Below are 72,089 nucleotides of genomic sequence, written 5' to 3' on the forward strand. Positions count from 1 at the left end.
TTCACTAAGTTCAGTTTATATGTCTTCATGTTTCATGTTTCATGTTTCATGTTTCATGTTCTTTATTTACCTCATTTCTTATGGTATGGTAATAATTCCATAGATTCATTTAGGAAGGAAACAAGCCATTAATGAGTTATTAAGTACCTATAAATGTGCCAAGCACTAAGTTAATCACTTTACAAACATCTCATTTAATCTTCATAACAATACTGAAAGGCGCTATTTTTTTTTTTTTTTTTAGAATTTTGCAAGGCAAATGGAGTTAAGTGGTTCGCCCAAGGCCACACAGCCAGGTAATTATTAAGTGTCTGAGGTCGGATCTGAACTCAGGTACTCCTGACTTAGGGGCTGGTTCTCTATCTACTGTGCCACCTAGCCACCCCTGAAAGGTGCTATTATTATCCTCATTTTATAGTTGGTAACCAGAAGTTAAGCGACTTGTGCAGGATCGTGTATCTATTAAGTGTCTAAGGCTGCATTTGAATTGGGTGTTCCTGACTCCAGACCTAGTATGTTCCATTTCCTGAACACCTAACTGACTCAGTTTAACACATTTTTTTAGCCAGTCTCTAATTGAAGGGATCTACTTTATTTCCAGTTCTCTACTACTGCAAAACATCCAACTGCAATTTTTTCTACTATTAGAAAAGAACGGGTGAAAGAATAGGGACATTTCGGTTATTTTCTTAGTATTTTAGTAAGTTGCTATCCAGAATTCTTGGTGATTCTTTGTTATATACTTTGTTCTATTTTTTTTAGCTTGATTCTGCAGAAGATTCTGCATCATAAAGTAAATAGAACCTAGGATAATCATTCTCAATTAAATTCTTATTAAGTACCTTCTACATTCAGTACTCTTCAAAATAAGCTATTGGAGTATGTACACAAAGGTGTGCAGAGCTGAACCTCACCTGTACATCCCTGGATATAAGGTAAAAGTGAAAGGGCAAAAGCAGAAGTCCAAACAAAGTACTTGAAAGTGAATTGGGTGGAGCCAAGATGGTGGTGTGAGGGCAGGATTTCCCAGAAGTTCTCTTTCAAAATATTCCAAAAACCTTAAAATTATGACTAATGACATTTAGAGAGACAGAACTCACAGAAAGACCCAGTGAAACAATTCTACAGCCCAAGTTACCTTGAAGATCCATGGGAAGGCTCTGTTTCATTGGGGTCAGAAGGCGAGGCAGCGTAACCAGGGTTGCACCTGCCAGAATGAAGGAGCTCCAGCCTTCTAAGAATAGCCCATCAGGTGCCTGGGTCTCTGGGGGTGCCAGCTTGGGTCATTAGAAGTAGTATCCAGACTTTCCAACCCAGGGATCACCCACAATTTGGAAGAACAGAGGAGAAACATCTCCCAAAGTGGGTGTGGAGCCCTGGTCAGTGCAGCCCTCAGTGCAGCCACAGTCCTTGGTGGAGCCACCTAGCAGGGAGCTGCCAGGTAGCTGCTTCCAGAGTGCTCAGACCATGGACAGTAGGGGATGGGGGAGAAGATTGTCTTCTCTGTCCCTGGGGCAGGACTCTGGTGCTTTGTCCATATTCAGACCCTGGTCAAGGTCTGCCCCCCCCCCATTGCCATAGAGCAGGGACCCTCTTCCCAGCTCCAGGGCAGAGGGGAGTGTTTGTGGTCATCCACAGATCAGAGCACAAGTCAGGAGAACAATCAGAGTCTCTCATAAGACACTGGAGGAACTGATGTCCTTAGGGGAGTGTCCCAATAACACTCAAAAGCTTGGGAAATATACTCATAGGGGGAAATGAGTAAACAAAAAAAACAATAAGAACCTGACCATAGATAATTACTCTGGTCCCACTGAGGATCAAAACACATACTCAGAAGATGATAAAGTCTAAGATTCAGTATCCAAAGCCTCCAAGAAAAATAGGAATTGGTTTCAGGCTATGGAAGAGTTCAAAAAAGACTGTGAAAATCAAGTAAGGGAGGTAGAGGAAAATTGGGAAGAGAAATAAGAGCAATGTGGGAAAAACATGAAAACCAAGTCATCAATTTGGTGGAGATACTAAAAAATGCCAAAGAAAACATGGTAAAAACCAGTTAAGGTCAAATGGAAAAAACAGTTCAAAAAGTTAGTGAGGAGAATACCTTAAAAAGAAGAATTGACCAGATGGAAGAGGAGATTAAAAAAAGCTCTCTAAAGAAAATAACTCCTTCAAACATAGAATGGAACTAAGGGAAGCTGAGATTTTGTGAGGAATCAAGAAACAATAAAACAAAAGCCCAAAGAATGAAAAACTAGAAGAAAATGTGAAATATCTCATTGGGAAAAACAACTGATCTAGAAAACAGATTCAGGAAAGACATGACCAGGAAAAGAGCCTTAACTTCATTTTTTAAAATTTATTTTTTTTAAGATATTATTTGAATTTTACAATTTTCCCCCCAATCTTACTTCCCTACCCCCACCCCACCACGGAAAGCAATCTATCAGTCTTTACTTTGTTTCCATGTTGTACCTTGATCCAAATTGAGTATGATGAGAGAGAAATCATATCCTTAGAGAAGAGACAAGAATTCTAAGAGGTAGCAAGATCAGACAATAAGATAGCTGTTTTTTTATAAATTAAAGGGAATAGTCCTTGAACTTTGTTCAAACTCCACATCTCCTTATCTGGATACAGATGGTATTCTCCTTTGCAGACAGCCCAAAATTGCTCCCGATTGTTGCACTGATAGAATGAGCGAGTCCTTCAAGGTTGATCATCACTCCCATGTTGCTGTTAGGGTGTACAGTGTTTTTCTGGTTCTGCTCATCTCACTCAGCATCAGTTCATGCAAATCCCTCCAGGCTTCCCTGAAATCCTGTCCCTCCTAGTTTCTAATAGAACAATAGTGTTCCATGACATACATATACCACAGTTTGCTAAGCCATTCCCCAATTGAAGGACATTTACTTGATTTCCAATCCTTTGCCACAAATATTTGTGTACAAGTAATGTTTTTACCCTTTTTCATCATCTCTTCAGGATATAGACCCAGTAATGGTATTGCTGGGCCAAAGGTATGCACATTTTTGTTGCCCTTTGGGCGTAGTTCCAAATAGCTCTCCAGAAGGGTTGGATGAGTTCACAGCTCCACCAACAATATAATAGTGTCCCAGATTTCCCACAACCCCTCCAACAATGATCACTATCCTTTCTGGTCATATTGGCCAATCTGAGAGGTGTGAGGTGGTGCTTCAGAGAAGCTTTAATTTGCATTTCTCTAATAATTAATGATTTAGAGCATTTTTTTCATATGACTATGGATTGCTTTGATCTCCTCATCTGTAAATTACCTTTGCATATCCTTTGACCATTTGTCAATTGGGGAATGGCTTTTTCTTTTAAAAATTTGACTCAGTTCTCTGTATATTTTAGAAATGAGTCCTTTGTCAGAATCATTAGTTGTAAAGATTGTTTCCCAATTTACTACATTTCTTTTGATCTTGGTTACAGTGGTTTTATCTGTGCAAAAGCTTTTTAATTTAATGTAATTGAAATAATCTAATTGATTTTTGGTGATGTTCTCCAACTCTTTCTTAGTCATAAACTGCTCCCCTTTCCATAGATCTGACAGGTAAACTAGTCCTTGATCTTCTAATTTGCTTATAGTATTGTTTTTTTATGTCTAAGTCCTGTAACCATTTGGATCTTATCTTGGTAAAGGGTGTTAGGTGTTGGTCTAATCTAAGTTTCTTACAAACTAACTTCCAATTATCCCAGAAGTTTTTATCAAAGAGGGAGTTTTTATCCCAATAGCTGGACTCTTTGGGTTTATCAAACAGCAGCTTACTATAATCATCTCCTGCTTTTACACCCAGTCTATTCCACTGGTATACCACTCTATTTGTTAGTCAATACCAAACAGTTTTGATGACTGATGCTTTATAATATAATTTTAGATCGGGTAGGGCTAAGCCCCCTTCTTTTGCACTTTTTTTTTCATTAAGCTCCTGGCAATTCTTGACTTTTTATTTCTCCATATGAATTTACTTACAATTTTTTCTAACTCATTAAAGTAATTTTTTGGAATTTTGATTGGTAGGGCACTAAACAGATAGTTTAGTTTTGGTAGAATTGTCATTTTTATTATATTAGCTCTCCCTATCCATGAGCTGTTGATATTTGCCCAGTCATTTAAATCTGATTTAATTTGTGTGAGAAGTGTTTTATAATTGTTTTCGAAAAGATTCTGAGTCTGTCTTGGCAAATAGACTCCCAAATATTTTATATTGTCTGAGGTTAGTTTGAATGGGATTTCTCTTTCTAGCTCTTCCTGCTATATCTTGCTAGACATATATAGAAAACTTGAGGATTTATGAGGATTTATTTTATAACCTGCAACTTTGCTAAAATTGCTAATTGTTTCCAGTAGTTTTTTGGATGATTTCTTGGGATTCTCTAGGTAGACCATCATGTCATCTGCAAAGAGTGAGAGTTTTGTCTCTTTCTTCCCAATTCTAATTCCTTCAATTTCTTTTTCTTCTCTAATTGCTGACACTAACATTTCTAATACAATATCGAATAGTAGTGGTGATAATGGGCACCCTTGTTTCATCCCTGATCTTATTGGGAATGCCTCTAGCCTCTCCCCATTGAATATAATGCTTGTTGGTGGTTTCAGATAGATACTGCCAATTATTTTAAGGAACAGTCCATTTATTCCTACACTCTCTAGTGTTTTTTAATAGGAATGGATGCTGTATTTTGTCAAAAGCTTTTTCAGCATCTATTGATATGATCATATGATTTCTGATAGGTTTGTTGTTGATATAATTGAGTATACTAACAGTTTTCCTAATATTGAACCAACCCTGCATTCCTGGAATAAATCCTACTTGATCATAATGTATTATCCTGGTGATAACTTGTTGTAATTGTTTTGCTAAGATTTTATTTAAGATTTTTGCATCTATATTCATCAGGGAAATAGGTCTATAATTTTCTTTCTCTATTTTAACTGTTCTTGGTTTAGGTAACAGCACCATATTGGTTTCATAGAAAGAGTTAGGCAGAGTTCCATCTTTCCCTATTTTTTCAAAGAGTATATAGAATTGGAACCAATTGTTCCTTAAATGTTTGGTAGAGTTCACTTGTGAATCAATCAAGCCCTGGGGATTTTTTTTTAAGGGAGTTCAGTGATGGCTTGTTGAATTTCTTTTTCTGAGATAGGGTTGTTTAGGTATTTAATCTCTTCTTCATTTAACCTGGGCAATTTATATTTTTGTAAATATTCATCCATTTGACTTAGATTATCAAATTTATTGGCATAGAGTTGGGCAAAATAATTTCAAATTACTACTTTAATTTCCTCCTCATTGGTGGTGAGTTCACCTTTTTCATTTATGATACTAGCAATTTGGCTTTCTTCTTTTTTTAATCAAATTGACCAGAGGTTTATCAATTTTATTGATTTTTTCATAATACCAACTTTTGGTTTTATTAATTCAATAGTTTTTTTGCTTTCGATTTTATTTCTCCTTTAATTTTTAGAATTTCTAATTTGGTATTTAATTGGGGATTTTTGATTTGTTCTTTCCCTAATTTTTTTAGTTGCATATTTAGTTCATTGATTTCCTCTTTCTCCAATTTATTCATGTAAGCATTTAGAGCTATAATATATCCCCTGAGAGTTGCTTTGAATTAACCCCATAGGTTTCGGTATGTTGTTTCATTATTATCATTATCTAGGAAAAAATGGTTAATTCTTTCTATAATTTGTTTTTTGGTCCACTCATTTTTTAAAATGAGGTTATTCAGTTTCCAATTTGTTCTGGGTCTGTATCTCCTTGACCCAGTATTGCATATGACTTTTATTGTGATCTGATAAAGATGTAGTCACTATTTCTGCCTTTCTGCAGTTGATCATTAGGTTTTTATGTCCTAGTACATGGTCAATTTTTGTATAAGTTCCATGTACTGCAGAGAAAAAGGTATATTCCTTTCTATCCCCGTTCAGTTTCCTCCATAAGTCTACATATCTAATTTTTCTAACAATCTATTTACCTCCTTAACTTCTTTCTTGTTTAATTTATGATTTGATTTATCTAGATCTGAGAGCAGGAGGTTGAGGTCTGCCACTAGTAGAGTTTTGCACTCTATGTCTTCCTGTAGTTCTTTCAGCTTCTCCTCTAAGGATTTGGGTGCTGTCCCACTGGGTGCATATATATTCAGTATTGAATTGACTATTGTCTATGGTACCTTTTAGGAGGATAAAGTTTCCTTCCTTATATCTTTAATGATATCTATTTTTGCTGCTGCTTTGTCTGAGATAAGGATTGCTACCCCTGCTTTTCTTACTTCAGCTGAAGCAAAATATATTTTGCTCTACCCTTTTACCTTTACTCTATATGTATCTCTCTGCTTGAAATGAGTTTCTTGTAAGTAGCATATTGTAGGATTCTGGTTTTTAATCCACTCTGCTATCTGCTTACATTTTAAGGGAGAGTTCATCCCATTCACATTCAAGGTTATTATTACTAATTCTTTATTGCCCTCTGTGCTATCTTCCCTCTGTTTGTATTTTTCCCCCTTCCCCCCCTTATCCATATTCTCCAGTATTTTGTTTCTGAATACCACCCCTTTCAGTGTGTTTGCCCTCCTATATCACCCTCTCCCCTTTCTTTTTTTCCCCTTTCTTTTTCCCTTTTTCCTTCCCTTCCTTTTGTTATTCCCCTTTCCCCCCCTCTCCCCTTCCCTTTCTCCATTCCCCCTCCCCTTTTCCCCTTTTAATACTTGAAAGGTTAGATGTTTTATAAGTGAACTGAGTATGTGTAGGTTGACTTTAAGCCAAGTCTGATGAGAAGAAGATTCAGGTGTTTCTCATCTGCTCCCTTCTTCCCCTCTATTACCATAGGTTTTTTGTACCTCTTAGTGTAATGAGATTTACCCTATTAAATACCCTCCCTCCTCCTGTCTCTTTCCTGTCCCCTTTTTTAAGGAGGTAGTGTTTTTTGGATCATTCTAAGTCATAGAAAATTCTGAGTGCCTGTCCCTTCTAGTTCAGTATATTCTATTGAATAGAGTCAAAATTCCCGAGAGTTATTAGAGTCTTTCTCCCAAGTGGGGTTAAAGCCAGTTACATCCCATTAGATAGCAGTCTCATGGATAGGTCATGAATGTCCATCATTTCTGGCTAGGTATATTATCTCTGTTAGAGTTACAATTCTCAAGATTTATGAGAATCTTTTTTCCCCCATGCTGGGATATAGCCAGTTTCAACTTACTGGATAGCATTTTTTCCCCTTTTACCGCCCCCCCCCCTTTTTTTCCTTTTCATGTATCTCTTAAACTTCCTGTTTTATGTCCAAATTTTCTGTTTAGCTCTGGTCTTTTCATCAGAAATTTTTGGAATTCTTCCATTTTATTAAATGTCCATCTTTTTCCCTGGAAGAGAAGGCTCAGCTTTGCAGGATGGTGGATTATTGGCTGCATTCCAAGCTCCCTTGCTCTTCGAAATATCTCATTCCAGGCCCTTCAATCCCTTAATGTTGATGCAGCCAGTTCCTGCATGATCCTTACTGTGACCCCTTGATATTTAAATTGTTTCTTTCTGTCTGCTTGCAGGATTTTCTCTTTTATCTGATAGTTCTGGAGTTTGGCCACAAAATTCCTTGGTGTTTTCATTTTAGAATTTTTTTCTGGTGGGGATTGATGTACTTTTTCAATAACTACTTTGCCCTCCAATTCCATGATATCAGGGCAGTTTTCCATCACTGTAGATCCTGTAATATTAAGTCCAGGCTTTTTTTCTCTTCAGTGTTCTCAGGAAGTTCTATAATTTTCAGGTTGCCCCTCCTCAATCTATTCTCGAGGTCAGTGGTTTTGTTGATGAAGTATTTTACATTTTCTTCTCTTCTATTTTTTCTGTTTTTTGATTTTGTTTAACTGGCTCTTGTTGTCTCATGGACTCATTAGTTTCTGTAGACTCCATTCTTTTTTGGGAGGAGGAGTTTTCTTCATTAACCTTTTGCAACTCATTTTCCAATTCGTCAATTCTACTTTTGAAAGAGCTTTCCATTTGACCAACTGAGGCTTTGAGAGAATTATTTTCTTTTTGCATTTGCCCAATTGAGGATCTGAGAGATTTATCCTCATTTTGTATTTGTCCAATTGATCATCTGAGAGATTTATTCTCCTTTTGTATTTGTCCAATTGTACTTTCTAAGGTTTTGTTTTCTTGTTGCAAGGCATTAATTGTCTCTCCCAAATTTTTAAGCTCCTTCCTTATTTCTTCAGGGAATTCTTTCTGTGCTGAAGACCAGATCGTATTCTCCTCAGAAGTTCTAGGTCTCTCTGAGTTAGGGTCTTTCCCTTCCAAGAATTTTTCTATGGATCTACCTTTCCACTGACCCTTCTTCATTTTGCTAAGACCTTGAGTTGGGGAGGGGCTGGTTCACAAGGGCTTGGGATCACTAAACGCTTTACCCACTGAGTGCAATTTCTCTGGCTGGCCAGTGGGAGGTGTTGGTTGCTTTCTCTAGAGTGTCTGTGACCTTGGTTGAGGCCTTCTCCCTTTGCTTAAAGGGAGGAGTTGGAGCTATTGAATTCTTTTGCCTTCAATCAATGGTGCTCTTTACCCTGGCCTGAGGTCATTCCTCAGCTAGGTTGGTTCTTCTGCTCACACACCTGGGCCTGAGGCAGAAGTAGTTTGCATTTGTTTGTTCTGGAAGAGGGAGACCTGAGTTGTAATGGAGACTTGGACTCTGAGTTCCACATACCCGAGGAGCCCAGGGATGGTGTCCACAGCTCTCCTGCACCAGAACTCTTCCCCCAAGTCCTGTCCACAAGCTCCCTAGGGACAACACCAACACCAGTGCCTCTACTCCCTAGCTGACTCAAGCCCCTGCTGTGTAGCCCCACTGCTGATCCAGCAGGTCCGGCTCTCGGGCCCTCAGTCTCCCAGCTCCAATTCAGCTGTTAATCTGGTTGATCTGGGGCTGATCCTCCCTCTGAGCCTAGACTCACCTGCCCAAATTCAGCCAATGCTGCTGCAGGAGACAAATCCTGAGGTAGATGTTTTTTCTTCTGGCTTTTCTTTCTGGGTTTTGTGGGTCGGATTTCTTTTAAGAGGTTTGTTTCATTTGATAGATGGGGAAAGATCAGGAGACTTTAGAACTGTGCCTGTCTTCTCTCCACCATCTTGGCCAGAAGTCTCCTTAACTTCATTTTTAAAGAATTTCTATAGGAAAATTTCCCTGATATCTAGAAGCAGAGGGTAACGCGGAAATTGAGAAAATCCATTGATCTCCTGAAAAGAGATACCCCCCAAAATAGCCCCCAGGAATATTATAGCCAAATTCCAAAACTCCCAAGTCACAGAGAAAATATTACAAACAACCAGAAAGAAACAATTTAATTACCATGGTTCTACAGTCAGGATTAGATAGGATTTAGCAACATTCACATTAAGGACTCATAGGGCTTAGAATATGATATTCTGGGGGCGGCTAGGTGGCGTAGTGGATAAAGCACTGGCCTTGGAGTCAGGAGTACCTGGGTTCAAATCTGGTCTCAGACACTTAATATTTACCTAGCTGTGTGGCCTGGGGCAAGCCACTTAACCCCATTTGCCTTGCAAAAAAAAAAAACAACCTAAAAAAAAGAATATGATATTCTGGAAGGCAAAAGAACATATATAGTTCCTATTCAAAAGAGCTGAGAATCAGCCACCCAGCACAACTAAACATTCTCTTCCAGGGGAAAAGATGGACATTCAGTGAAATAGGGGGATTTCAAACATTCCTGTTGAAATGACCAGAACTGAACTCAAAGTTTGATCTCCAAGTACAGGACTCAGGAGAAGCATAAAGAGGGTGGACGGCAATTACTAATTATGAGGAATTTAATAATGTCGAACTGTTTATATTCCTATGTGGGAAGATGAAACTAATAACTCAAATGAACTTTCTTAGTTAATAGAGCAGTTAGAAGGAGCATATTTAGATAAGGCACAGGAGGGAGCTGAATATGAAGGTATAAATATGGAGTCAATGGGTGAAAAGGGAATGTACTGGGAGAAAGGGAAAGGCGAGGCAGAATGGGCTAAGATGTTTCAAATAAAAGTCAAGTTTGCAATGAAGTGGAAGGGGGGAAAGATGAAGGGGAATGAGTGAGCCTTCATTCTCATCAAATGTGTCTCAGAGAGGAAATAACATACTCATTCAATAGGGTTTAGAAATCTATCTTTCCCAACAGGAAAAAAGGAGAGGAAAGGGATGGGAGAAAGAGTATGTAGGGGAAGAGGGGTATAGGTGATAGACAAAAGGGTAGATCATGGGAGAGAACAGTCAGATACAGCACACTTTTTGGGTTTTTTTTTGCAGGGTGGTGGGATTGGGTGGCCTGTCTGGGACCACAAGGCTTGGTGGTTGTTGGGTGTCTGGGGTAGGATTTGGGGTACCCGTGGCTGCAGGGCTGGTGCTTTGTCCACTGCACCACTTGGCTGCCCCATAGTACACTTTTGAGGATGGACAAAATGAAAGGAGAGAGAAAATAGAATAAATGGAAGTAGGGAGGAAAGGACAGAGGGAAATACAATTAGTAACAGCAACTGTGGGAAAAAATATGGAAGCAACTTCTCTGATGGATTTATGATGAAGATGCACCCCAGAGACAGAGCTGATGGTATCTGAACTGAAGTACATTTTTTCTCTTTCTTTCACTTTGTTTTTTCTTGATGTTTTTCTATTTGTTTTGTGGGGGGAGGGGGGATTATGCTCACTCTTATAACAAGACTATTTTAATAATGTGTAAATAAATTTTAAAAATGTAAAATAAAAAATAAAATGTCAGGAAATTAAAAAAAAGAAAATAAATTAGAAAAGATAGCAAGATCATAGATTTGGAGTTAGAAGCAGTTTCTCTACAGACTAGGTACAAACAGATGCTCCACATATTTGTATATTTTGAATGGTTCATCTTCAGAGTGGCATATTGGAAAGATAACTGGATTTGGTATCGGGGACATCAGTTAGAATCCTGTCTCTGTCATAGGCTAATTGTGAAGCCTCAAATCATCCCCATACCCTCTCAACTTTAATGCTGACCATCTCTAGTGCTCTTCTCATCAAGTACTTGCTAGGGAAAGGATGTACCAGGGCAGGAGGAATGGTGTAGGAGGGCCTCCCTCTGAGTAAACAACTATAAGACTTCTCTGTGCTTTAGTGTTCATTAATAGCCTTTATTTGGGGCCTTGGAGACCTGCTATCTGTTGGAGTCAATCAATATTTTATGCCTTTCACAGACTGAGAGTTCTACCTGTTCAACAAATTGATATTCCCCGGGGAAGTATCCCATTTCAAAGTCCATGCTACAAGTGTGATGATTTCATGAATGTTTTATATAATAACAACCATCATATCATTTCTATTAATAATAAATCATTTCATCACATCTTCAGAGACAAACTCCAGAATGTGTAGGTTGCACATTATACCTCTCTGAGACTGACTGACTACTAGGTTCTCTAGCAATGCTGGCTTCTGACTATCGGCCCAGATTTCCTTCCAGTTCCAACTGCTGCCTTCCAAGATTTTTTACCCTTTTTAAGTAGGTCTGCCAAATGTCTGATTCTTGATCTGGCCCAAACTGCCATTCAAGGAATCCCAACACATACTGACTCAAAATTGCTTTTGACAAGACATTCTTAAACTTTTCTGCAACCCCCCCCCACTTTGCTTATGCCCCCTTCTCATTTTTGAATGCAAAAGAGAAAATACATGGTATTACAAAGTGAGTCAATTATATTGAAATAGTTACTCAAATAGTTTTAAAAAGCAAGCTCCTGGACCCTCAGAATGCCTGCTTTAAGTCTTAACTAGGGCACCTATAGTTCTATTTATATTTATTAGGAATTGATGAGAACTGGAATGGGTTGACCCAGATAGCCATCTTGTAAAGGAAGACCATAATCTGCATGAGGAAGAAAGTGATGAAGGTAAGGATGCTCATTAAATACCTATTGTGTGCTGGTCCCTGTATTAAGCACTTTGCAAATATTACCTCATTCGATCCTCACATCCTTGTGACATGGTTGCTCTTAGAATTTCAATTTTATAGTCGAGGAAACTAAGGACTTTGCCCCCCAGCTGTCTCCATAAAGACAAGTCTTTCTTTATGTCTCACTCCCTGACTGTGACCAGAATCTTATTCTGATGACTCTGGTTATAATTACAGAGTACAACATCACTTGAAAGAGAGAGAACTAGGAAAGAACTGGCTTCAAAATTGACCTCTGTCAAATTCTATCACCATGGGCAAGTGATTTCTATTTTCTGTACCATCAACTGTAAAATGAAGTTAAAACTATCTGTGGTATTCCTATGTCAGAGACTTGTTAAGACAGTTAAGAATGTAAGTGTTTTGTAAAATATAAAGTACTATATAGATACCAGTTATTATTATTATTATTATTATTATTATTAATTATTATAGCTAACATTTATCTAACACCTACTATGAGCCAGGGACTGTGATAAGTATTTTATAAATCTCATTTTCATTTTATCCCCACCAGAACCCTAGAAGGTGTCATTATATTTCCATTTTATAGATGAGGAAACTGAAGCAATTAGAGGACAAGTGACTTGCCCAGTTAATATGTTTCTGAGGTTGGATTTGAACTCAGGTCTAGGGGCCCATTACCATTCTTATTATGGTTACATCTCTTATCCCTTATAGCTTCACTCCAAAACAGGCAAGAATATCCAAGAGTCGGGCAGGCATTCCCTACTCCAAGTTCACAGGGGTATGGCCTCTCTTAATCTACCACAAAGGTGTAAAACACAGCAGGCAATACTTCCAAGGGCTGCCCAAAAACAGATGAAAATATTTAATATTTTAATTTATCATTTAACAAAACAGATAAGATTTAATAGAACACAGGTAATGTTTATATGTGGTTTTTCTAAGTCAATTTATATCCACAAGGATTCAAATGGACAGTTTAATGCCCACACCTACATAGTTTTACCAGCCCCACCTATCCTCTATGAAAACAAAATACAAAGCATAGCATCTCTCAAGGTTTTCAGTGGCATCATTATAAATAGCAGTAGGTGAATATTCTGGTCTTTTGGGATATAGCCCCCTATGTCTCCAAGTATAACTCCTACTGTTTCACCTGTGGTTGTTGACCACCATCTAGGAAAGGGGGCTGGTCCTAGTTGGATCCCTGGAAGAATTCCAGGGGAATTTCTCTCTCCAATTCATGCTAATAGTTGACTGAGTCCTAGAGGCTCCTGTTGCTACCATGATCAGGGAGGTGGAACAATTGATCCATAGGGTGGTAAGGAAACCTCTGTTCCCAGTATCCCTGGTGAGAGTTCCATTCTGACAGCGTCTACAATCAATCCATCTAAAAAAGGAAGAATAAAAAACTTTGTAGGTGATTGGTGTTGGACTCCTAACTTGTTACACAAGAGTGGATGAAAGGAGATATCACTAAAAGAGACTTCTCTATAAGAAAACAGTTCAGCTCTTATTACTCCAGTGACTTTCCCTTTGCATTGGTTTTTTTTTTTTTTGTTCCCCTTTTATTTGCCTATTAGAAAAAAATCTTGAATATTGATTGGGTTTTAAGCTACATGAAATTTTAAGCAAAGGTTGTACCAAAGAGTTTGGAAGGGAGTGATGATTTTGAGTCACAATACCAATAATGGCTGTGACCTCTGGAACCCTTCTCTATTTCCATAGGTGTGTTTAGATCAGAAGGCAGAAGGCCTCTTCAGGTAGTGGTCATGTTACCATTAGAGGGTCTAAGGAACAGTATCCTTGATATTCAGACTACTGAAAAGGCATGCTAACCAGTGGGTCACATACTGCTTGACCAGAGCTCCCTGTTAGTTCATAGAATGAGAGTAAGAATGTCTAGGTTCCACCTGAGCAGGAATCTCCTCAACGTTGTTGTCATTCAGTTTTTTCAGGGATGTTTGACTCTTTATGGTTTTCTTTTTTAAAATTTATTTTTAGGCAATGGGAGTAAGTGACTTGCCCAAGGTCACACAGCTAGGCAATTATTAAGTGTCTGAGGTTAAATTTGAACTCAGGTCCTCCTGACTCCAGGATCAGTGCTCTGTCCATGGCACTAGGGGATAAGAACACCTGGTTGTTCCACTCTATGATTTTCTTGTCAAAGATTCTGGAATGGTGTGCCTTCTTCTCCAGCACATTTTACAGATGAGGAAACTGAGACAAATAGGATGAAGTGACTGACCCAAGGTCACACAGTCTCTATCTGAGGCTAGATTTTAACTCAGGCCAGCCTGAGTTCACTGTCACCTCACTACCTCTAAAACCCTGTATTGTATCTTTGATTAAAGGTTGCACCATCTTTTGATCACTTCCAGTATTAGAAAATCTATTTCTTTCTCTGCTGAGTCTTTGAGTGGGTCTCAAGAGAGGCCACAGAAGATGGAGACAAGAAGGGATCGAGTCTTAGGAGCTCTGATAAAATTCATCAGCTAAGGACTCTAACTAAACTTTTGAGAAACAGAACCCACAAAGGGACCTAGTGAGGCAGTTCTCCTACTCAAGATAACCTGGAAAAGAGCAGAAAGGCTCTGCTCCTTGGGATCGGAGAGGCAGCCTGCCAGAGGGGTGGCCCACCAGAGCCAAAGAACTTCAGCCTCCCGGAGGCAGCCCCAGGGCACTGGGAGTCTCAGCTCACAGCAGCAGGGGAGTCTTCTGAGCTGCACCCCGGGGAGCACCGGGCACAAAGTGGGGGAACAGTGGGGGACCTCTGCCAGAGCGAGCACGAGGAGCCTAGCCCCAGGGCACACAGGGAGCAGCTTGGTCTTTCCACAGCCCAGAGCTGGAAACAGAAGCAGGTGGAGCCCCCCAGGGCATGAGCCCATTGAGCTGAGGGAGGGGAGTGAAGAGAGACTGTGAGCTCAGTCCTCTGCCCCTGGAACAGGACTCTGGGGCTCTGACCACATTCAGATCCTGATCGCAGTCTAGGCCCCCCCATAGAACAGCAGCCCCCCCCCCCACCTCAGCCCCATGGCAGAGGTGGGTGCTTATGGTCATTCACAGACCAGGAGGGAGGACAGAGCCTCACACACTGAGACCCTTGTGGGAGTGTCCCAAAAGCTCAGGAAGCACCCCCAAAAAACAGGCTTAGGCTGGGAAAATGAACAAAGAAACAAGAGGAAGACCATTGAGAAATATTTTGCAAATGAGCCCAAGAAGGATCAAAATACTCAGTCTGAAGATGAGGAAGCACAAGCTCCTGCATCTAAAGACTCCAAGAAAAACAGAAATTGGGCTCAGGCTATGACAGAGCTCAAAAAAGACTTTGAAAATCAAATGAGGGAGTTGGAAGAAAAACTGGGGAAAGAAAGGAGAGAGATGCAGGAAAAACCTGAAAATGAAGTCAGCAGCTTAGTCAAGGAAATCCAAAAAAATGCTGAAGAAAATAGCATGCTAAAAACCAGCTTAGGTCAAATGGATAAAACACTTCACAAAGTTATTGAGGAGAAGAATGCTTTAAAAAGCAAAATTTGTCAGATGGAAAAAGAGATAAGCAAACTATCTGAGGAGAACAAATCCTTCAGACAAAGAATAGAATTCAGGGAGATTGATGAATTTACCAGAAATCAGGAATCAATACTTCAAAACCAAAAAAATGAAAAATTAGAAGAAAATGGGAAATATCTCATTGAAAAAACAACTGATATGGAAAACAGACTTAGGAAAGATAATTTAAAAATTATTGGAATACCTGAAAGTCATGATCAGGAAAAAGAGCCTTGACATCATTTTCAAAGAATTACTACAGAAAAATTGCCCTGATATTCTAGAAGCAGAGGGCAAAATAGAAATGGAGAGAATCCACCGATCCCCCAGAGAAAGAGATCCCAAAAAACCAACCCCCAGGAATATTATAGCCAAGTTCCAGAACTCCCAAGTCAAAGAGAAACTATTACAAGAAGCCAGAAGAACACAGTTCAAATATCATGGAGCTGCAGTCAGGATCACACAGGACTTAGCAGCAACTACATTGGAAGCTCGTAGGGCTTGGAATACAATATACTGGAAGGCAAAAGAGCTTAGAATGCAGCCAAGAATGAACTACCCAGCAAGGCTGAATGTCCTCTTCCAGGGAAAAAGATGGACTTTCAATGAACCAAAGGAATTTCAAATGTTCCTTTTGGAATGGCCAGAGCTGAACAGAAGGTTTGATCTTCAGATACAGGACTCAGGTGAAGCATGGAGATTGGAGGAGATGGGGGAAATATGAGGGACTTAATGAGGATGAACTGCATGTATTCCTGCATAGAAAAATGACACTGATAATACTCATATGAACCTTCTCAGTTAATAGAGCAGGTAGAGAGATTTTATAGTTGAAGCACAGGAGAAAGCTGAATTCGAAGATAAAATATGGTGTAAAAATGGAGCCAATAGAAAAAAAGGGAAATGGAATGGGAGAAAGAAAAAGGAGAGGAGGAATAGTCCAAGATATTTCACATAAGATGTTTTTTATTACAATGAGCTATTGCAATGATATGGAAGTGGGGAGGCAAGGGGGAATGAGGGAACCTTTGCTCTCATCAGAGATGGCTAGGAGAGGAAACAGCACATATACTCAATGGGGTATAGACAACTGGCATAAGGAGAGGGGGGGACAGGGGGAAGGGGGTGGATGTGAGTGATGGAGGAGAGGATGGACCATGGGGGGAGAGTGGTCAGATATAACACATTTTCTTTCTTACTTCTTGCAAGGGGATGGGATTGGAAGGCCTGCCCGGGACCACAGGGCCAGGTGGATTCTGGGCCTAAGGGGTGTTATGGGGGCTCAGGGCTTCTTGGCCCCAGGACCAGGGATCTGTCTGCTGTGCCACTCAGCTACCCTACAGCAGAGTCAGAGTGAGAGGAGAGACAGAATAGAGTACATGGTAGTGGAGAAATAAGAAAGGAGGGAGTTGCGATCAGCAATGGCAATAGTGGAAAAATATGGAAGTAACTTTTGTGATGGACTTATCATAAAGAATGAGATCCACCTATGAGAGAGTTGTTGGTGTTGGAACAAAGACACGCACATTTTTTGTTATTATTATTTGGGGGACGGTACAGGGCAAGTGGGGCTGGATGGCCTGCCTGGGGCCACATGGCGGGGTGATCTTTGGGTGTCTGGGGCTGGATTTGGATCCAGGTGCTCCTGGCTCAAGGGCCAATGCTCTGTCTGCCACCCAGCCACCCCTACTATTATTACTATTTTATTTTATTTTGGGTCTTTTTTTTCTTTCTTTTTTTTTGGTTTTTGCAGGGCAGTGGGGATCGGGTGGCTTGCATGTCACATGGCTGGGTGATTGCTGGGTTTATGAGGCTGGATATGGACTCGGGTGCTTGTGGCTCCAGGGCTGGTGCTTCATCCATTGTGCCACCTGGCCATACCTACAATTATTACTATTATTTTTTTTATTTTAATTTTTTTCTCTCCCCTTTACTTTTTTCGCCCAAGCAAGTCTATCTATATTCATGGGGGAGGCGGGGTATTTTGTTTACTTGTAAACAAGAATATTTTATTAATGTAAAAAAACATTTGTACAAAATGAGAATAAAAAATAAATTTAAAAAAATAAGGTTATATTAAGGGAAGGATTAAGCAGACAAACTGTAAATTACAAAGTACAAAAATATTTATAGCTCTTTTTGCAGTGGAAAAGAATTGGAAACTGAGTGGTGCCCATCAATTGGGAACTGATTGAACAAGTTATGGCATAAATGTGCTATAAGGAAATCTGGGAAGACATATGAACTAATGCAGAATTAAGTGGTAACGAAAGAACAAGCTTATATAAAGATAACATCACATAACCTTAATGGACTTGCTCATTCCATCAGTACAACAATCAGGCACAATTTTGGGATTTCTGCGATGGAGAATACCATCTGTATCAGTGAAAGAATTGTGGAGTTTGAACAAAGACCAAAGACTATTACCATTAATTAAAAAAAAACCAACTTTTATCTTATTTAATTTTGCTATCTCTTATACTTTATTTTTCTTCCTTAAGGATATAATTTCTCTCTCATCACATTCAATTTAGATCAATGTATACCATGGAAACAATGTAAAGCCTAACAGACTGTCTTCTGAGAGGGGTGGGCAAGATTAGGGGAAAAATTGTAAAATTCAAAATACATAAAATTTTTCTAAAAAAAGAGGCCACATCAAGCAAAAATTCATATATTTCCTCTTTTACCTTAACCTGCTTCTGAATCTTTTGAGTCTTAGAAGCCTGCACTTAGCTCCTTTGAATAATAGAAATAGAGCCTAACGTTGTACCCAGAAATATTAAAGTTAACTTTTGTCCTTCCTGAGACCTTAAAAATTTCCAATAGTTCTTAATCCCAGAGAACTTCTTTTTCTTTCTGCTGTAGGAACAAACCCCAGTAAACCCAAACTCTAGAACCATTTCACTGGGCCAACCTTTCTATCAAGGTTTAGGTTCAGTTTTATTTAACACATTTTATTTTAACTGATATCTTTTGTTTTTACAATGCCTTTTTTTCTAAATCCTTCTAAATTCTAAATCCTTTCCCCCTTCTGCTACTCAGAGAGCTAACCCATATAACAAAGAATTAAAAAGAAAGATGAAAAAACAGCTGGATTCATTAAAACTGTCCTATCAGAGCTGACAATCATATGCAATGTTTAATGAGCATAGTTCCTCATCTCTGAAAAGAAGAAAGTAAGACACATTTTCTCATCTCTTCTTCAGGGTTAGGGTTGGTTGCACAGTTTTTTGGTTGATGTTCTTTCCATTGACATTGTTGTATACATGGTTTTCAAGTCTTTCTATTCATCACTTCTTTTAGTGCATTTTGGCATCACAATTTGTTTAGCCATTCACAAAGCTAGAGTTGTCTACTTTGTTTCCAGTTATTTTCTACTGCAAACTCATTTATAGGTAACCTCAGGCTCACAGCCCCTTAAAATGGACTTCTCCTTATTGTGGAGATCAATGCCCCATGCCTATATGAACAGATATCTCTAGGTCAAATCTTCAAGTGTGACAAGTCCCTCTAAGTTCTCTTCAAGCTTTCAATTCCTTTGGGCCTTGCAGTCACTTTGGGGATTTCTGATTGTTTTGAGAGGGAAGATGCTTCAAGTTGCTTATGGAAAGAAGTCAACATGAGAGGAGTAGACCGTCTCCTTCATGTCCCTGTCTCCAGCTTGCTATACCAGACTTTGGGGAACTTCCTCTTGGTGAAATCTAGGACTGGCAGTTGAACTGAATTATCTCACTCCCTATTAGAGAGCTCCTTCACTCTGAAATTGTCTACTATATATATTCTCCTGTGTTTACTTTCTTTGGTTTGTTTTGTTTTCTATTTGGATAAATGAATTTTCTGCATGAAAACAGTGTTTTTGGGAAAGGAGTAAAATCCTAGATATAAAGCTTAGGGTTTTGTTCCCTTCTAACAATGAAAAATGATCAGAAGTTAGATTGAACCTGATCATATTTGCTAGACTAATGATATTTAATGGAGCAGGCCTGATATTCCCTCTATGTATAAAGAGAACAGAATGGTCAACCTTCTGGCCCTAACCTCCTGCTTCCCTTCTTGGCAGGAATTAAAGTCTCCCATGGAAAAGTGTATGGAAAGGAGAAGAGGCAAGAGATGTTTATTCTGCTTCTCTTTGGGAGACATGGTGACATTCTACAGGTAGGGGGACATCCCTTGCCACAAGTGGAATCTTCTTACATATAAAAAATAAGTTAGAATGAGGCTTCAGAGTAAAAAAGATTTGGGTTCACACTTCTAACATTTATTGCCTCTGTGACTCTAGGCAAGGACCCTTTTTTTTTTTAAGACTGAGTTTCCCTATTTCCTAGGCTAGATGTTTAGAGGCTACTCATAGCCCCATCCCACTGATGATCTGCATAAAAACATTAATAAAATAGTCCCTGCCCTCAAGAAGAGGTTAATGAATTTCTTAAAATAAGAACCCATAGTAAAACTGGGTTTTGAGGATAGGTCTTCTGATTCCATAGCCACTGTTCTTTCCCCCCTGCACCAAGAGACAATTCCAAAAGTGCATTATGGATATATACAAAAATAACTTGAGACTCTGTCCTTGTCACATAAAATGAAGATTAAAGTAGGAAGCAGTTTGATCCAAAAGAAAAAAAAAAACATTGGTCCCAAGACTTGGGTTCTTATTCTGTTGTCATTACTTATTATCTGTTAGACCTTGGACAATTCAGTTAATGTCCCTATGTCTCAGCTTTTCCATCTATGAAGTGAAGAGGAGGAGGAGGGGAAAAGGCCTCTGAAAGACCTTCCAGCTCTAGAAATCTGATGCTATAACTAGATGACTTGTAAATTCTTTTCTAGCTCCAAACCTTGATCCTATGATATGATATGATCCAAGAATTATTATTTTAAAACAATCCTTTAAGCTAGGGTGATTGAATTTGTTTGACTTTGATTCACAGTTCCTATATAGATTAAATGTCATTCATTCTTGGTCTCAATTTTTGGGGCAGGACTAGTAAAAACTGGTAGCAAAATCAGTTTAGTTTTTAATTAAATCTTAGTTGACATAAAAAGAGAGGTGCTTTTGATCCCGATCCTCACCATCAAAAAATAAAATAAAAGCATGGTCTTTTCTCTATTGGTAGAGTGAGACAAAAGTCAAGGTAAGGTTTTTCCCAGTTTCTATTAATCTTATTAGACTTTTCCTTGTTAATTTTTTAATGCATCAATCAATTAAACAAGGTAGCATATTACTTGATTATTTCACACTACCACCTCTTTCCAAGGAGCCTCTAGGTCCCTTGTATGTTTAGGTAGATTGTTGTGACTTTGTGGAGTATGTTTTTGAGATTCTGATGGATGTGCCATTTTAATGTTTCTCATAATGTTGACTGACAGCTGATCAAAGATATAAATCTCTTCAAATTCAAAAAAAATTTGGTAAGTACCTAATAAGTACAAAGTCTTTGATAAAGCCCTTTCTCATTTTAGTAACATCTTTTACCAAAGTAACTTTTTTTCCTAGACTTTTCCCTGATTTGAAAGGAAATTATTCAAACAGCTTTTAAACAATTCATCCTTCAGAGGGTTTAATTGGAGAATCTAAACCTGTAGAGAATCTAACTGAACTAAGGATCTCAAGCATCCAAGATTATCTATGTGTCACCCCATGACCCATTTCCTTCACACCACCTTTTAATTTTTGTTGCAATTATGGTGTATATGGATAATACCTATTAGCATATTTATGGTCATTGCTTCATATTTATTGTCTGCACAACTCATTAATCTTCATCTAGTGTGTGTGGCTGACAGCTCAATCTATTTTGCAATCTCTGGGTAGCAGCCACATCCCAAAAAGCCTTTGTTTTCCTGTAAATAAACTGTGTTTAGGACCAGAGGACAATGGTGCATCATACTGTGATTGACACAAGCCATGGCTACTAATCAAAAGTGGATTTTATTACCAGCTGAGTCAAGTGCATTATGGGGCCATTGTTCTAATGCTATCAGGGCAAGAGCATACATAGGCAGTCACCTTCTCAAGATGGGTTGATTGTTCTCCAAGATTAGACAGAGTTGCCTTATTATCCAACCCAGACAACAAGGCATCTCACCCAAACAGACGCTTTTGCAGGAGCTGCCTGTACATTGACTCTATTTGAATTGCTAATTTATAATCTGTCCGGCACAGATGTGCAATGAATATTTGGATGTTGTTTTGCATGTCAGTGGAAGAGGCTGAATGATGAGGTGATGATTATTCAGTGATGGCTATTGGACAATCGCCAGTGATTGAGCTTGAGCATTTTCCCTGACAGTAATCAGATCAGCTCCCAAGGCTGATTTTCTTTAATTCTGCGACAGTTTATGTTAAAAGATAATACATTCCCCTCCCTAGTTAACTGAACTGGCAGAAAGTTGCCTTCCATTTTATTGCAATTAAAAAAAAACTTTCTCAGAGTTTAGACAGGAAGAAAAATTCCAAGCAATTGAGATGACCTGGCTGCCTGTACCATTTAGGATAATGAAAAAAAAATTATCAGAGATAAAAAGCATCTTATTTTCATCCTCTTCCCAGGGAAGTTAGAAGGTAAAAGTTTATGGATGGGGTGTCTGATACATGATACTGGAAGATAATGGGTATCAAAATTCCAGAAGTGTCTTCCTTTAGGTGAGCCTCTTTAATCTTCCCTCCTTCCTCTCTCCCTTCTTTTTTCCTTCCTTCCTTCTTTTCATTTTGTGGTTATGATATGACACTTGGCTAAAAATGAAACAGCAATCCACTCTTAGAGGCAGAGCCAGTTATTTTACAAGAGTGTGAACTCGAATTTGTACATTACAAAACCTCCCATTTTGCTCTTGAGGGGGCAATGTAGTATAGAGATAAGGACACAGGACTGGGAGACAAAAGACCTAGTTTCAAGTCCTGTCTTTGTCACTCTTTACTAATGTGGTTTCAAGCAAATCACTTCAACTCTCTTGGCCTCAAAGGACCAATCTATGATCCTTTGGACCTCGGGATCAACTAGGACAACTCCCCCTTCCCCATACTATTTTACAGGTGAAAAACTAGTAACCCAATAGGCTCTGGGATTTACCCACTATCATACAAGTTGTAATCAACATAATAGGATTTGGAATTCAGGTCTTTTGACTCTAAAATCCATATTCTTTCCACAGTACCTTGCTACCTTATAAAAATGGTGATACTTTTGTTACCTCACAGGAGAAAGTAATTTTTCTTTTCTGAGTCTCAGTTTTTGTTGATTAGTATTGATGGGATTTCATCAATACTAAGAACTTCCAGTTCAGAAACTCCCTCTATCAATGCAGATCAGTTTTATTATTTGTAAAGTGTGAATAGAAGTGTAAGGGGAGGTAGTTGGGAAATTGTTCCCCCAGTTCCCTGCTCAGTTTATGTCATCACGGATTACAATTATAGAGGATGAGGTGTTATGGTATTGATATAAAAAAGGAAATATTTGGACCACTCACTTTTCCCCTCCTAGTTCACTCCCTAACTTAGTTGTTGCAATCAATAGATATAATTATAGATGAGAAAGTATTGATGTCAGCAAGTTATTAATACCTGATAATCCCTTTTTATCTGTTAAAATTAAAGGAAGCCTGAAGAGTAAAAGAGTAAAAAAAAAAAGTCTGTCCCTTTCAAGACATTTAAATAAGATAATCTAGAATCAATCAAGGAATTTGGCAATCCAGGTTTGGAGTATCTATAGAGTGTTATACCTTGAGGTGGGGGATGGGGGCCATGAAAGGCATATAAGCAGTTGAGCTATTCATTCAGAAGAGTCTCCAACCAGCAATCAGTTCCTGAGTTCAAAGCATAGTTGGGGGAAGAGGGTCACATTCTTCAGAGTGGGATACAGAAATGTAGTCACTGAAGGTCAGGAGCATCTGCAAGGATAATTACCCCTGGCAGGATAGAAGACAGCCGACTCTAGACTCAAGAGATAGTTCTGAGTTTAGCTGCATAGAGGACAGTAGGCTCTATAATTCTGGAACTGTGAATTGCTTCAGTCATGTGTTCCTTACACATGTACCTCATTACTATGGTTGGCAAAAGTTGTGTTCTCTCTTCCTGAATATGTTGTGGATATGAGTGGACAAGTATGCTTCAGGTTTATGCATGGTATGTTTTGGGGCCACTTTTCTTGCTATGACTTTTTAACAAATAAATTTGCTAAGAGGCAATCTTTGGGCAAGGGACGCTTGTGAGTTAATTTTAGGAAAGAGTAACTGCAGGTTATATAAAAACTATGAATCTTAACTGCTCCCTGGGCCTTTAATCTATAGGTGGGAGTGTAAGTTGGGAGAATGACCACTTTACAAGTTTGTTGTACAGAAAGGAACTTTTTTGACCTTGACTCAAATGACTCAGTGTCACCTTGCAGTGAGATCTCTTGGGGGCAGCTAAATGGCACTGTGGATAGAGCCCTAAGCCTGGAATCAAGAAGACCTAAATTTAAATCTGTCCTCAAATATTTACTATGTGACCCTACGTATGTCACTTCATTCTGTCTGCTTCAGTTTCCTCAACTATAAAATAGTACTAATAATAGCAGCTACCTCCCAGGTTGTTGTGAAGATAAAATGAGATAATGTTTGTAAAACACTTGGCTTGATACATAATTTAATAAATACTTCTCTCTCTCTCCTAGTCCCCTTCTATTGTGAATCACCTCAGGGTTCTACAGATGGCTCTATGTTCCTCAATATTTCTATCAGTGACTTGGATCCAAGCTTAGATGGTATGCAAATCAAATCTGTGATGGCTCATAATTAGGTGAGATAAGTAACATGCTAAATGACTTTATCTTAACCCAAGAAGACTTCAACATTCTAGAATGATGGATCATTACCAGCTAAGAGGAAATTCAATAAAAACAAATGTAAAATTCCAACACGGGTTAAAAGAAAGTTAACTTTACAAGTAATAGATGGTAGAGAATCGATTAGGCAACTGTTGCAGCAGAAACAATTTGGAAATGATAATGGATTAAAACTTAATATGAATCATCAGAGTTATGGGACCTCCAAAAGAGCCTCTGTGATCTTGGACTGTTCTAAGAGAGGCATTTGTAAAATGAAGGAGTTGGCAAGATGACATTTAAGATGCCCTTAAACTCAATAGCTATGATTCTGTGATTCTATGATCCTGTGGGTATGAAACAACTCTTTGCATGACTTAAGCATAAACTCTAGCAACCTCAACCCGATCTCAGAATATTCCTTCTTTGTATCAGACTTTGTCCTCTGTTCATTGAATGCAATCCCAAATCAATATTTATATGCTTTCCTGCTAATTACTTGGATCTGTGACTTAATCTCTGTTTATCCGCTCCTTGCTTTTTGGGTACTAATTTAGGATTGTCTGTGGACCTTGATAATGCCCCTGAATGGTCAGGGATTGTAACAAGGAATTCCTGGTCCAGTTCCTATGCTAGAAACTATATTTCAAAACTATGCCAGGAATTCCTGGGAGTGTTTGACTATGCCCACCAAGAGCAGGATGCAGCAGCACTAACAGCAATGTTAGGCCTGATCCTGGACTCTGTGTTATCCCTGGCATGCTTCATCACAAAGTTTGGGAATGCCTTCTCAGTATCTTGAAGGGGACAGACCAGGCAAATCCTTAACACTGACAGCCAAAAGACATTTAAAAGGTGCCAAAATTAGGGTCACCCTGCCTCACTATTGGATAATTTCAAGAGATGTGTCCACTCACTCAATGATAAATGGATTGTCAAGATACTGCTAATGAAGTGGAGGAGTCCACTTCAGAAGATGAATCTTTCAGATATATCAGTGGATAGTAACTACTAGAAGGAGAAAATAGAAGAAGCCACTCCTCTTATATAAATGGGGTCATAGGGCAATGGTACTGGGAGCAGTGAGATGTCTGTGGCAAGATGACACAGAATTAATGATTTGTTTGTTTTTTGTCCTTGTTCTTGAAGAAGACAGTGATATCAGGGAGGTTATGCTATGACAAGCACATGAATTAGATTTGAGTGAGGGGGTGCTGTGCTAGGTCACCAGTCTCACTTTCTCCTCCAGAGCCACCAGGTTCTAGTGACCAGATTTGACTGGCGACAGACCTGGCCTCCCTAGGCTTCACTTTCCTCATACATAAAATAGAACCAGATTTTCAATGTGGGTTTCATGAAAAGATTTCAGATGGTTTTTGAACTTGGATGAGAAAAAAAATTTCATTTTTATTTTCATAAGCCTCCAAATAAAATTTAGCATTTCCTTCAATTATAATTTTAAAAAAACAGCCAAAAAAAAAACCTCATTACTTTGAGAAAGGGTCTGTGGACTTTATTGGTCTTCTTAAAGGATTATGTCATGATAAAAGATGAAGATACCTTGAACTAGATGATGTCAATGTTCTATACAACTCTAATAAGCTATTCTAGATTGAACAACTAGGACCCAGAAAATAGTCCTAAAGGTCTAACCCTTAGAGGAACCTCAATTTAATGTGCCATCAGAATGTTTGGATCTAAGGAATATATTTTATAAAAGTCATTTAGTGACTCTCCATCTTACACCTCCATATGTACCTTCAATGAAAAAAAAAGTAGTTGATATCTACAGATGATACTTAGATTTGCAAATGCTTAATGTGTCCTCACACATATAAACCTTGCAGGAATAGCTATAGGAAACCTATGGATAGATTTCTTCCATCTCTCCCAGCTACCAACCAGGGAGCCACTATTGCACATATGTAAGTGCTAACTTTCAGGATTTCAAAAATATGCTTCCATTATATTCTCCCCCTAAAAAACTCCCTCAGCAGCTGAGACATTCTACCCCTGCCTGGAACATCTATCTAAAATGGCCTTCTTCTCTTGGACCATCCCTCCACCATGCTAGTCTCCTTCAATAGCAGAGTTCCTCCTGGGGCTTCATTCTGGGGAGGAATCCAGGCTGGTCAACTTTCATTCCCCTTCCAGTAGTATGAATACCATGTCCTTGTTTTGGCACCTCTCCCTGACCCTCTTCCCTTTTCAGATTCTTCCAGTGTATCTTCCCCCATTGGAATATAAACCCAGCAAGGGGAGACTGTTTTTCAATTTGTCTTTTTTATTTCTTAAGGGACCATCACCAGAGTCCTGACACATAACTGGCCATTGGACCCAGATGGCTCTGGAGGAGGAAGTGAGGCTGGTGACTTAGCAAAAGCTGGATTAATATTAGTGGATGTAGATGGTTGAAATTTCCCATTCCTAATAAGTCTTATCTCTGTTCCACCTTTTTTTATATGTTTTCAGAATATATTATTCAGTTCTTCTCACCAGTCAGTCTATAAGCTACTTTCATGGAAATGTTTTTATTCACTCTCATCCAAAGGCCACCACCATACTCTGTACCAAGCATTTTGCTAGGCATTATGGATAAATACAAAAAACGAGAAAGTCATACATCTTCCCTTCCTTTCACTTTCTATGTGGAGGGGCTGAAGTTGAGCGGGGAAACAGAAGATAACTAAGGACAAAAGAAATTCTGAATAAACTCAAGGGCAGGGGTGAAAATAATGGTGGGAGAATAAGTGGGAAAATCAGGAAAGGCCTTTAGTGAGATATTAGAGATTACAAAGTGCAGCAAAGACAAAAGTTACAGGCATGGGAAATAGAATGATTGCCCTTCATGTTTAGATGCCATAACAAACACGTGAAATGGATTTGAGTGAGGGGTGCTGTGCTAAGTTACTTAGCTTCACTTCCTCCTCCAGAGTCATCTGGGTCCAGTGACCAGACGTGAATCAGGATGACTATAAGTGGCCCTAGCTGAGGGGCAATCAGGGTTAAGTGACTTACCCAGTCAAGTGTCTGAGGCCAGATTTGAACTCCTGTCCTCCTGCCTCCAAGACCAGGGCTCTCTCTATCCACAGTTCAAAGACAAAAATGTGAGATGGATAGATGAGGGGCATCAAATAGGCCAGTCTGACTGAAGCATAGAGTGCTTGAGAGTAGTGTATAAAGAACATAGAAAGGTTGACTGGATCTGTTAAAGCTGTTAAATGACAAAAAGAGGAGTTTTGAATTTTTACCAGAGGCAATAGGGAACCACTGAAGTTTATTGAGCAGAAGAGTAACTGTGAGATCAGTGCTTTAAGAATACCAATTTGGTAGCTGTGTGAAGGACTAATTGGAGAGGGAAAGGAGAGAAAATTATTGAAGCTATTGTCTCTACTTCTCTTCCTCAATCCTCTGCAATACAGCTCCTGACCTTGTCACAACTGAAAGTTCTTTCAAAAGTTACCATTTAATCTCTAAACTGCCATATCTCTTGACCTTTCCTTGTCATCATATTTCTTGGATTTTCTGTTGCATTCAACACTGCTGATCAACTTATCCTTGGCACTCTGTTCTCTTTGGTTTTCATTCAGTCCTGACTCTTCATCATACATACCATACCCTACAACTGTGGGTGTTCCCAGAGGTTCTGTCCAGGGTCTTTTGCTTGTCTCTCCATTTTCTCTTGTGACCTGAGGTCCCATTGGTTTATTATTTCTATAACTCATATATGTATACATGTACCTACTTATTTTCCTGTTGAGCTTGATGTATTTCTACACCAAAATATTTGTGTCTGTGTTCATTCTCCTTTGTCCATTTCAAATAAGAGTTTCATTGGATACCCACTTCTCTCTCTCCTTCCTCTATTTTGTAATTTTCTTTCCACCCCTTTCTTCATCCTTTCTACATTAGGACATTCCTTTCATCCTCTTCAAACTCTAGTACCAAAGCACTCTATGCTTCAGTCAGACTGGTCTTTTTGCTGCCCCTCATCTATTTTCATTTTACAATTTTAATACATGGTAAAAATATTAATTCTGAATAAGGGATTTTATTCCTTTTCCTGTCCTACAGACATGTTCTCTAAATATTTTCAAATACATAAATTAGACTGAAATATAATATCAAAAATTTTTTTAAAGAGTTCAGAAACTTCAGAGCAAAACCCCCTACTTTAAAGGGACATCTGTTTGTTCTACCTTAGTAGCCAGTTAGTACTACATCATCATACACCAATTTCAAAATATCCAAATAAATTTCTAAGTTTCTCTGGACTTGTGTTTATTTTTCAAATATTCTTTTTTTTTAAATCAGAAATGCTTTCCCTATTCCATTGAAGATCAAGGTTTTATGTGATCCTCCTATTTCCTTGATATTTGAACTGTTTCTGTCTGGATAATTGCAGATTTTCTTTAGTATGAAAGTAATGGATTTTGATTGACATTCCTTTGACTCCTTACTCTTAGGAGGTAATCAGTGGATTCTATCTTTACTTATTTCTCTAATTCTAATCCATTTAGTCAATATTCAGTTGTCATTTCTTTGACTATTATGGTCAGGAATTTGGGGGGGGGGTGTATGGATGATAGTTTCCAGAGTTCAATGATTCTTAAATGAACTTTCCTTGATCTGTTCAGGTCATCTTTTTTTATGTTAAATATTTTGTATTTTTTTTTCTGATATTTGGATCTTGTTCTAGTATTTAGTTTTGCGAATAGAATCATTAGTCTACTCTGTTTTTCCAAGAAGCCTTTCTTGGATAAAAAGCTACTTACTTTCCTTCCAATTATTTTGTCTAAAAGTTATTTAAAAAAAAAGCAAACTCATTTATTGGTGCTAGGCATTCTTGTAGTCCATGTGGAAAAATTTAAAGTGGGTCACTATTTTGATTTCATTTCTGTGTGCTAGTAAGGTGTGATTTTGGGTGGGAAGGTCATCCTTGATGGGTCCCTTCTTGGATCTTCTAGATTCTAACATTGACCTCTACCTCCTCTGATTAATCCCTCTTGGATCTCTGAAATTTAGTGTGCTGAATCTTCATGGCCTTCTTTGACATCGATTTCAGATCCCTGAAGGAGCACTATTTTAGTTTGAACACTTTGAGATGTTGGTCCCTAACAGTTATTTCTGACCACCCTAGTACTTTTTCAGAACCCTCCATTTTTATAGTCTCCAGATATAGAGCCTATCTCTCCCTCTGGTTGTACTGGCTTCCATAGATGGCAATTTGTTAGAGGAACCCCCCTTTCCTATTCCCCATGGACTCTGGTTTTTATGCAGTTTTAAAGTGGAATTGGATTTTATTGATCATTCCTGGTGTGAACTTCAGGGTTCTACTTAAGCAATTACATAGGAATAGAGTTGTCTGCCTCCCATTCAGACAACCATCTTGGCAGGAAATCCTTCATCTTGGTAGGGCAAAATTCTGGTTTTAACAGCTCTTCTTACATAAAATGTTTATCATGGATTAAGATCATATGATCTTTCTTAGACATTCCAGGTCAAAGTCCACTCAAGGGAGATCATCCTAGTCAATTTCAATGGAAAAATAAAGTGAATAAAGAATCTTGCTTAGATTATAATGTGAATATGGATGGCTTATTTGGTGTTATAGATTTACAGGTAGATAAGACCTCAGAGTTCAATCCCCTCATTTTATAGATGAGAAAACTGAGTCCCAGAAATGTTAAGAGACTTAAAGATCACAAGGCAGTGATCTGAATTCAGGTTTTCTTGATTATAAATCTAGCAAACTAACTACCATACCAAGTACCCTCTCTGCATTAGTTTATCAGTACATATACCTAGGAAAATGAAAACAGATTATCAGAACAAATGCAGAGCAATTACAATGATCCTAGACTACTTGCTGTCACAGGAGCCTATAATTATTTTTAGGACTTTTTTTCTCTCTCAGGAATATTATCTAGTTGTGAAGTCATGGGACACCAGCATCACAGAAGGGTAAATAAAAACTGGTGGTGAGGGGCAGCTAGGTGGCACAGTGGATAGAGCACTGGCCCTGGAGTCAGGAGTACCTGGGTTCAAATCCAGCCTCATACACTTAATAATGACCTAGCTGTGTGGCCTTGGGCAAGCCACTTGACCCCATTTGCCTTGCAAAAAAAACTGATGGTGAGTGCAAACCAGCTGCAACATCATGAGTTACAACATGTATCCGATAAACTGCATAAAGGATATCACACCAAAGCCCTGCAGGAATAGAAAAGATGAGCTGATCATATGATAAGACTGAAAAAAAAAAGATGGACAATACAAGTGCTGTACTGAGCTCATGGAGTTGATCCTCAATTTACAGAAAGACAAAGATAAGAATCATCCAGGATGAGTGGCTATGGCTGGGTTATCAACTACTGCCTGGAGGAAATGCTTACCAAAGATGAAATCAAGATCCACTGAAGTATTTCCTCCCTATCCATAAAATACTTTTGCACATAGTAGGTACAAAATGCTTGAATATTTTATTTTCACCAACTAATTTTCCTTCCTAATTTTCCTTTTCTTACCTCGTTGCCTTTGTAGAAAACATCTGTATTTTTATTTTCACCTTTTAATGTTTTGTTACAAATATATAAAAAAATGTGAAAGATTGTAGGCTATAATCTGAGTATTTAAGCTTTGTCATTTTAAGCTTTGGTACTTAAATGTTTCCCCTAATGGCAATACAGGCCAAAATCAAAAAAAATAAAATGTTTACAAAATATCACTTTATTTGTTTTTTTACATATATTTGTTTCCATCTTTTGGCAAGCAAAAACAGTATATAAAACTATCATTGTTTATAATGATAATATATTTTTCCCCAAAAAATACATAGTTTTCCCCAAGAATAGCAGACCATGTAAAACCAACCAAGTATTTTTAGTGTAGAAATACTAAATATTAATGCTGATATCATACTGGTCTAATCATAGTTAAGGAAAATTAAAACTGAAAATTCTCTAGTTAAACCATGTGACATGGTAGCTTAAATACATACAAACCCTGATAACTCATATAGATTGAATATAATTAAAATATTGTGAATTTTTCTTCAAGTTTTATATCTTAATATTTTAATGACAGTAATAATGTGATAAGCGCTATACTTTTTTTTCTTTTAAAAAATGCTTAAAAGATGAAAATGTATGATGATTCCACTCTGGACCAGATACATTTTGGAGTGATTTTTTTCTTCTGAAGTACAATTGAGAATGGAAATCGATTAGTTTAGACAATCTAATAGTAATCTAATAATAAATATTTATATGGTGCTTCAAGGTTTGCAAACCTCTGCATGTGTTATTTCGTTTGATCCTCAACAAGAGGTAGGTGCTATTATCTGTATTTTATAAATGAGGAAACTAAGGATCAGAGAGATTATGTGAATTGCTCAGGGACACATAACTAGTAAGTGGCTAAGGCAGGATTCAATCTCAGGTCTGCCTGATTCCAAATCCAGCCTGTAAAACTTTTGTCCCTTAGCTGCCTCTAGAAAAGGTTTTTAAGCCAAATTAATTATTCTGCCAATTTACTTATATATTGGTATAGCTGATCTGTAAAAGCCTCCAATGAAAATTTTTCCTTCACTCTGGCTCTTCCTGCTGACCCCATTGTAGCTTTTAAGGAAGGATCTCTGATAAACTTTTCCATTGCTTTAGAAAACTGTAATGGGTCAGGTTCACATAAAAATCCTGTTACATTATCGACAATAGACTCCAAAGGTCCACCTGAATTCACTGCAATGACAGGGCACTGCATGTACATGGATTCCACAGGAACGATGCCAAAATGCTCATTGCTTGGTGTATAAAGCACACAAGTACAATTATGGAGAAGAGAGATTTTTTCTGTATCTGAAAAAGACCTCAGGAATGTAACATGGTGGTTAAGGTCAAACTGGTTGACTGTATTCTTCAGTTCTCTATAATACTCTACATTTTCCAGGACTCGTTCATCATAACCACCAGCCATTATTAGATGAGTTTTTTCCCAATCTTGAATATCTAATCTTCTTCGCAGTTCAAGTAATGCTTCTAAAGCTAGAGTTAGATTTTTCTTTCTTTCATATCTGTTGATTGAAAGAAAAACAAACTTCTTTTCTTTAGGAATTAAGTTATCGAGAACTGCAGGCACTATACTGTCAAAGGTGTTGACATTCAAAGAAGGGTAGAGGACATCTGGGTTTATGTGGGCTAGGGACTTGAAAGTGTTCTTAAAAACATTTGCCGTGAAGGAGCTATTGACTACAATGCAATCTGCCATGCCAGTAGTATATTCTTCCACCCAATCAATGGGGATTCGGTAGAGTCTTTTGAGAAAAGAATTTCTTTGAGTGAGAAGTAAATCAGGAAAATGGCAGTAAAACAATATCTTCTTCCGATGTCTGGCCAGTCTAAACACTGGGATACAAGCAGATACCTAATTAAAGTAAAAATGAAAACTGGTTAAGAAAATTATTTTTATTCATTATTTCAAGAATTCTTCCTGCTTTGTATTGTGTAAACTTGAGTCCACAAATTCGATGAGGCTTCCTCTAGATCAGGTATGTACCACCCTTGACTCTGTGGGCTACCTGCTACTCTCAAAATCAATTCACTCAGCATCATTACATCTTATTATGATAATCATGATAATATGGGTCACAATTTAGTCACAAATAAATATAAAATTACATATATATGTATATATACACACACAAACACACACACACACACACACACACACTCTTGACAAGTTTTTGTTGGACAATGCAGTCTAGAGGAGCTAAAAATTTGGACATCCATGCTCAAGATTTTTATATCCTCCTTCCTACAGAAAAACTGCATACACAGAATCATAAATTTGGAAGTAGAGTGGATCTTAAAAGTCACTTTGTCCAAGTTTTTAATTTTTATACAGTAGGAAAGTAAGAGAGGTCAAATAAATTGTAGAGGCAAATTGGGATAGAATGCAAGGTTGTAAAGAATAGTAATAAGATTTGGTGACTGATTTCTAAACTCACCTGCAAATTCACAAAAGTAACCTGAAGAATATCTTAGTATTCCTTATCTAATTTCTTATAGCATCAAATATATATTGGAAACTTCTAACTAATGTTGGATTTAATTTTTCTATTAAAATAATTCTTACGCCTCTGCAAAATTGCATTGATCCTAATCACCTTCAAATAATGCTGTTTCCTCATTACTAGACAAAGGATGAGCTTATACCTGAATCAGATCCTCTGATACAGAAACTCAGGGAAAACCAAACAAAAATGTATGGAAAAGAGGAAGAGAATATAAGAATATATATTGACACTGCATAAAAATTACTTGATAAGTACTATCTAACCCTTTGCCCAGAGCTCAGCACATATAGTAAGTGCTTAATAAATGGCTATTGTCTGACTACTTCTGTCCTCTATGCCAGTTAAATTGCTCTCATTTTATATCTTAACTCTCCCATTACAGGATCCCTTTTTTTTCCCCTTCTGGTTTTTGCAAAGCAATGGGGTTCAGTGACTTATCCAAGGTCACTGCTAGATAATTAGTTGTCTGAGGCAGAATTTGAATGCAGGTCCCTCCTGACTCCAGGACCAGTGCTCTATCTACTGTGCCACCAAGCTGCCCCAACAGGATGCTTTTCTAGAAAAATCAGAGTTGTAAAGACAAAATAACCCTAAAAATTTAGTCCTATGATCATTTTAGAGATAAAAAACACACCTAAAGAGGTTAAAATCCCAGTTATTGTAATCATTAAAAGATCCACTGAAGGAACCCTGTATGTTCAGACTACAGGAAACAAGGAAACCAGATCTATCTTCAAATATTTTGATGGTACTGGGGAAAGTATCATTATATTCAATTTTATTTGAATATTTGGCAAGGTAGTTGGGAGTTAAATGATCTTCCCAGGGTCACAGTCAAATTTCTGAGGTTGAATTTGAACTTGGATCCTCCTGACTTGAGTAATAAATACTCTATCCACTGTGCTACCTATCTGTCCCTGGAAGGTATTATTTTAAACTGAGAGGAAAAGACCATCTAGTCCAATCTCCCTGTCCAGATGAGGAAATGGAGTCCAACCAAGATTATGACTTGCCCAAGATCATACATTACTTTAGGGATTCAAACCTGCATCCTCTGAAACCCTTGTAACATATAGAACGTTTGCCTGGGCCCAGAGAGAAGAATCGAGCACAATAGATGCAAAATAATTCAGTTCAATTTAAAGGAAAAGCATTTAGAACTGTTAGAGCTGTTCAATTATAGAATGAGCTGCCGTAATGGACAATCAATGACCTGACATTGGAAGTCTTAAAGCAAAACTTCATAGAAGAAATTCTTGAACAATTAAAGATCTTTATAGAAGAATCTTTTTAGATTCTAAGATCCTTTAGATTCTAAGAAACAAATTGATTTGACCAGGAATATGTATGTGAGGGTCAAGGTATTTTTATTTGGGCAATAATTTTTAGTTAAAGCTAATTATTTCTCTTTAGAGTAAATATACTCCCAATAGTTTTGTTATCTAGAGTAAATATACTTCCAATAGTTTTGTTATCTTATGTAGGGTTGTTGGGTTTTTTTTTTGACAGAAGATTCTTTTTAAAAGGAGATCAAGATCACAAATTTAAGATGAGTGTCAATCTCTCCTCATTTTTCAGATGGGGAAATCTAGATCCAGAGAGGATTTAATATTTTGTAAAGACACAATACACAAACATTTATCAGATGCTTTTATGTGCTAGATATTGTGTCTCTCTATGAAAAACAAAAACCAAAAAAACCCAAATACATGATCCCAACCTTCAAAGAACCACATCCTTAAGAGAAACAACATGTAAACAACTATGTACATATATGAAACAGAACAAGATTAAAAGTAATCTCAGGGGCAGCTAGGTGGTGTAGTGGATAAAGCACCAGCCCTGGAGTCATGAGTACTTGGGTTCAAATCCAATCTCAGACACTTAATAATTACCTAGCTGTGTGGCCTTGGGCAAGCCACTTAACCCCATTGCCTTGCAAAAAAAAAAGCAATCTCAGATTGAAGGCATTTGGGAGGTTGGTGGGATTAGGAGATGGAAGAAAATTAGATAGAAGGGAATCACTTTGCTGTAGAAAGGTGGGATTTGAGCTGAGTCTTGATGGAAGCCAAGAAAGTAAGGAGCCAAGAAAGCATGCCATTACTTGCAATTCATTTGTTTTTACAAAAAATTGCTATTTTTACTATGAAAACTATAGCAGTGAGATGGGAGGCATGACACTTGAAGTTTTCTAGGAGTTTCTACCTTAGGTAATTTAGTTTTGCTTTTAAAAAAAAAGACATACTGAAGTTCTCTTAGAAAAGAGTTCATTAACCTCCTTTGGTTTCAATTTCCTCATCTGCAAATAGAAGAGGTTGAATTACATGATTCAGGTTGAATGCAAAAGCACTGTAATAAAAGTATATGTCAGGGAGTGGCTAGGTGTTGCAGTGGGCCAGTTCAAGAGATATAGTTTCTGGGTAATTAATCATTTTATTAATCATTGCTAGGGGTGGCTAGGTGGCATAGTGGATAGAGCACTGGCCCTGGAGTCAGGAGTACCTGAGTTCAAATCCAGCCTCAGAACTTAATAATTACCTGCCTGTGCGGCCTTGGGCAAGACACTTTAACCTCATTTGCCTTACAAAAAAAAAGTACATGTGAGGCATACTTCAAGGGAGAAAATTAGAGCCAACTGGCTTTAATTTTAATAAAAACAGTCGACACCCACTGTTTCCAACTTTATTAGTTACTTATTTTGAGGTTAGAAACCATCTAGCCCAGTTTCCTCCTTTTACATTTGAGGAATCTGAAGAGGAAAGAAAATGACTTCCTCAAAGTCAGTCATCATAATGTGTGGCAAAGTTGGGGCTTTGGTCTCATCTCTAGTTCAGGTGTTCTTTAAAACATGTAGCCCATCCTGACCCACCTATCCTCAATGAGGTGCCTTCCATAACATCTATATAACTCACTGTACAGCAAAGGGAGTGGGATTTGGAAGCCAAGGCTCTGGGTTCAAGTTCAGTCTCCAGACACTTCCTATGTGTGTGAACACAGAAGCCAGCCAATAAACATAAAGAGTCAATGAACGTTTATTAGAGGTGTTGGGGTACTGCTGCAGTGCTGGGAAGGAAAAAGTTAAAAAAAAAGGTTCCTGTCCTCAAAGAGCTCGCTGGCATTGTAATGAGGGGGCAAAATGCAAGCAAGGTGCAGAGATGATGTGGGGCAGGACCTGGAGGGCGAGCCGGACACTGCGCAGATGGCAGGGATGCAAAGACAGGTGGGCAGTCGCTGCCCTCAAGGAGCTCACAGTCTAACGGGGAGACCGTGGGCAAACAACCACACACGAAGGATAAGGCAGTGATGATTAAAGGTGAGAAGGCCATCTAATAAAAGAAATAAATATGCATTTATAAGCTCTTTCCAGCCTTAATATGATATGTTAATAATAACATTTGTTATTGATCCCAGAGTGGTAACAGCTAATCAATATTACTTAATAATGTTAATTGTGCCAATAATAAGAAGCAGAATGAGAAACATTATTAAAATGATTGGTAATAAGCAGTATTTGTTGATCCGGGAGCTTAGCATCAACATTAACTGAATGCTCACAGTGCCTCCGGGAGGGGTGTTGCTCTCAGGCTCACTCCCGGGGGGTGGGGACACTGAGGCAGGCACCGGCCCGGGTCCCACGGGCCGGGCCCAGGTGGGCTTGGGGGCGGGACTCCACGCCGGCCCTACCTGGTCGCACACGATCACGTCCATCTCCTCGCCGCTCAGCAGCAGGATGTAGAGCGCCAGGTAGAGCATGCGCAGGTAGGCGCAGAGCGCGGCGCCGCGGCCGCCCCAGCCCAGGCCGCGCGGCAGCCAGTCCCCCGCGCAGCGCACCTGCAGCTGGCGGCTCTCCGAGAAGCAGCGGCTCGGGTCGTAGTGCGCGGTCCACACGCGGACGCGGCAGCCGCGGGACTGCAGGGCCAGCGCCGCGTCCAGCACCAACCGCTCCGCGCCGCCCACGCCCAAGTCCGGGTGCACGAACAGGACCGAGGGAGCGCGCGCCGCCCGGGGCTGCATGGCGGCCGGGACCGCGGGCTTCGCGCTTGCGCAGACCGCCCCTGGAGGAAGCCTGCTCCGAGACCGGGTCCCGGCGATCGCGGCGGCGCAGACTCGAGGGCGAGCCCCGCCCCCTTCCCGGCCCCACCCCTCCCCGCCCCGGCCGGGCTGCTGTCTGCGTGGCGTTGGCTCCATTTCTCCGGCCCCACTCTGCCTTACGAATGACTCCTCCCCCTCCCGGGGGCTTGAATGAATTTGGACACGTTTGCTAAAAGTTGAGAGTGTCTCCGATATTGCCTGAAGGCTTCCTGCGTGGTTTTGTATGCCTCTTTTTTTTTCAGCGCGTGACATTCACTTTCATCTACTTTTTCTTGTTCAGAAACGGAGAACAGATACGAGGCTGCTACAACTTTTTTTACCTCTTTTGAGATTCTTTCCATTTTAGAGCAGGCACTTGGTCGGGCACCACAGGAAGCTGGTGTCCCTCCGCCCCTCCCCTCCATCCCTAGAAGCCCCCGGCGTAGGCCCGCGCTGGTGGTTGCCGTGACTGCCGCAGCCGCCGCAGCCGCCGCAGCCGCCGGAGCCGCCGGAGCCTCCGTTACCGAGTCGCCTGCGTCGTCCTCTGCAGCGATGGTATACCTCGCCGCCCGGGTGCTGCCCAGCTCGGCTGCGGTGTCGCCGCCGGCTCTGGAGGGCCCGGCGGGCGGGCGGGTGGGGCGGGCCGCCGGGGGCTTCTCCGCCGCTTGTACCAGACGGGCTTTTTTCTCTGTTCACAGCCGGGGCCTACTCCCAGCGGTACCAACGTGGGCGCCTCGGGCCGGTCTCCCAGCAAAGCTGTGGCCGCCAGGGCCGCGGGATCCACGGTCAGGCAAAGGTAAGAAGCGGCCCCGGGCGGGCCTCGAAACAGGGCCCCGTCCTCATCGTCTTAAGACGGAGAGATGGTTGGAGAAAGCGCTTCTCGAGCCCTGCGCCACTGCGCGTGTCTCCTGCCATCCCGCCGCTCACTATTTTTTATTTTTTTGGTTTTTGCCCAAGGCCACGTAGCCAGGTAATAAGTATCTGAGGCCGGATTTGAACTCAGGTACTCCCGACTCCAGGGTCGGTGCGCTATCCACTGTGCCACCTAGCCGCCCCCAGTCATTATTTATTAAGCTTCTGCTGTGTACCAGACACTTTGCAAAGCGCCGGGGTACGTGTTAGTTAAGCTCTCATCTCGGATCGCACATGATTGATGCTGCATACATGATTGCTGGACTAAGGAATTTGGGAGAGACAGCAGGAGCCTTCAGTCGGTAAATGTTTATTCGCTCCTCACTTCAAGGCTGACACTGTGTTATGCATTGGAGACAGGAGGAAAGGCAAAGGGACAGCTCACTGGCTGATAGGGTGGCAAGAAGAAGCAAACGACTCTGTACCCCCTAGCCATAGACGGAATATATTGGAAATATGTAATATGTTTGAATAATGTAATTTCTAATATAAATATATCGGAGATATGTAATATTTTGGAACTATATAATTTCCAATATAAATATATTGGAAATGCATAATAAATAATTGAAGGCACTAAATTATACTTAAATGGAGAATGGAACCGATGACCTGATTTGGCCCCTGTTCAGTTCTTTAAATATTTAATAAGAACTCATTCTTCAGGTAATATTTTGGATCCAAGGCGGGGGGGGGGGGGGGAACATTTTCACCCTCAAGGAGTTTGTTTTACTTGCTGTTAGGAATGAGTCAAAATAGCATTTACAAAGATTAATAGATACAATGTAATTTGAGGAAGGAGAGAGCACAAATTAGGGATGAGGAATGATAGCAAAGGCTTCACTGAGGAGGGTGGTTACCAGATGGAGAGGCAGAAATGAGGAGAGAGATCATTTTATGTGAGTAGAGAGGGATGTTACTAAGTAAGGCTTATAGGTGAAAGATGGAATTATAAGTTTGGGGTGCTAGTTGATAAATTGTAATAATTTGCACGATGGGGAGTCATGAAATAAGACCAGAAAGGTAAGCTGAAGCCAGTTTATGGAAATCCTTAAATAGCACATTTAGGAATTTGGTTATCATTTTTGGAGGCACATCAGCTGAAGAGTAGCATTATCAAGCTTCTCTTTTAGGAAGATTTTCTTTAATGGTTGTGTGGTTTGCTTGTTTGTTCAATGACATCCAGGATGTCAAGAGAATTGAACATAATTGAGTGAAGACTGGTCAAAGTCACCAGCTTCACTTGGGTGACTAGAGATAATCCTGGAAGCAGTGGGAGACCTTGGCCTTAAACAAGGTCTTTAATAGGTTTCAGTTGGGTGGCAGCTGGATTAGGAAGGTGAGATTATTCAGAGGAGGGGTTGTAGTTGACTGTCAATTGTAGAGAAGCCAAGTAGGATGAGTATTTTTAAAAGACCATTAAGGGACTGCTGGGTGGTGCAGTGGATAGAGTATGGGCCCTGGAGTCAGGAGTACCTGAGTTCAAATCCGGCCTCAGACATTTAATAATTACCTATCTGTGTGGCCTTGGACAAGACACTTAACCCCATTGCCTAGCAAAAAAAGAAGTTAGAAGTTAAAAGCTTGTTGGTAGCCTTAGATTGAGCAATTAGAGTGGTGGTGAGGTCAGAAGCCACATGAAGGGTTGAGAAGTAAATAGTCTGCAGGAAAATGGAAGTAAATAACAGAAAACTTTTTTAGGTGTTTGACAGTGGAAGGGGGAAATGATATTGCATATCAAGGACTAAGTAAAAGTTTTTTAGGGAGGACTGAAGGAGAAGAAAATGATTAAAAAGCATCACTTCTGGAAGAGGGAATGTGTTTGAGGGCACAAGTATAATGTTTGGTCAGGACAAAAAAGAATAAGTGAAGATTTTTAAGGTAATGCTTACTGTGGATGGTCTTGATTTTCATTATAGTAGGAAGAGAAGTCATCTCCTAAGAGTTGGAGTGGGGAGGGGAGCATTTAGAGACTTGAAGAAAAAGGATTTAGTTTGGAACCACTATTGCTGGGACAAAATAGTTAATCTGGGAAGAATAAAAATATAGCCATGATGATCCAATTTGAATAAGACAAAAATTAATATTAATGATTTCAGTCAGCATTATTTTGTGACTTTCAACAGAATCTTGGAGTGAAGAAGACAAGTGGTGAAAATGATTCTGGATTGAGGATAGGGAAGGAATTCTGGAAGAACGTGAAAGAAAAGAATTCAAGAGTGATTACAATGAACCAGAGTACTAAAATTGTTAAAGTAGGAAAATGAGAGAGATATGGCTGGAGAGAAAAAGGAGATATGATAGAAATGGAGATTGCCAGAATAACGAAAATTGTCTTAAAGGAGAGGCAGAATGACAGATTTTATCATCAGAGGGGAATTTCAGAATTTGAAATAAGGGAATGACCCACATTGTTTGATTACCATTTTTTGGTCATTTTTGCCAATCTTTTCAGTTTGAAGCAGGAATTTGCAGTTTCACTTCTACATTTTCCTACTCAGTAAACTGTCTCACTTTTAAGTCTAGGATTAATTATGTTATTTGACATTGAAAGTCCTTTACAACTTAGTTTCAAACTACCTTTTCAGCACAGTTCAGTCAAACTGATCTTTTCCTCATACTTGGTATCATTGCTACTCTTGCATTCATTATCATACAGCTGAAATGCATTCCCTTAAGTTTCTAGGATCTTTGGTTTTCTTTAAAACTGCTTTGGTTTGGGCAGCTAGGTGGTACAGTGGATAAAGCACCAGCCCTGGAGTCAGGAGTACCTGGGTTCAAATCCAGTCTCAGACATTTAATAATTACCTAGCTGTGTGGCCTTGGGCAAGCCACTTAACCCTGTTTGCCTTGCAAAAAAAAAAAAAAACAACCAAAAAACTGCTTTGGTCTCTTCTGTGCATGAATGAATGGACTTGGGATAGGACGGGAGCAAAAAAGTGAGTGTGGGGGTGGGGCAGAAAAGCAGAGGAAGAGCAGAAAGAATGAACAAAGAATGAATGAATGATCTTGACCTAGCCTACTGCCAACAAGGAAGTTAATGAGAATTAAGCTTCAAGAATAAATTCCTTTCTTCCTTGTTGAACTTCAGAATCAAATTTGGTTAACTTGAAGAATTTTGACTTAGGCCCTCCTATTTTTTTTTCTTTTTCTTTTTTTCTGAGAGTTTAGTACCCAGGGTCTCAACAGCTGTCGTCAAGTATCTGAGGCCTAATTTGAACTTAGGTCCTTCCGACTCCAATGCCGATGCCTCCAAACTGCCCCCTTAGGCTCTCCTTCTTTATAATTAGGTTTATTTTCAGGGGGAATGTGGAAATTTATTTGATAGAAATGTTTTCATTTTTATGATACAATTGTCCAAATTCATTATTGTTTGAATTGATTCTTTAAAAATAAAATGAAGCTTAGTTCGTTATATTACTAATGTTAAAAGGAAGAAATTAAATATCACTAAATTTTTAATTTATTTTTATTTTTATTTTTATTTTTTTTTAGGAAAAATGCCAGCTGTGGAACAAGGAGTGCAGGTCGTACAACTTCAGCAGGCACAGGGGGCATGTGGAGGTTCTATACTGAAGATTCTCCTGGGCTCAAAGTGTAAGTTAAAGAAACATTTAAATTAAATTCCACATTTCTTTCAGTTATTGCTTCTTGTTTCTGATAACCTTCTGCTTGATTAGTATGCCTGGTACTTCAGGTATCATCCACTGGTCAAGTTGGACCTGTTGTACTTTTAGGAGTCATTGATCTCTGACTTATCCTCCAGAATGATTGGTAGATTCTGGATTGAGATATATAAGAGATTTGGTTGAGATGTAGGAGTCAATTGCCTCTGTTTAGTTCAATGTTTTTAATTAGTAATGTGGAAGAATATTATATAATTATGTAATTACTAACTACACATGACCAGCTATTAGGAGATAGCTAGGTGACACAATGCAGGGCAGTAAGTCAACATAATATATTAGTTGACTTGAAGGGTCAGATGTAATAAGATAAAACTTAACAAGAAATACATAGTCTTAAGACTTTGGATCAAAGCATCAACTGTACACAAGGGAGATATTAGAACAGAAGTTCTGTGAGAAAATTTGTGATCTGCAGGCTCAATTTGAGACAATTCAATGAGCAGGTGGAAAAATTAATATCTTAAGCTGCATTAACAGGAGCATAGTGTCAGAAGAAGGGAAATACAGTTCAACTGAATTCTTGTTTGTATCATATTTGGTGTCTTAGGTCCAGTGGAAGTGCCATATTTTAGAAAAAAATGGACAAATTAATGCATGCTTTTGTTGATCAGGGCAACCAGGATAATTAAGTTTATGGTCTAGTTTGATTGGTTGAAGAACTGGAAATGCTTAGGGAAGGGAAGAGGCAACTTGGGGAAAGACCCTTAAAACTTAACTGTCTTCATATATTGGCAATGAGAAGAAGTTAGCTTTTTTTGTTTGTTTGCTTTCCTGTGTTAGGAACCAATGGATAGAAACTTTAGGAAACCAGCTTTTGGCACAATATAAAGAAAAACAATAAAAAAACTACTTATTCATTTTCTTAAATAGTTAGAACTATTTCCAAAGTGGAACCTGATGGCATTACCCAAGTCACTTCAGTTTTCTAGGCCATAAGTTTCCTCATCTAGAAAACGAGAAAACTGAAATAGGTAACCCCACAGGTCACATGGAGCTCCATTATCTAACGTACTGTCAAACTTTAGAATTGGATGGAATCAAATGAAGGACTAGCATCTAGTCTTTTGAGAATAGCAATTTGAATTATGTGATGTTCTGAATAATCTGGTTTTGGCTTCTAAGTTAAATTTTTTTTTCTTTTTTTGCGAGGCGATGGGGTTAAGTGGCTTGCCCAAGGCCACACAGCTAGGTAATTAAGTGTCTGAGGCTGGATTTGAACTCAGGTACTCCTGACTCCAGGGCTGGTGCTCTATCCACTGCACCACCTAGCCACCCCCTAGGATTAAATTTTTGAAGTCTTATTACACCTGTATGAAAAGGAAATCATGTGTGTCTGAGGGGTAAAGTAAAATTTACCTCATCAGAGTGTGTTATGTGAATCCTCCAATTTGCCCTTTCCTTAGATCATCATGTATTCAAACCTCATATCCCATGATGCAAATTTTTTTATAATTCATTATTATCCTGTGTATTTTACCTCTATTCTATACTATATATACTTCAATCACTAGTTTTGTCTTTTAAGAAAATGTAATGGTGATACTGTTCTGAATCTAAAATATAAATTCGGAATGAAGTGTTTGTATTAAATTTATTCTGATTTTGTAAATTAGAATTATGTTGCTATCAATTTCAAAAATAGCGTTTTAGTTTGGAAATTTTTTTAAAATTGCATTTACAAAGAGCTTTGGCTATTTATCATTTTCTAATGTATATAATATTTCTAGTTTAAGTGGGGTTTTTTCCTGGGTGACTGATAATTTTTATAATACTGCTAAAGGCATTCATTACTTTTTTCTTTTTTTTTTTCAGTGGTCCTGTTCCAGTATTGGTAATGAGTCTTCTGTTTATTGCTTCAGTGTTTATGTTGCATATTTGGGGCAAGTACACACGTTCATAGATTCAACTGCATCCATCTTTCTGTCAGCAGTTTCTGGACCAAAAGCATGGTGGACTTTGTGTGCATGGAGAGAGATCTTTTGAAAGCTTACTGTTTTATAAGGAACTTAGAAAAAATACAAGTTGATTTTTCAAGATCTTTTTTAATTTGTCTATAATTAACTTTTAAAATTCCTTTATATATCATGTCTGTTTTCTGAAGCCCACCTGTCATAGGTGACATCTTCCTAAAGATTTACAGGTTAGGCATAATAAAATGGCAAGTACAAATGAAAATTTTATGCTGTCTCATGATTTCTCCTCCCAAATACAGCACTGTATCATTTATTGTATATCACTTCATATGTTGCAAATTATTTGAAAATACATTTGTGTATCTCAGCCAGATAATTGTACAGGAAAATTTTGTTAAATTGAATTGAGACTTTCTGTGGAACGTTGAAAGTTTCTAATGTGCCTCCATAAACTCACTTGAATATAAAATTGATTGTGCTAACCTTTTCATATGATTTTCCAAAGCAGAGAAAATATAGTTTAGAGATCATTAATTTCATATCAATGTTTTTTTACTTGGTTATTGTTACTAAGGAGACCAATAATACTGTGTTGAGGTACATAACCTGGGCTCCTAAACTTTTCCACTTTCTACTTGGTAGCATTTTGGGAGGGAGGAGGAAGGTATTTACTAAATGGTAAGAAGATTATGACCTCTTCTGAATCCAGCCTGTTTTTTTTTCCCTATTTTTTTCCTTTGCTCTATTTTATAGACTTAATGATGTTAAATGTTGGTATATGGAGTAACTTATGTTTACATAATACAAACCATTGTTTTTTGTTAAAGTACAAATTAGTCTCTTACAAGTCTTCTTTCCCTAAAATTAAAAAAAAATATTTGAATACTATTTATGCTTAGCAAATAACTATAAATGTAATGTTGCTTATCAAGTGTAATGTAAACTTTTTGAGTTGAGTATTACATACCAGACCAGTCTCACTAAGGCCAGGCCAGTCATTCAAGTTTGAGATTGAAATGAAATGAGACACTTGTGGACAGACCATCTAATATGAAATAAAAGGAGGTTTGTTTTGCTATAGCATAGAAAGGATATTCACAAAGGATACAATAGTGATGCAGTTGAGTGTAGTGCTGCTGCATCTGTCTTTGCTGAGGTGGTAGAGAAGCAGGTATTGACTCTGAGGAGTCTCTGATTCCTCCAGTGCTGACTATTAGGCAACCAGGAAGATACATCAGTGTTTAAGTCTCAAATGTAATTTCATTGACTTGCCCAGAGAATCAAATATAAACTCTTTGGCATTTAAATTCTTCCACAATTTTGTTCCTTCCTATCTTTCCAGCCTTTACACATTATTCCTCTTTCCACACTTGATCATTCAGATATAATGGCTATCTTACTATTCCTTAGTACATGACACTTTATCCTTTTGACTCATGTCTTTTTCTTCACCTGCTCCTCTTAGAATCCCCATTTTTCTTTCATAACTCTGCTCTAGTGCTATTTTAAACATGAAACCTTTCCTGTTTCCCATCTTCCTGATCTTGTCATCATTTTCTATGTGTTTGTATACAGATATGATGTGTCTGCTATTAGAGCATAAGCCTCTCCAGGGCATTGTTGTTATACTTTTATCTTTGTATTCTCAGTATTTAGCCTAATGCTTTCTAGATAGTAAGCACTTTATAAATGCTTTTAGAATGATGGATTTATTTTGGAGAAAAACTATGCTAGCCTCTATATGACAATACCTAAGTAGGTATTACTCCTATAATTACTATATACTATTGTCTAGAGCATCTTTTTGCCCAGCAAGTTTTTTTTATTACATGACAAGATTTTTCAAACTCCCTTATATTACCCATCTTCAGAAACAATGTCTTTAGAAAAGCAGTGTAAAAGGTACAAAACTTATGAGGTGTTGGATTTGTTTTTAAAATCCAAGCACATTGCTCTTGAATTCCTCTATTGAGAGAAAAAAGAGATACATTTAGGTTTAGATTACTGTTGAAGACTCTCCCAATGCCAAGATGGCAAACAACTAAAAACAGCCTCAGACTTGATCTGGAAGCAACTTACCAGTTAGAGAGGACAGGTCTGACCAGAGTATGAGTAGGGTAGTCAACTTCATAGCAGAGAGCCTGCAACAGTCCACTAGTGAGGCCCCTCTATCTTGCAAACCAGCAGCTCCCTAGGCAAGAGAGCATCACAGCAAGGTCCCACTCTAGTGACCTACACCCAGCATAGGCCACCAGCCAGATCTTGATCTCATTACTGACCAGTAATTAAGCCCTACTCCAGGGCCTACCAACAAAGAGGCTATCTACAGAGCAAACTAGCAGTAGGGCCACACTCTTGGGGCAGATCAGTAGCTAAACTTTATACCTAGGGGAGGCCAACAGAGGGAGACTACCTGCCTCAGTTCAAGCCAGAAGGGAAACTACACTCCAGTGAAAGCAAGTAGCTAAGCCCTTGAAGCCCAAAGAAAAACAGACACAAGACCCTGAGTCCCAGCACAAAAAGTTTGGGAAAGTCTAGAACCAGAGTCCAACTTACATAAAAGCACTAAGTCACAAAAAGGATAGAGAAAAAAACAAAAACTTGTTGGTGATAGGATAAAGGCATAAACTTAGAAGAGGATAATCATGTCAAAATGGCTACATATGAAACCTCAAAGTAAAAATGTAATTAGATCTCTGTCCCTAAAAGAATTCCTGGAGGAGCTTAAAAAGAATTGTAAAAGCAAATTTTAAGAAGAAAAAGAGTTGGAAAAATAAATGAAAGTAAGAAGAGATAATCATGAAAAAAGCATCAATAGCTTGGGAAAGATATAAAAGTTTTTTAAGGAAAATAACTCCCTAAAAAATAGAGTTGGTCAGGGCAAAAATAAATGATGAAGTAGATAAAGCACTGTTCTGGAATCAGGAGGACTTAAGTTCAAATTCAGATAGTTATTGGCTGTGTGACCCTAGGCAAGTCACTTATCTTCAATTGCCCCCAAACAAAGGTGATGTGATGACACTAAAAGAAAAAGAGGTGAAGAGAAAGATTGTACTGGAAGAAGAGAAAAGGGTGAGGTGGATTGGTGGTAACAAGAAAACAATTTGCCAAGTGGAAAAGGAAGTACAAAAACTGAGGAAAATAATTACTTATAAATTAGAATTGAGTTAGTGGAAGCTATTGGTTAAAAGACATCAAGATCCAAAAAAACAAAAAAGTAAAATATGAAATCTCTTAATGGAGAAACAACTGGCCTAAAAAATAGATTGAGCAGAGGTAACATAATAGCCTAAACAAAAATGTGAACGGGATGAATTTACCCATAAAATGGAAGTGCATGGATTGAAAACCAGAATCCTATAATGTGTTTACAAGAAACATTTGAAGCAGAGAGAGATACACATAGAGTAAAGGTGAGGGGATGAAGCAGAATGTATTATTCAGCTGAATTGGAGAAAGCAGCATGGGTGGCAATCAGACAAAGCAAAAGTGGATCTAAATAAAAGAGATATGGAAGAAAATTATATCTTTCTAAAAGGTACCACGAGCAATGAATTCATATCAGGACTAGACATATGTATCAAGTGGTATAGCTTCTAAATTTTTGAAGAAGTTGAATGAATTACAGGAGGAAATAGATTAGTGGGGAACCTCAGCTTTCTCCTCTCGGAACTTGATAAATCTAACCAAATATAAATAAGTTGGAGAGGTAAATTAAATTCTATAAAAGTTACATAGGATAAATCTCAGGAAAAAAATTGAATGGGAATAGAAAGGAATGTTGCTGTTGTTACCTGGGATGCTGAGAGGCTTGCCAAGGGTCATATAGCCAATCTAGGTCAGTGGCTTGATCTCCAAATGTCATTCTAGATCCAGGTCTATTCATTGGACCACACTGGGTTCTATTCTCACACGGCCACCATGTCCTTCATTTTTTTTTTTTTTTTTAAGGTTTTTGCAAGGCAAATGGGGTTAAGTGGCTTGCCCAAGGCCACACAGCTAGGTAATTATTAAGTGTTTGAGACCAGATTTGAACCCAGGTACTCCTGAGACACCAGGGCTGGTGCTTTATCCACTACACCACCTAGCCACCCTGTCCTTCATTCTTGAAGAAGGCCATGATGATCCTCAGGGAGGTGCTGTTGAATCTGAGTGAGGGATTGTTGTGCTAAATCACCAGCCTCATTTTCTCCTCTGGAGTCATCTGGATTCAATGACCAAATATGAATCAAGATGGTTGTGTATGGCCCTGGATTCAAGGCCATCAGGGTTAACTAACTTGCCCAAAGTCAAATATGTGTCAAGTGTCTGAGGCTAGATTTGAATTAAGGCCCTTATCACTCCAGAGCTATTGCTATCCACTGCACCACCTTGGTGCCCAAAATATAAAATATGAAAATGTAAAAAAAAATGAATTATCTTTTTCTCAATATACATTGCACTTACACAAAAACAAACCATGTATTAGGATATTAAAAACCTCATTACCAAATGCAGAAAAGTAGAACTAGTGAATGCATCCTTTCCAGATCATAATGCAATAAAAATTACTTTCAATAATGGTCAATGGAGAGACTAAAATTTAATTGGAAATTAATCTTAATTCTTTTATTTATTTTTTTTTGCAAGGCAATAGGGTTAAGTGGCTTGCCCAAGGCCATTAGTGTCTGAGGCCAGATTTGAACTCAGGTACTCCTGACTCCAGGGTGGGTGCTCTATCCACTGCTGTACCTAGCCACCCCAATTAATCTTAATTTAAAAAAAAGTGAGTTAAAGAACAATTCATGGAAACAATAATGTCATTAAAATGACGATTGATAATAACCAAAATTTATGGGATGTAGTCAAACCAGTTCCTAGGGGAAAAATTACATCTCTTAATTGCTTCTGTCAAAAAAATAGCGAAAAAGCAGATCAATGAAGTGGGCACAAAATTAAAAAAAAAAACTAGTAAAAAACAAATTAAAAATCACCAAACACCAATCTGGAAGATCAGAGAGATTAATAAAATAAAGAAAACCATTGAACTAATAAAACTAGAAGCTGGTTTTATGAAAAAACAACAATGAGATAGATAAACTACTGGTTAATTTGATATAAAAAAGAATACCAGATTAACAGTATCAAAAATGATAGGGGTGAATTTATCCTCAGTGAAGAGGAAATTAGGAAATTGTTAAAAATTATTTTGACCAATTATATGCCAAGAAATTTGAGAATCTAAATGAAATGGCTGTGATTATCAACAAAACTTCAAATAACCCAGTTTAACAAAAGAAGAAATAAAATGAACCCATTTTTTTAAAGTTGAATAAGCCATCAATGGACTTCCAAACAAAAGATCCCTAGAACCAGATGGATTCACAAATGAATTCTATCAGACATTTAAATAATAAATCTGATAATATAAAAACTATTTGAAAAAATGGGCAAAGAAGGAAATTCTTTTTACAACATAGTGCTAATACCTAAACCAGGAAGGTCCAAAATGGAGAAAAAAGATTATAGACTAATTTCCTTAATGCAAAAATTTTAAATAAAATACTAGCAAAGAGATTATTTGGGGGGGAGGGGTAGAGCCAAGATGGGGAGTGAAGACAGGAAACCCCAGTTTTTCCCAGACAACTCCCAATACCTTTAGATTATGACTTCAGCAAATTCTAGAGTTGTGGAACCCACAAAAAGACTGAGTAAAATAATTTTCTGACCCAAGAACACTTGGAAGACCCACGGAAAGGCTCTGTTCCACCAGGTTTAGAAAGAGCTGCAGCGCAGCCCAAGTCACACTGGCCACCAGAGCAAACTGGCTCCAATCTTCCAGGAACAGTTCGAGGGATGTTTGGGTCTCTGGGGATGCCTGGTCCCTGGCAGCGAGGGCAGTTTCCAGAGCTCTTAGCCCAGGAATTGTCAAGGACAACTTGGAAGTCAGTGGGAAAATTCTGTTACATTAGAGTGAACACAGAACCCAGGCCAGCACAGGCCTTAGCACAGTCCAGATCACCTAGCACCTGCTTCCATAGTGCTTAGCCCACTGACTATAAGGGGGTCTGGGAAGGCTGCAGAGGTCTCTCTGCTATCACTGTTACTTTGCCCATACTCAGATCTAGGTCACAGTCTGGGGCCCCATACTGCCATGGTGGAGCAGAGACCCTACTCATGGTTCCAGGGCAGAGAGGAGTCCTTGTGGTCATCCACAGACTAGAGCACAGGCCAGAAGAGCAGTCAGAGCCTCTCACAAGACATTGGAAGAATTAAGGTTGAGGGTGTGTGGGGGGGAATGTCCCTGAAAACAGCTGCAAACATCCTCAAAAGCTTGGAAAAATGCATCCTCTACCCTGGAAGCAGAGTGCCACCTTAACAAAGAATTAAAATCAAGTCATAGACTGGGGAAATGAGCAAGCAACTAAAGAAAAAGATTCTGACTACAGACAATTACTTTGGTCCCATGGAGTATCAAAATATACTCAGAAGATGACAAAGTCAAAGCTTCTGTATCCCAAGCTTCCAAGAAAAATATGAATTGCTCTCAGGCAATTGGAAGAACTCAAAAGAGATTTTGAAAATCAAGTAAAGGAAGTAGAGGAAAGAGTGGGAAGAGGAATGAGAGCAATGGGGGGAAATCCTGAAAACCAAGTCAGCCACTTGGTGAAGGACATACAGAAAAATATTGAAGAAAATAACAACTTAAAACAAGTTTATGTTAAATGGAAAAAAGCAGTCCATAAGGTCAGTGAGGATACAAAATATCTTTAAAAGTAGAATTGGCCAGATGGAAAAGGAAATAAAAAAGTTCCCTGAAGAAAATAATTCTTTCAAATGTGGAATGGAGCTAATGAAAGCTGACGACTGAGAAATCAAGAAACAATAAAATAAAGCCAAACGAATGAAAAGCTAGAAGAAAATGTGAAATATCTAATTGGACAAACAACTGACCTAGGAAACAGATCCAGAAAAGATAAATTAAAAATTATTGTGCCACCTGAAGATCATGACCAGGAAAAGAGCCTAGGCTTCATTTTTTAAGAAACACTCTAGGAAAGTTGCTCTAAGATCCTAGAAGCAAAGGGTAAAAATGGAAATTGAAGGATTCCACCAATTACTTCCTAAAAGAATTTCCAATCTAAGAATTCCCAGGAATATTATAGCAAAATTTCAGAACTCCCAAGTCAAGGAGAAAATATTACAAGTAGTCAAAAAGAAACAATTTAAATATCATGAAGCTACCTACAGTCAGGATTACGCAGGATTTAGCAGCGTCTACATTGAGAGCTCAGAAGACTTGAAATATGACATTCTGGAAGGTTAAAGAGCCTGGATTACCACTGAGAACCACCCACCCAGCAAAACTGAACATCCTCTTTCAGGGGAAAAGATGGACATTCAATGAAATAGGGGACTTTCAAACTTTCCTATTGAAACAACCAGAGCTGAACAGAAAGTTTAATCTCCAAGTACAGGACTCAGGGGAACCATAGATGGGGTAGATGAGAAGGACTAATTGTGAGGAACTTAATGATATTGAACTGCTTGTATTCCTGCATGGGAAGAAGATATTGATAACTCATATGAGCTTTCTCATTTATAAGAGCAGTTAGAAGGAGCATATATGGACAAGGCACAGGAAGGAGCTGAATATAATGGTATAATATAGTAAAAAGATGGAGTCAATGGGTGATAAAGGAAAGTACTGGGAGGAAGAGAAAGGAGAGGAAGAAGGAGCTAAGATATTTCACATAAGAGTCCAGAAAAAGCTTTTTCAATGGAGTAGAGCAGGAGAAGGTGGGGGAATGAGTGAAATAGCTCAGAGAAGAAATAACATACACACTTACTTAATAGGGTATAGAACTCTATGTTACCCTAGAGGAAAATGAGAAGAAAGGGATGGGATAAGGGGAAATGGGGGAGGGAAAGGGGAATAGATGATAGAAGAGAGGGAAGATCATGGGAGAGGGTTCTCAGATACAACACACATTTGAACAGGGATAGGGTGAAAGGAAAGAGAGAGAGAATAGAATAAATGAGAGTGGGAAGGAATAGAGTGGAGGGAAATGCATCCAGTAATAGCAACTGTGAGGAAAATATTGAAGCAACTTCTTTAGTGGACTTACGATAAAGAAACTAATTCATTCCAGAGAGAGAGAGCCATTGAACACATACCGAAGTACATTTCTTTCTCTCTCATTATTCTTGAGGTTTCTCATCTTTTTGGGAGGAGGGGTAGTTTATGTTTATTCTCACAGCAAGATTATTGTAATAATATAAAATAAATAAATTTAGTGGAACCATCTAATTGTATTCTTAGGTTGAATGACCTGTGAATATTTTGATTGAGCTACATGTTTATTGGCTTAGCACATTATAAGGAAAGTAGAAAATTTTCCCTGGGGGGTGGGGGGTGGAATTTTGCAATAAGCATCTCTGACAAAGACCTCATTTCTCAAATATATAGAGAACTGAATCAAATTTATAAAAATACAAGTCATTTAACAATTGATAAATGGTCAAAAGAGGTATCATCTCACATCTAGCAGATTGACTAATATGATGAAAAAGGAAAATGTTAGAGGGGATTTGGAAAAAGTGGGATACTAATGCACTGCTAGTAGAATTATGAATTGATCCAGCCATTCCAGAGAGCAATTTGGAACAATTGGTTATAAAAATCAGTTCTATATCCCAAAGACATCCAAAAAAAGGGAAAAGAACCAATTTGTACAAAATTATTTATAGCCATTTTTTTTCTAGTTGTTAAGTGTTGGAAATTAAAGGGATCCCTATCAATTGAGGAATGGCTAAGCAAGCTGTGGTGTGTGATTGTAATGGACTATTATCATGCTATAAGAAATGGATAAGCAGGATGTTGAGAAAAACCTGGAAGACTTACATGAACTGATGCATAATGAAGTGAACAGAAGCGAGAGAATCTTGAACACAGTAATGAGAATATTGTTTAGTGAAGAACTAACTATGAATGACTGGGCTATTCTCAGCAATACAATGATCCAAAGAATTAATGATGAAGCATACTATCTGTCCCTAAAGATAGAACTGATTTCAAACAATACATATGAAATCATGACATTTTTCACTTTATTTAATTTTTTTCTTTTATTCTAATTTTCTTGAACAAAATGACACTAATATGGAAATGTTTGACATAATTGCACATCTGATTGCATACCATCTCAGGGAGAGGGGAGCAGAGGGAGGGAGAAAGGATGGAATTTGAAACTCAAAACTTTAAATAAAAATATTTAAGAAATAAAAATCACAGATACAAATAGCTAAAAATGAACTATTTAAGAAAATAATTCAAGAACTGTTTTAGAGAGTCTTCAATGCCCTTAAGTCCCACCTACTGGTTATTATCCATTTCAATCCTGAAAATTTCTTTCCTCTTGCCCTCTGTGACATAACATTGTTCTAGTCTTCCTACTTCTCTGTCAAATCTTTCTCTCTTTTGCTAGTAACTCTCTTACCTACTAATTGTTCTTCAACCCTAAAGCTATTTCAGTCTTTTCTCTTTATGTTTCCTTCAAAGGACTGGTTGTTCCCTCAGCTATCATCTCCTTGGAGATGTAAGATATGAATAATATTTGTCTAATATAGATTGTGAAACAGAGATTAGGTACTTCACCAGGATAAAAATTTTGGAGTACTACTATATAAGCATTTGTAAGCCCATTCTGTTCACTTAATCTATTAATACTTGATTCTCAGAAGGCAGAAGAAGCAATGAAGAAAACATTTATTTTGTCAAGTAAGGAAAAAATATCAATTAATTTGAATGTGTAGAAACCTTCAAATGATGAGGTTACACTGAGTAGGGATGATAGATACATTAGCTTTTAGGAAGTTTTGTAAGGATTTTAAAAAATAGACAATATTACTCATAAGGAATTGGAGAGCCCAAGATCTCCGAAATTGTGACAAATTTTGTGAATGATCTCAATTAAAGAGAATATAGGGTAGTCAACTAAAATTAAATCAATCTAACTTTTTAGAAGAGATATACAAAATACAGAAGAAAAGGTTAATTATAAACATGAGTTTGTAAGTGTATGCTAAAGCAGAGTATGGCTTTTGTCTTGGGAAAAATGCTTCATTACTACAATGAGCATTCCATTGATTTTATATACATAAATATATAAGTATATATATATATATATATATATATACACACAGGTACTTTATCTATCTATATCATCTATATCTATATCTATATCTATCTACATCTACATCCGTATCCGTATCTGTATCCATATCCGTATCCGTATCCGTATCCATATCCGTATCCATATCCGTATCCATATCTATATCTGTATCTATATCTATCTATATCTCTGTAATCTACATCTACATCTATCTATCTATCTATCTATCTATCTATCTATAGAATGTATGTATGGATGTAGACTCCACCCCAGGTGTTCTTAACCATGGTAGCACATCAGCCATAGTTGGACACACTGCTCTCTTTGATAACGAAATCAAGAACCAATACCCCCTCTCTCTTTCTACACACACACACACACACACACACACACACACACACACACACACATACACACACACATATAAACATACAGATAGCTACATATATATGTATGTATAAGTCTATGCATGTCTTTTCATCCTCTATAGTTCTAATCTATATCTCTTCATTAATAGGTTCACATATATAGTACTTAAGTGTCCTGTCCATATTTCTCCATCTTTTAGAGGGTATTGATAGAAATTTTGTTATTATAAATATACTGCATTTCCCTGTTGCTGGATATAGGCGACTTGAGTCTGTGGGGAAGTCTGAAGCCAACTTTTGTTAATGGCTGCTTATCTCTTGCCAGCTCAGAAACCATTTACAAAGTACTTCATGTTACATACATATGAGGGAATTCTATTCTCTCAGTGACTGAAACTGGCAGATGTTTGTAGTATAGGTGAAAGAAGGCATGACCACCAGTTCCTATGGAAGTAGAATTCTTTAGAAGTTCCCAAGTACTAAATTGCAAAAACCTCACAGTCATTTTGGGGGTTTCCAGGATATTTAGCTATCCACTCTTTTTTTGTGCCATCTTACTTCTTTTGTTTGAATTAGCCAGGATGTGAAGAATCAGAAATTTTCAGGGAAGCATCATAGAGATTTATAGCTTCAAGGAACTTTAGGGACTATCTAATCAACCCTATATTTTTATAGCTAAAGTTACTGAGTGCCAAAGAATCATTTACAAAGATAAGACTCGATATGACCCAGGTTACCTAACTTCATCCAGTGAACTTTCTGTTCCACTAAAGTGTTTTAGCAAGTTCCTTATATCACACTAGATATACCACCCCATTAGCCAGGCAATTAGCAGACTCAGAAAGTATTCTTCAGTGCATCAAAAGATCTTCAATTCCACCACTGATGATGACTGCCCTTCCACATCTAATGAGACTGCCTTGAATTTCGGGGCCACTGAAAATTTATTACCTGATGATAAATTATATTGCCTCTCACACATTAAAAGCTTGTGCAACTTGATAGAATCTCCTGAAGTATGTGGTTAATTGTGATAACTTTTGAGATGCAGTCACCTCCACCTCATAATGGGACAACAGAGTAAGACTATAATGAAGCAGACTCTTTATTGACTGAGATAGGTTAAAATCATTCTCTCCCACCTCCTCCTGTTGCTCCTTTATGTTGCATCCATGCTCTGGGACTTGTGGGCATAGAACCATTAGAACTGATTTATCTGTTCTTTTAAGAAAATGGCCTCCATATACGTTTCCTTTCTCTCCCATCCCTACCTAGCATTCTTCTATTTTTTTTTTTTAGGTTTTCACAAGGCAGTGGAGTTAAGTGGCTTGTCCAAGGCCACACAGCTAGGTAATTATTAAGTGTCTGAGGTTGGATTTGAACTCAGGTACTTCTGACTCCAGATCAGGTGCTCTATCCACTGCACCACCTAGCCGCCCCACATTCCTCTATTCTTTTAATTCTTAATCATCTCTTTGAATTTTACCATAGGGCTTTATTTCCTTTTATTTCTTCTTTATAGTCCCTTTTCACTCCTACCTATTTTTCAGTATTACCGGTTTTAATGTCACTTAGCATTGCTTTTTCTAAAACTTCTTCTTTTCAGATTTAATTACTATTTCTTTCAATTCAATTTACTCTTCTTGGAGGTAGTTAAACTCCTAAGTGTCTCTCCTAGAATGGAACAATTTTTTACAGTTTTAAAGATTAATTATACTTATTTTTGCTTCAAATACTTGCTCTTTCGTCTCTTCAGTTAACTCTATGACACTGAAAGTTATTGGACCTGGCTCAGGGGGTGAATGAAGACAACACTTTTTAGATCTTTCTCTCTCATAGTAGAGAAATAAAACTTCTCAAAACCTAATTTAATCTCTTCTACTTATTATCTCCAATAGTCTGCCTCAGTTTCTCCAGAAGAGGATGATACTTATTACCTCAGTACTTAGAGATTGTCTAAAGAATATCAAATGTGTGATTGAGGTGAATAGGAGATTATCTCCTCCATCTGCTGGAACAGGGTATTTTTCATGGAGTTAGAGTAGCATATTTTTACTCCATGTACAGAGATGGATTCAGCATTGAAGGACTGGTGCTTTGAACTAACACTGCAATACCTTATTAGCCCCAATCATTGATCCTGATCAATAACAACTTCTAGGATGATTAGTGACTGAGCAATGAGTTACCTATTCAGGAGGCTCAAAAGGAAAAAGAACCTTCATTTTTGCTCTCTTCTCTTTTAAGTATGTCAAGACTCTGAACACTTCCTTAGCCTTCTTTTTAAAAAATTTTATTTATTTTCATAGATATGTACATGCATATTTCCAGATTAAAAAATTTTCCTCCACCCTCCCTTCCCACCCCCATCTCCTCAGCAGGGAACAGTCAGGTTAACATTATACATATATATTTTGTTAAACATGTTTACAAATTAGTAATTTTTGGCATGAGGAATTAGGATTAAGGGAAAGAGATACAGAAGAGATAATTTTTATAAAGTATTCATCAGATTTGGAAGAGTTTTTTTTCTGTGTGTTTTGTTTTATTTTTTTTTTTCTTCCTCTGGTTGGGGAGATTATAGTCCATAACCAGTCAAACACAGTTCTCCTGGCTCTCTGGACTGCTGAGAGGAGCTGCTTCCAACAAAGTTGTTCATCTCATATTGTTGTTGTTGATGTGTACATTGTTCTCTTGGTTCTACTCCCTTTGCTCAGCATCAGATCCTATAACTCATTCCATGCTTCTCTAGAGTTCAACCATTTATTATAGAACAATAGTATTCCATAGTATTCATGTATCACAACTTGTTTAGCCATTCCTCAATTGATGGGCACCCCCTCAATTTCTAATTCTTTTCCACTACAAAAAGAACTGCTATGAATATTTTGGAACATGTAGGACTTTACCCATTTTTACAATTTCTTCTGGATATCGTCCTAGAATTGGAATTGCTGGGTCAAAGGATATGAACAGTTTTATTGCTCTTTGGGCATAGTTCCATATTGGTTTCCAGAAAAGTTGGCTCCATTCACAATTCCACCAACAATTCATCAATGTCCCAATCCTCTCACAACCTCTCCAGTATTGATGATCTTCCCTTTTTCTTATCTCGGCTAATCTAATAGATGTGAGATGATACCTCATTGTTGTTTTAATTTGCATTTCTCTAATCAATAGTAATTTGGAGCATTTTTATATGATTATATATAGCTTTAATTTCTTCATTTGAAAACTGTCTGTTCATATCCTTTGACCATTTATCAATTGAGGAATGACTTGTGATCTTATACATTTGGTGCAATTTTCTATATATTTTAGAAATAAGACCTTTATCAGAACTCCTGGTTGTGAAGATTGCTTCCCAGCTTTCTGCTTTTCTTCTAATTTTGGCAGTATTGATTCTATTAGTGCAAAAACTTCTTAATTTAATATAGTCAAAATCATTCATTTTGCAGTTTATAATGTACTCTAATTCTTGTTTGGTCATAGATTTATCCCTTTTCCATAAATCAGATTTATAGAGTATTTTTTGGCCTATTAATTAATTTATGGTATCACTCTTTATACTTCCTTAGACTTCTGATAAGTGGGTAGAGGAATTTTCCTCCCTCTTCTCCTTCTCAGTCACAGTTAAGAAGTTGTGTTTATGAGTCAGTACACATGTCTAACATTATATAAGTTCTTAGCTGTCTCTTCTACTTTGTATTTCTTTCCTGAACACAGGTGGTTAGACACTCAAGATAAATGTTTCTAGACTTGACTACTATCTCATGAGTTCAAGAGATGTAGGATCATTGAGAGACTCAGATATTCTCAGCAAGAAGTGATTCTTGTAACTATGTTCTTCCCAAAGTTAGCATGTTGTTTCTATATCTGTTTATGGGCTCCTGTGAGTTCTTTGTTAGAGATGTTTCAGGTTTTAACATTTTATCAATAAATACTTATGAATATTTTGAACTTCTTCTTGCTGTGGAAGAAATAAATAGCTGTCCCATAGCTAGACTGTTAATCCCTTTTGGGGGAGTTCTTAAACAGGAGCCAAAACTAAGTTTTAAGAATTTTTCCTTGGGTATCTTGAGTTGGGTCATAATAAGCCAGAAAGTGTGAAAAAATCCTGACCACCTTTTTATAGGTCAAGTTCCCCTAAAATTGTGTCCTGGGTCTATATGATAATATATCCAGGGCCCCTTTGTGAGAGGGGTGCCCTCAGGGCCACAGGTGATAAATACTTTAAGAGTCAGAGTGACAAGACCAAAAGACCATTCCCCAATGAATGATATTTTTTTATTTTTTGTTTTTGCAAGGCAATGGGGTTAAGTGGCTTGCCCAAGGCCACACGGCTAGGTCATTGTTAAGTGTCTGAGGCTGGATTTGAACTCAGGTACTCCTGACTCCAAGGCCAGTGCTCTATCCACTGCACCACCTAGCCCCCCCCATGAATGATATTAACAAACTGTTTTCCAAAAAAATCCCAACCAAATTGCAAAGTATTAACAGCTTATGAAACATTACTTTAAATTGCTAGTAAAAAGATAAATACAAAATAAAAGAAAATCCTAGATTTTGCCTTATACCTCCAAAATTGCTTTAAGGAATGAGGATAGCTAAAGTTTGAGGGGATGAAGAAAAATGGATGCAATAGTGCACTTTTAGGAGACCTGTGGATTAGTTCAACTGTTCTGGAAAGATATTCAAAATTATATTAATAAATGACCTTTAACTTATAGGTACTTTTGCTAGGTACACAACCCAAGTCAATGATTTTTAGAACAGGTCCTAACTATACAGAATTATTTATAGCAGTTTTTTATGTTAGTAAAGAATTGGAAACAAAATAGATGCCCATTGACTGGGGAATGGTTAAGCAAGTTGTAAATGTAATATTATTGAGCTTAAATAACCAATAGGATTAATACAGAAAAAAGACAAAAATGGTTCTTACATGTTACAGTTCAGGTGTAGGTATCTCTCAGAGTTTATGGTCTCTCCATTTGAGTACAGAGTAATATTCTTCATGTTGGTCTTGAGTCAGATATCAGACTTAACCATTAAAGATGGAGAAATGGGAGCAGCTAGGTGGTGCAGTGGATAGAGCACTGGCTCTGGAGTCAGGAGTACCTGAGTTCAAATCCAGGCTCAGACACTTAATAATTACCTAGCCGTGTGGCCTTGGGCAAGTCACTTAACTCCATTGCCTTGCAAAAACTAAAAAAAAATGATGGAGAAATTATATTTATTAAAGATTCACCAAGCATTTCCAACAAGCTTGACCACTCAGTATAATAGTGTGTAAGACTCGTCCTCCCTACACTTTCCTAACCTCCACAGTTGTGTCTACTTAATTACCCACCTGGTCCAAACCATAGGGTTTAGGGGTGGGGGAATTTAAGGAATCCTAGATCAGTAATTCAGTTTTACTTCTAGTTCTACTCTGAACTTATTGCCCTTATTTCCCAATAACTAGGTCCCTTCCTTATTCCCATATGACTGAGTAATTAAATTCCTTTCCCACAAAAAAAAACCTAGACTGTCACCAATAATCTGTTGCTTAGCCCTTCAACAATCACCTATGTAACCCCAGCCTAATCAGCACCTGAACCTTAAATCTACCATTTAGTCCTTTTTGCTTTTGGAACTCATGTGTATTTGTCCTTCCTTTATAAGTTAATCTCTGGTTTGGGATCTACATTTAAAATCCTTCCTATGTGGTTGGCCTTTGAACAACCAAGTTACTTTGATCTTTACTTTTGTATTCTGATGCTTTGACCACATCAGACCTTGAAGATCTATCTGATCTTGACTTTTTTTAGTTTAGCCTGTCTAATTGCTCTCTAGGTCTCAGTTCTGACAACAGGTGGATTCTGGGTTCATTATGAGTGATTCTGAGGCCCAGATAGTTCTGATATTCTTGCCTCAGACTCTAGAAGTATAATTTCCTTGAAAATGGGACTTAGAATAGAACTATGACTACAATCTTGTGATTATTTAAAACCATAGGACTCAAAAAATGTCCTGATACTCCTTTGTTGAGTAAGTTCAAGCATAAAACTTTTGGTTCCCACTATTATTTGACATAGTGCTAGACAGGTTAGCCATAACAATAAGACAAGAGAAAGGAATTAAATGGAATATACACTGGAAAAGATAAAGGAAAGTTATTAATTTGTAAATAATATGATTTATCTAAAAAACCCCAGAGAATTAGCAAATTAAGTAATTGGACTGATTATGGTTTGGGATATTGGCAGAATATAAAATACATAGAAATTATAACTAACAAAATTATTACTACAAAGAGAAAAAGTCAGAAAAAGATACTTCATTAAAAATAACTACTAAATGCATAACATATTTGGGAGTTAACCCACCAAGATATATAAACACAACCATAAAGCATTTTATAGAAATAAAAGAAGACAAATAACTATAGTTATGGTCCTTGTTCATGGCTGGATTGGGCCAATGTAATAAAAATGATGATTATCTAAAATGAATTTATAGATTTATTGCTATACTAATCAAACTACCAAAGGATGACTTTATAGACCCAAACAAAATAATAATATATCATTTGTTAGGAATAAAAAGTTCAGAATTGAAAAAGAAATTGTAAAAAGCAGGAAGGAAGAGGACATAGAATTGCTATGTCTCAAATTATAAAGAAATAATCCTCTAAGGAATTTAATCTTTAAAAAAAAGTTATTGGAATATACTAAACATGAAAAATATAGGACCAAGTAAATGTCATGACCCAGGACATCTTAAACTATGTGCCACAATAGATTCCAAAGGATAATCAATCTAAACATAAAAGATCAAATCACAAAAGCATTAGAGGAAGGTGCAAGGATATTTCTTTAACAATAGTTGTAGGAAGAATTCATAGCAAACTAAGGAATTGAGAAGATTCCAAAAGAGAGAACGAACAATTTGAAGTCTTTATATATGTAATCTGACTTCCATCAAGTCCCAACTAACAAGAAAATTTTTCTAACTCCTCTTAATTATAATACCTTCTCTCTGTTAATTATATCATAACTATTTGAGATAGTGACAGAGAAACAGAGAAATAGAATTTGCTTTGTTGGTTGGTTCTTGTTCTTCATTATGGAAGAAGACCAAAATGACATTACTATGTTTGAGACAAATTACAAGTGTGTGTCTGACTATGACTGATCAGACCAATATGAACTTGAACTGTGAACACCTGGGGTGGGTACTCTAAACTTATGGATGTCACATTTCCTTTGAGCTGCTTCAATTCTGCTTTCCTCATAGAGTAGTACATCACCCTCTCTGATGAGGGCACACCATGATGGGAGGAGCTGTGACAGTGTCTCTCTTGCTGCACAATCAATTCCAAAGTTCTTCAGAGAGACCTTCAGGGTTTCCTGGTATCGTTTCTTCTGACCTCCTCGTGAGCTTTCCCTGTGTGAGTTCTCCATAAAAATAGTCTTTTTTTGTGAGCATTCCTCTGGCATTCTAACATGTCCAACCTATCATAATTGCACTCTCTGTTGTAATGTTGGAATACTTGATGGTTTAACTGGAGAAAGGACCTCAGTGTCTCCTGTCAGGTGAACTTCAGAATCTTTCTAAGGCAATTTAAATGTAAACAATTCTATTTCCTGACATGGTGCTGGTAGACTGTCCAGGTTTCATAGGCATACAGCAATAAGGTAAGCACAACGGCTCTGCCTTTAGTTTGGTGGTCAAGTCTAATACCTCTTCTCTCCCATACTTTCTTTCAGAGTCTCTCAAATACTGAGCTAGCTCTGGCAATGCATGTGTCAACCTCATTGTGAATGTGTATCTCCCTGGAAAGGACACTGCCAAGCATGCCCACAATATTAAAAACTTCTCCATTTGCCATAACCAATGGTTCCTTGTACAAATGGTGTGGTGCTGGCTGATAGAACCTATGTTTCCTTGGTGTTAATTGCTAGGCCAAAATTAGCACAAGCAACAGAGAATAGACCCATTCTTTCTAACATCTCAGCTTCAGAGATTGCATTGAGTGCACAATCATATGCAAACAGATGATCATTCACCAGCACTCCATTCACTTTGGTCTTGGGTTGTAGCCTTTTCAAGTTGAAGAATTTACCCAGTAGCTGACCCTGAGGCCATGTTCATCCTCAGTGAAGGTATTTAATAAAAATGGCTGAAAATAACATATTTAAAAACATGGAAGCAAGCACAGCCTTGTTTCTCTCCATTGGTGATTGGTAATCCAGTCTTCTTGGGGCTTAAGGATGCCAGGGTCCTGTTCCTAGTTCTGATATTTCCTTCTGACTATTCCAACCTGGACAAGTTGAAGATCTCAGTTAAGATGATGTTTGGGAAGGACCGAGTTAAAAACAAATGAGAAACTGTGACAGAAGAAAAAAGAAATTGAAGGAATTAGAATTGGCAATGAGAAAGCAAAACTTTCACTCTTTGCAGATGATATGATAGTATGTCTAGAGTACCCAAGAAAATCATCTTAAAAACTCCTTGAAGGGCGGCTAGGTGGCACAGTGGATAAAGCACCATCCCTGGAGTCATGAGTACCTGGGTTCAAATCTGGTCTCAGACACTTAATAATTACCTAGCTGTGTGGGCTTGGAAAAGCCACTTAACCCCATTTGCCTTGCAAAAACCTAAAAAAAAAACTCCTTGACACAGTTAACAAATTTAGCAAAGTGGCAGGATGTAAAATAAACCCACACAAATCATCAGTATTTCTTTATATGAGCAACAAAGCCCAAGAGCAAAAGATAGAAAGAAAAATTCCATTTAAAATAGCTGTAGACAACATTAAATACCTGGAAATCTACCTATCAAGACAAACTCAGAAACTATATGAACACAAATATAAAACACTCCTCACCCAAATAAAAGCAGATCTAAATAATTGAAAAAATATCAAATGCTCATGGTTAGGTCAAGTTAATATAATAAAAATGACAATTCTACCCAAATTTTTTAAAAAAAGATTTTGATCCTAGATCTACACTAGCTCCATGTTAGTCCTCAGGCTGAGTCACTTCTCCTTGGTGGGTTTCCTCTTTTGTGAAATCAGAAGGTTGGTCAAGGTGATTTCTAAGACTAAAGTGTTGAATTAAAGAGTCTTGGCCTTGAGGTCAAGAGCCCTGAGCTTGAATCTGGTCCCTGACTCCAACAGTGAATCTTCGGTAAAATAATTAAATTCTCCCAATCTCAATCTCTCATCCATAAACAGGAGTATTATTAATTAACTTTCATTCCCTACCTCCACAGACCCATGGTGAGCAAAGAAGATTGTTAAGGACTATATAAATTTGAGTTGTTATCATAGATGAGCCCCACTGGGAGAGGAAGCAGCAGGTGGGCTAGTAGGGCCTAGGAGAATATTTATTTTGATTTGGGAAATGGCCCCATGAGGAAGAATAGGAGGGAAAGATGGAGGATGGGCTTATCCTCTGGTTATATCTAGAGAACTTCTGGGTATGGGATGAAACTTGGACAGCTTAAATTAGACTTTTAATGTAGGAATTGTATTGATCTCTGTTTCCTTTATGCATCTGAATACAAGAAGGACTTTTGAAGATTTTCCCCTTTAGTCTGTATTCTTCAAAGACAGTGGGATTTAGGTCCTAGGTCTAGGAGGAGATTCAGGGGAAGCCTCTTTCTGTTTTTCTAGGGGGATGTAGGGGAAAAGGAATAGGAGTGGCTTAATTCCCTTGTACAATCTATCCAGTGGCCTAGTCTCAGTTTTCCCAATTGTAAAATGAAAGGGTTGGAGTTGATGCCTCTTTTATCTTTTATTCCTAGAATTCCATGACCCTTTGGTTTAGACTCTCTTCTCTATTTAAGCCCATCTGATTCCTTCCTTCAACTCACTTTCTCCTACCTCTGCATCTTTGCAGTCATTCATTCATTCATTCAGTCATTCATTCACTAAACAAATCAATTTCAAGGCTGATTGATTGATTGGTTCTTGTCCTTCTTTAGAACACTATGGAAGCATTCAGCCCATCTTTCTAGGATCATGTCCCTATCATTGATCAATGTAGATTTATCATCACTGAGTAGCTGAGATACATCATAGGTCTTTGGTCCAACAGCCTGGGGGTATGTTCAAGGACGATTTGTACCTCTGGTGTGAGGGTCCTTTTCAGGGCTGCTTTCCACCTTTGCTGTCTACCTCATACACTTAATTCTCACCTGTGGATCTGCAAAGCTGTAGCAGGCACAGCAGCCACACCCCAGTAAACCATTTCAAATGGTGGACTAAACCAGTTTGAGCATAACCAAGGGAATCTCAAATTTATCAGTGAGTTGTTGGGGGTATCTTCCCAGACAAATGCTTCAGAAACAGGTGAAGTCTTCCACTGGTGGAATGGGCAGATGTTTTTTGTTTGATTGGTTTACCTTTATAAGCAATGGGGATCCTTGTCCTCACTTCCTCTCTCACTGGCAAGTACAAATCTAGACTATGAAGCTGACTATATCTCAGGGTTTTAGGATTACCCCGAGGGGTGTAGGGTACCTTTTTTTTTAATTATGTAGGCTTAAGACTTCATTCTACTATTACTTTTCTCTTCCTCACTTAAACATAGACCAGCAAGAAAGTGATCAAGGTCAGACTGTGGGACCTTTTGAAAAAATGATTTTTTTCCCCTAATTACAGGTTTTGTGTTTGTTTTTTAAGTTTTGAATTTTAAATTCCATCTTTCCTTCTTTCCCCCTAGATGTTGAGCAGTCTGATGTAGGTTATGTGTAATATATAATGTGTAATTATGTAAAATATTTCCATATTAGTCATTTTATGCAAGAAAACCTAAGCAGAAAGAAAAGAAGAAAAAGAATATGTTTCAGTATGTATTCAGACAGCATCAGTTCTTTCTCTGGAGATAGATAGCATTTTTCATCATGAACCCTTTTGGATTGTCTTAGATTATTGTATTGCTGAGAATAGCTAAGTCATTCACAGTTTTTCATTGTATAATATTGCTATTCTTCTGTACAATGTTTTGATTCTGTTTACTTCATTTTTTTATCAGTTCATGTAAATCTTTCCAGTTTTTTCTAAAATAATCTTTTGTCATATCTTATAGCAAAAGAATTATTACAGTTATATACTAAAACTTGTTCAGCCATTGTGGGGCCTTTTCTTATGTATGCTTAATTCTAACTCAAAACAAATCAAAAAGCCCTTTCTCACCATATGTTAATTGGATTAGATAGAAACAGTCACTGAATACCTGCTCATGCTCTGAAATGAAAAGCTGAGTTTCCATCATTCCACTGCATCAGATACTTCCAGAAGTGTCTCCCTAAACACTCATATCCCTGGGTCTGAACCTTTATTGGCCAGTGCACAGGTACATAGGTACATTTAAAAAAAAAGACATTGCATGAACTTGGAAACAATTTTTTTTTTGCTTCAAGCCTTGTGAACTCATGTGCTTATAGTGGCTACCTTTTGAAGGTGAAGGACATGGACTAGGTGTTGGTTTTATGTAAAGAAGCTCCCTCTGCTAATGCTGATGGTACTTTCTCTGCAACTTGTATTTGAGAGTCTGAGAATTACCTAATGCAGCTTGCCTGGAGTCTCACAGTTGGGTCAAACTTTGGTAGAGGTATTCCTGACTTTGAGTCTTCTTCTCTATCCATTATACCATGCTTCCTCTCATTTTTTGAGGTTAGGTGTCAAATGCTAATGTTTTCAGATCATCTGGATGAAGAGCCAGAGAAGTCAGAAGTCCTCAAAATGTGTGTAATTGGTCTTTTGTGTGTAATGTGAGCCTGACACAATTGTTTCACAATTAGTTCCCCCTGAAGACTTTTTAAAATCTGAACATGAGCCTTTTGACTCTATCCCTGATCCCTTAAGTCTTGTTTCAGCTCTCCTAACCTTGGCTTCTTACCTTGAAATCTAGAACAAGGACTCCTGACATTTATATTTAAGTGTTCTCTATACCTTATACTATTAGACCAATTGATTCTTACAGTAACCCTATGAAGTAAGTGTTACAGATATTATTAACTCCAATTTTACTGATGAATAAATGAGGCTAGGAGCTATTCAATGAATTACTCAGGAATACACAGCTAATATATATCACAGCCAGTGCATGAATCTACATCTTGATGACAAGTCCAGACCTCTATCTATTATTACCTCAGACTGCCTCTTATAGTTAGCCATTGCTTGTGTTTTCAGTGCTGATTGTAATTATAAAGACTTTTAATATTTGCATGATATATTACCTCTATTATTTTATTTTCTTCTCACAATAGCCTTCTTATTAGGTGCTATTATTATCCTATTATTATTGCACAAATAAGCAAGTTTGAGGCCAAAGAAAGTTAAATGATTTATCCAAGATGAAATAATAAGTGTCAGAGGTAGGATTCGAACACAGAATGATTTGGCTTTATTGTCATTATGTCCTCTAGCTGCCTGATAAACTCACTTCAGAATCTTCTGAATTTCTCTTTTCCCACCTTAATGACATTAATGACATTCTCTCCTTTTCATTTTTTCTTTCATTCTTATCCCTTTTTCCTCCATTTACTTAACATAGAAATGAAGCAAAATTGTTATATTTCATATTTTTGAATACTTTTTAAAAATGTCTTTGGTTTTAGTCTTCAGAAAGTTTTTGTCTTAAAGAAAAGTAGTTATTTTTTTATGACTTCATTTTTTATGGATCTCAACTAGCCTTTTGAGGATTGCTGAAATGGTTCATAATAGATTTATTACTTTTCTTACTGGAAAAATATTTTTAGGTCAACAGATTGGCCAGTGGACAATGACTCATGGACAGTTTGACATTGCCAGATTTTGGTATGATTTTTCTACTATAGACATGCCAGACTTAAATGAGTTACCTTTAAGAAAGAAGAAACCTCTCTGGGATTACACTCATACAATCAAGGATTTACAAGCAAAAAGAAAAAAATTCTGAAACATCCTGGTTATTTGGCCTGGTTTCTGTTTTTCAGTGAAAATGAATATTGTGCCAAGCTGAATTTTGAATTTTCTCACTTCAGCTGCATGACTGAGTTTTCTGAATCTCCCTCTCGACTCCTCCCCTGCCTTGGAGGTACATGTTTTTTTTACTTAAGTGTGGGAAAAATGTGTAATTGTTCTCACATTTGCATAACTTCTGACTGCCCTAAATTCCAGCTAGCTGGACGCATCACTGAATGAGCTGGTTGCATCCTTCCGTAAGAGAGATCACTCAGAAGGATTCCAAGAATTATTTATGATTATAGTATGTTTTAATACCTAATACTCAGATAGAATGATACATGGCAGGGGGAGATGAGATCTAATTATTTTTATTACACAGGATAATATATAGTTCATTTTCCCATTATACATTTCAGGAAGAGCTACTGCCAAGTTCTGTGATAAGCCAGCATTGTAACCAAGGCTTAAGACCCTAAGCTTTCACTAGATAACTCAAATATAAAGATTTTAATTATTTTAAATTTTTTAAAAAAAATTTGGCTGCTACAGCTGGCTGTCTCAACTAGAATCACAGAATTTAAGAGCTTTGTTAACAATTGTGTGGTTCTTCAGTCATGTCTGACCCTTTGTGACAATTACAATTTTCTTGGAAAAAATACAGGAGTGACTTGCCATTTTCCCTCCCAGCTCAGATAAGAAAACTGAGGAAACAGGGTTAAGTGACCTATCTAGGGTCACATAGCTAGTAAGTATATGAGGCCAGATTTGAACTCATAAAGATGAATCTTTCTGATTCTAAGCCCAGTGCTTTATCTACCGTACCACCTAGTTTAAATTTATTAAACATCTACTATACAAAAAAAAGGAGCTTACATTCTAATAAGCCCTATATGTCATTTAGTTTGATCTATCATTTGCAGATGGGAAACCAAGATCTAGGAAGGAGAAATGATTTTTCTAAGGTTATAGAACCAAGATTTCAATCCAGCCAGGGTTCCAATGCTCCTTCTACTACTGGACTACTCTGATTTTAGAAATTGACATTCATTCATATATGCACTTATCACTCAAGATCAGGTAAATGGAATACTCTATATTCACATCTAGTAAACTGAGCCATTGATTTGGCTTCTGTGCATGTGCTTACACCAGGAGTTTTTGGAAGATACATAGGAAATTTAAGATATAGTCTTTGTCCTTAAAATACTTAACATCTTGTTGAAAGGACAGGAATTATACATATAATAGTCAAAAATATTATAAGGGATGTTAGTATGATATAGAAACAGACAAAGCTGGAAGAAGGCTCAGAGAGAGAAGGTTTATGGTCAACTAGATTTGTCTAGGGACTTCTTGGTGTGGGCAGTGGGATCTGAGATGCACCTGACTTTGAAGACAGTATTAGAGAAGCAGTACATAGAAAACAATACAACTAGAGAAATATCCTGAATAAAATATGTGGTTGGGAATAGGGAGATGGATTAGGAAATAGAAAACTGAAGTGCCAAGAGTAGAAAGAGGTGAAAAGATGGTCTAAAGTTGGAAGGATGAAGTAGGGTTGAATTGCTATGGGTCACAAAGCTAGTAAGTGTCTGAGGCTGGATTTAAACTCAAGGTCCTCCTGACTCCAGGGGCCATGCTCTATTCACTGTATCACAGCATAACCTAGTTGTCCCAAATACAATCATTTTTAACATTTTATCTCTTCATGAATCCAGTCATGAAAACTCCATTTCCTTAAAGAAGCATAAATGGTACCAATCACAGCTTTGGAAATGACCCTGTGGATTGCTGCCCTGGCAGCCGGTGAGACTTGTAATCTGCAATTATTTTCAGGCTGGAAAACTAGACAGAAAAGTTGTGAGCCTTTAAAGTTTGAAGTGATTAATTTAAGGATAGATGCAGGTCTTCTGGAAGGTGAGCAAAAATTAGAGAGAACTTTGATTAGGCTTTTCCTAAAACCCTCCAAAATAGCTTGTTTCAATCAAAATATAGAAGGAACTGTGCTGGGTATAGTTGTCTTTTTAGCATAGGAAAAAGTATCAGATCCATATGGAAGATTTAATTAGCAGGAGGCTGTTAAAATGTACGCACTGCCCCATCTTGTGGGGAAACCAATAACAACTGTTAGTTTTGGCAAAGGTGAACATTTCTTAATTATATGGGATCTCCTTGAATATCCTTTTTTTCTTTCTTTGATTTTCTTTTCTTTTTCTTTTTTTTCTTGGTCCCACAAGTAAGGCTTCTTTTTGTAAAAATATAAATGAGAGAAAATGAAGCTATCATTTGGATATAAAGTTTTTGCATTAAAAGGTTGTCCCAGTAATTAGGAATAATTTATCATTCTTAATATTTCAAATTTGTAGGTTTGTTGGAATTTGCAGAAAGCATAGTGTCATTGCAGAACACATATCTATTTCTGACTAGTAAGTTAAAATGATTGGATTTCTGGATTTGTTGACCCAATCCTAGGATTTACTTTTGGGAACCCTCTTTTCTGGATATCCATGCAAACATATTCCTTTGAGTTTTAGCTTTTCCTGGAAGTTGGAAGAAACCTGATTGTAATACAAATCTAAATTTTTCCTAAAAACTGACAGGATGCTAGAAAAAGAAAGTCATTTAGCAAGTAAGTTTGGATTAACTGTCTTCTGTCTGTCAATTTATCAACGATCTATCTATCTATCCATCCATCATCTACTGGTGTTATTTTTTAATATTAAGAACATTTTTCTTCCATTCTTTCCAAGGTGAATTTGCTTGGGCTGCATACAAGAATCCTCCTTAATCCTAACCATTTTCTTCTACTCTGGCTAAACAAAATGGTGTTCACATACTTCTTTCTAGAAGAAACAACCTAAATTGTATTATATAACTGTTTATATAATAGTGTGTGTGTATATGTGACCAGAGGCAGATGGGAGGAGAAGGAGGGAGAAAGAAGTGGAAATGAATAGAGATAACATTTTTATGTTTGGAATTTCAAGACAATAGTTCTAAGAGGCTAATTAATTCTTTTGTCTGCAATTGAAACAGCTACCTCAAGGTAGTGCTAAAGATAAAAAAGAAATGCTGCAAATAAGCTCATATTTACAAAGGACAAGGATCCTTAAAAAATTTGTGCTGGAAGAAAATAGAATTAGAACTGGAATGAGGCTACAAATGTTATCAAGTCAACCTTTCTTCCTTTTACAAATGAAGGAGCTGAGGCCCAGAATGATCTAGTGATTTGCCAAGGATTACATAGCTAAGTTCATTGAGAGGTAATGCTAGAACCCAAATCTCTAGAGTAACAGGTCAGGGTACAATGCACTAAATATATCATGTTGACATATACAGAAGAAATCTCACAGGATTGTTGAGAGGATTAAAGGAGATAATCTTTGTAAAGTGGTTAACACAGTATCTGACTTGTAGTAGGTGCTATATAAATTCTAGCTCCTTTTCCCTTCATATCCCCAATGGAACTGGGAGCAAAGATAAATGCAAATGAATAGCACAGACCTATAAGATGGTATCTGAAAGGGGAAAATATAGTAGAATGAGCTGAGACTTTCACAAAATGCTAAGACTAACAGAAAGAATCCAGGTGGGAGTGGGGGCAGATGAGAAAGTTGATATGGCCATATGGTCTTGTCTTTGTATACTTTTGGAACAGTCCTATTACCTTATCAAGGTGATATGAATTTTGTTTGTATTTCTTTATTGTTCTCAGAGACTGAAGTACTCATGAAAACCCAGCAACCCATGAAAATATTAAGATTTTTTCTTCAAATTTTCCTTGAGAATCAAGAATTCTTAGGTTATCTTCCTAAATTCTGCCTTCTAGTTCTATTACTCACATTTGTAAAAATTCCAAATATTCTCCAATTATATGATGTTCTAAAACTTTATTTAATTATTTGTTCTACCAACCATGCATTTTTTTCTTCTAATTGGATTATTTTATTCCTTAGAGAATTCATTTATTATGATTTTAATCTCTAATTTCATTTTTCTTTTCTTATTGCTGTTGCTAGCATTTCCAGATCTAAGTGGAAGTGCTTGCTTCATGCCTTTCTTGGGAAAGGTCCTAGTGTATCCTCACTGCAAATGATGCTTGCTTTTGGTCTTGGATAGATACTTTCCTACACACACACACACACACACACACATACACACACACAGACAATATTAAAAGAAAGGTTTCTCTAGGCTTTTAATTTGAAAGGTTTTTAGCATAAAGAACTGTTGTACTTTATCAAAGGCTTTTATTCTTTGTATTGAGATAATAATGTGGTTTTAAATATTTTGGTTTTTAATATATTAATTACATTTATTATTTTCCTAATGTTGAATTATCCTAGTATAAATCTCATTTGGTCATAATGAATGATATTTCAGATAAATTGTAGTAGTTTGTTTGGCAGACAGACTATTTCACTACAGACAAAATTTAAAAATTTTGTTTAAAATTTTTGAGTCAATGTTCATTAAAGATGCCCTATGATTTTCTGTTTATGTTTTATTTTTTCCCTGGATTAAGTATTAAGACTGATTTTTATTTTCCTGATTTGAGGTATTTGTCTCATTAAAGGATTCTGGAAGGACACTTTCTTAATTTTTGAGAATAATTTGTGAAGTATGGGTTCAGCTGT

At 37.7% G+C, this 72,089-nt stretch overlaps 2 protein-coding genes across 2 annotated transcripts; one reads left to right on the plus strand and one right to left on the minus strand.

The window, feature by feature from the left end:
• Positions 1 to 30,059: 30,059 nt before the first annotated feature.
• On the minus strand, positions 30,060 to 37,483 carry ALG2 (ALG2 alpha-1,3/1,6-mannosyltransferase). The gene is made up of 2 exons (XM_074196727.1): positions 37,081 to 37,483; positions 30,060 to 32,744 (listed from the first exon to the last, which is right to left on the minus strand). The coding sequence occupies exons 1-2, from the start codon at positions 37,408 to 37,410 to the stop codon at positions 31,842 to 31,844; spliced, it is 1,233 nt and encodes a 410-aa protein (XP_074052828.1). The 5' UTR covers positions 37,411 to 37,483; the 3' UTR covers positions 30,060 to 31,841.
• A 461-nt stretch (positions 37,484 to 37,944) lies between these two features.
• SEC61B (SEC61 translocon subunit beta) lies at positions 37,945 to 44,450 on the plus strand. The gene is made up of 4 exons (XM_074196728.1): positions 37,945 to 38,022; positions 38,166 to 38,263; positions 41,875 to 41,976; positions 43,881 to 44,450. Exons 1-4 carry the CDS (start codon positions 38,020 to 38,022, stop codon positions 43,966 to 43,968), a joined length of 291 nt encoding a protein of 96 aa, XP_074052829.1. The 5' UTR covers positions 37,945 to 38,019; the 3' UTR covers positions 43,969 to 44,450.
• Positions 44,451 to 72,089: the final 27,639 nt, after the last annotated feature.

The sequence above is a fragment of the Macrotis lagotis genome, chromosome 8 (assembly GCF_037893015.1).
Source record: "Macrotis lagotis isolate mMagLag1 chromosome 8, bilby.v1.9.chrom.fasta, whole genome shotgun sequence".
Lineage (NCBI taxonomy): Eukaryota > Metazoa > Chordata > Mammalia > Peramelemorphia > Peramelidae > Macrotis > Macrotis lagotis.

What these genes read in the sequence shown, in the direction of transcription:
- ALG2 (XM_074196727.1), bottom strand. Translation starts at nt 37,410, where the DNA reads ATGCAGCCCCGGGCGGCGCGCGCTCCCTCGGTCCTGTTCGTGCACCCG. An exon ending in ACGTGATCGTGTGCGACCAG is followed by an intron (nt 32,745 to 37,080) that starts GTAGGGCCGGCG and finishes TACTTTAATTAG; the next exon opens with GTATCTGCTTGTATCCCAGT.
- SEC61B (XM_074196728.1), top strand. An exon ending in GGATCCACGGTCAGGCAAAG is followed by an intron (nt 38,264 to 41,874) that starts GTAAGAAGCGGC and finishes ATTTTTTTTTAG; the next exon opens with GAAAAATGCCAGCTGTGGAA. An exon ending in GATTCTCCTGGGCTCAAAGT is followed by an intron (nt 41,977 to 43,880) that starts GTAAGTTAAAGA and finishes TTTTTTTTTCAG; the next exon opens with TGGTCCTGTTCCAGTATTGG.